This window comes from Taudactylus pleione, unplaced genomic scaffold, assembly GCF_031769625.1.
Source record: "Taudactylus pleione unplaced genomic scaffold, aTauple2 ptg002243l, whole genome shotgun sequence".
NCBI lineage: Eukaryota > Metazoa > Chordata > Amphibia > Anura > Myobatrachidae > Taudactylus > Taudactylus pleione.
In genome coordinates this window covers 201,446-273,534 of record NW_028286635.1, presented here as the reverse complement: position 1 = coordinate 273,534, position 72,089 = coordinate 201,446, and the positions used below count along the sequence as shown (strand labels likewise).

Sequence of the window (72,089 nt, the reverse complement as noted above, 5' to 3'; positions counted from 1 at the left end):
AGTCTACAGATGGTCAGGTTAACAGGAAGTACTAGGGAAGAACCGGTCATGATGGTTGATGTAGCTGGTACTGAATATCCTTTTCTTGTAGACACAGGGGCGACCAGGTCGGTGCTAAAATTTCCCGTTAATTTGCATGTGACCAACGAGACAGTACCAACAATGGGTGTAACAGGTAAAGTGGAACATTATCCTTTAACAAAGTCCACAGAGGGTACTATTGGGCCATTGCATACCAGGCATTCTTTTCTCCTGGCTGCTGCGGCTCCTACTAACCTACTGGGCAGAGACTTGTTATGTAAGATGGGATGTGTTATATATTGCACCCCTGATGGTGTATTTTTAGATATCCCAGAGAGAATGGAATACGAGGTGCGGGATATGTTAGACACTCCTCAAAGGATAATGTATCACTCTATAGTTTTAAATGAAACTCCATCACAGGTAGATGAAATGTTGTCCCTAATTCCAGATTCCCTTTGGACTAAAGATGTACAGGACACTGGATTAATGGCAAACGTAAGCCCTGTAATGGTAAATTTAAAAAGTGGAAGGCAAGTCCCAAAAATTCCCCAATACCCACTAAAACAGGAGGTAGAGTTAGGGGTGTATCCCATAATTAAGCGATTATTTCAGCAGGGAATTTTAGTCCGTACAGCAAGTCCCGTAGCCAACAGTCCCATTTTTCCAGTGAAGAAGGCTGGTGGGAGGGGTTACAGGCTGGTGCATGACCTTAGAGGGGTTAATAAGGTGGTAGAGAGCCAATTTCCCATAGTGCCGAATCCAGCTGTCATCCTTATGCAAATTCCACCAAATGCAACCCATTTCACTGTCATTGACCTTTGTTCTGCTTTCTTCTCTGTTCCTCTTCATCCTGATTGTCAGTACCTATTTGCATTCACATACAGGGGTGTACAATACACATGGACACGATTATCCCAGGGTTTCATAGACAGCCCCAGTATCTTTTCCCAGGCATTACATGATTGTTTACAGTCTTTTCAACCCACCAATGGATCTGTTCTAATTCAATATGTAGATGATTTATTGCTATGTTCTGACCCGTTTATGTCATGTTTGAGTGATGCTAAACTTTTGTTGCTTCATCTCTCGCAAACAGGACACAAGGTTGCTAAGGACAAACTACAGCCGTGCCAATCCAGAGTTACATACTTGGGACACTGCCTAACCCAGGGGCTGTGACATCTCACTACAGATAGAATCCAGGCTATACAAAACATGACACTGCTGCAGAATCAACAGCAAATTCGTACCTTCTTGGGAATGTGTGGATGCTGTAGAATGTGGATACCAGGGTTTTCTATTTTGGCCTTACCTTTACAGGAATTAGTCTCTTCCTCAAAGCCCGATCGTGTCATACACACAGAGGAATCAGAACAGGCTTTCCTTAATCTTAAGGATAGTCTGACAAGAGCTCCTGCATTGGGAATACCTGATTATGAAAGACCTTTTGATTTGTATTGTACGGAAGCTGATGGTTGTGCTGCAGGTGTCCTTAAACAAAAACATGGGGATGCCAGTAGGCCCGTAGCATATTACAGTGCACAATTGGACACTGTGGCGAGATCACTCCCAACCTGTTTGAGAAGTGTAGCAGCAACGGCTCTATTGGTCAGCAAAAGTGAGGATGTGGTATTGGGCCATGATATGATTGTCTATACCCCACATGCTGTGTCTGCCCTGTTGAACTCTGCCCAAACCAGACACGTATCCTCAGCTAGATTCACCAAATGGGAACTAGCTCTAATAGCACCCTCAAACATCACTATAAAGTGGTGTAATACGTTAAATCCAGCAACATACTTACCGTATGTGCATAAGAATGCACAAAGGGTGGAGGATGAGTCTCTGGTAGAAAGTGAGTTTTGCAAAGGTATTGATACGCATGATTGTATGGATTATCTTAACCAGACCTTTACCGCTAGACCTGACATACGTGACATACCTTTAGAGAATGCAGATGTGACACTTTACACGGATGGGAGTTGCCATAGACAAATGGACACAGGTGAGTTATGTGCAGGTTATGCTGTTGTAGATGACACTGACATCATAGAAGCTGAACCTCTTGGTCCTCCTCACTCAGCCCAAGTGGCAGAGTTAGTAGCACTGAGAAGAGCATGTGAATTGGCAGCAGGCAAATCTGCCAACATTTACACTGACTCTAGGTATGCGTTCGGGGTGGTTCACGATTTCGGAGCTCTATGGCATCTGAGAAATATTATGACAGCAGCAGGCACACCAGTCGCACATTCCAGACACAAAAGGATTATTAAAAGCAATTCAGTTGCCCAAAATGGTAGCAGTAATAAAGTGTAAAGCCCACACATGTGAGGAAGATCCGGTATCATTGGGCAACAACAGGGTGGATGAAGCTGCCAAGTGGGCAGCAGGTTTAAAAACAAGTGTACCCATAGAACAAGTAATGGTTTTCCAAACAGTTGACATGCAGAAATTAATTGAGATGCAAAATTTGTGTTCTACCCAAGAGAAAGCAACCTGGAAGTCTAAGGGATGTGGGCAAGAGCCCTCTGGACTCTGGAGGGATGGACAAGGTAAGCCGGTGGCACCTAAGGTGTATTACCCAAGCCTGGCAGAGGCAGCACACGGACTGACTCACTTGGGAAAACAAGGTATGTGTAAGTTAGTGAAGGCATATTGGTATGCACCGAGTTTTTCTTCACAGAAAAGAGCAATGTCCTGTCTGACCTGTTTGAGGAAGAACATAGGGAAAACGATCCCTACCGAACCATCCCACATTCCCCCGACTGATGGTCCTTTCCAGGTAATTCAAATTGATTTCATCCAATTACCACCCCGCAGGAATCTCAAGTATGTGTTAGTTTGTACCGATGTATTTTCTAATTGGGTAGAGGCATACCCAGCGGCCACTAATACTGCTGTATTCACTGCTAAAAAGATTGTACAGGAATTTGTATGCAGGTATGGTATCCCTAGAATGATTGAAAGTGATAGGGGTACCCATTTCACCGGGGACGTCTTCCAGATAATGTGTAAATTGATGGTTATTGATAGCAAACTCCATACCCCATATCGACCCCAAGCCAGTGCCAAGGTGGAGAGAGTGAATGGCACTATTAAAAACAAATTAAGTAAGATCATGGCTGAGACTGGACTAGCATGGCCAGAAGCACTACCTTTGGTCCTACATAGCATAAGGATCACTCCTAGGCCTCCACTTAATCTGTCCCCATTTGAAATACTGATTGGTAGTCAACCTCATTTAATTATAAGCCCACAGGAAGACCTGAAGAGTAACAGCGAGGTCACTGTTAAGTATCTTATAACAATGAGCAAACAGCTGCAGCAACAACAGCAGAAATTGAAATTGTTGTCACCCGATATGCCAGAGATAAACTGTCATGATGTCAAACCTGGAGGACATGTTATGATCCAAAAATTTTTATGCTCAGGTTGCCTAATAGATCGATGGGAGAGGCCGTAACAGGTGCTGTTGAAGAGTGCCACATCCTTGAAGGTGGCCGAGAGAGATACCTGGGTCCATGCCACTCACTGCAGAAAGGTTAATCAACCGGTGGAGAACCAGGGCAGAGTTGAAGCAGATAATGAGGATCTGGCAATTGCGAACCTGTTCCGGGAAAATTAAAAGGTGACAGTGAGAAACCTGAGCTAAAAGAAAATTGTAGATCAGTGTCACAGCAAAAGAACTGGTCTGCTGTGTTCATGTGTGTACTCTACTTTCAGAATTTCCATCATGATTGGTTCTTGTGATGGAACCAATAGGTGGAGGAGGTGGGAGCTGATGCTGGTGTAATGGAGTGAAATCGAGAGGAGGAGTGCTATACCACACCAGGGGAGTGCTGGTCCAATTTCAGTACAGTAAATTGTTGTGAAAATTTGAATAACAATACTAAGGAAGAACTGTATTACAATCCTGAGTTATGATGTAGTGTATAACAATGTAGCCTGAGTTTGAGTGGTCGTGCATGGATATAACGTTTATGTTGTTTTAAGTCATCTTAGGTAATGCAGTCCCAATCCCTTTCAAGGCTCCCCTTATAGGATAGGTGCAACCCCACATCTTTCCCATGATCCCTTAAGGATCCGCGGTGTGCGTAAGAGGGCAGTTTTTATGTCCCTCCCGGAGATGCATTATCTGAATGGTTCAAATGACCACACTGTGTCATACCATAATAACATTTAACGGTATATTCTCATGCATGGCTAAACAGATTCAGAATAGGTTGTGATAGCGCTTGATTGGCTATCAAAGGGTGGACTGTCGAAACCGGATAATTGGGTAAGACAGAATCTGTTTGCAATCTAGAAAACCTGAAAGACGCCATCTTGTGAATGGCAGCAAGACTCCATTTTAGAAAAAGAAAGCTTACACAGTGCCATCTTGCCAAAAATACATAATACCAACACACAGTGCCATATTGCTAAAAAGCCGCAATTTAGCTATTCAGCACGCAAAGTTGCTAAAAAGAAACATGAACAGCTTTTTAATAATCTTCCCCAACACATACCTACAGTTTTCAGCACACATAAAAATGACTTCCCAACATGATAAAATCTCACAGCACTATTTTGTAAAAAAAATAGATAGTCAGCCTTCCCTCAAATGCATGCAGACAGTGTATAACACATAAACACTAACTTATTAGCAATACATACAAATAATTCCAAATAGATGGATGCTCACAATCCAAAATTCAAAGGAAATGTCCAAATGATCAATGTAGATGGTGCCTTTGTCTCCTCTCAGAATTACTCCGTAACAGGAGAGATGAATACGGAGGGACAAAAGAAAAGAAAAAGGCACACAATGTGAAGTACTGATAAATTGATTAGTATATCCCCCTTTTTGTGTTGATCATGGAAATGGTGTTTGTATAGTTCCCAAGAGAGAAAGTGAAAGGGACTCACCACCAATATCTTCCAAAATTATAGCGTACCAATGACTCACACAAATGGTACGGCAACAGAGCACATCAAGGTTTCTTTGGAAGGAAATCACCTTTAAATGGTCACACAAAATAAATCATATGAGGCGTACCCCAAACTCACATCTCCAGTGATTGGGATCCACATATCAAGGTTTCTTTATACTTATAGAGGATCTTATCACACACGAAGATTTCAAAAACCAACAACATTTATTGCACAAAAATTAAAAATCTAAGTTGAAAACGTCTTTTATGACAAAAACTTTTGACACAGATCAAATACCAGGATCCAAAGCATTAGGTGATATACAAGTGATACCTTATAGGAGGTAAGGTCCGGACTTAAATCCAAATAAGAAAAAAAACTTCATATATCTCCAAAGCTGTTCCAAGGTCTCTGTAGCTAAAACTTTGAATATGCCCAGTAGTCACAGCACCAACGCTGTTTCGATCCTATATGGATCTTTATCAAGGTGTGATCTACTACTGGAATTCTAAAATTATTTATACCTTGTGACAGGAAGTGAGGTAATTAGTTAATAACAGGATGTGTTCTAAAACATTGCATACCTTAATGTATATATCTTTAAGGCAATAAAATAAATTCTGTATACCTTATAAATGTCCATCATGGTACATGTAGTGAAGAGGTTAGAAACAGAATTTAGACAAACGGTGTGAGCCAGGAGGACGCAAACCGGAAGTTCTGCGTTCCACCTGCGTTCCACCGGGATGAGATGAGCAACCTCTATCAATTCCTGTATGCCTAATACATCTTTCATAAGTTCCGTTTGCCTATTGGGATAGCGGTCAAGTTCAATATACTTAATCAGCGTCCACCAAGGGACCTGTGGTTGGGCGCTGAAAACAAGACCCGGACGGACCGCGGAAATTAGGATGACGTAAAACTGGAATTACTGTGTCCCACCTGCATTCCACCTCACCGGAATGATGCAAACCGGAAGTTCTGCGTTCCACCTGGCCGGAATGCTCATATTATACAGTTCCCTATATGGCCAGTGCCTACATTATTAGTTCCACTATTATAAGGAACTTTAAATGCTGGAAGTTCAATATTTCATAGGGGAATAACTAACCATTCTGAAGTATGAATACAGTAATACATATTTCATAAACATAGAATCAATTGTAGTATAACAAAAATCTCACTGATGTTAATTAAAAATGCAAAGAATAGATACTCTTTACATGTTAAAAATAAATAAATTAATAGTAAATAGCAGAATAAATTACAAAACAAATTGCTAGAAGGCTTCAAAGATAAAATGAGACAAAGTACAATAAAATAATGATGTACTAATTTAAAAACCACTTTAACTCAAAATCAGAATTAAGGCCTTCTGGTATTATACTTTTCAATTAAAAAATCCATCGCATTTCAGAACTTGGGAGGTTGCCCTCTATGTCTCGATCCCTCCAATTCGACTTAATTTGTTGAATACCAATAAATCTAGAAATTTTTGATGGAGAGCATGCATGTTTATTAAAAAAGTGGTCAGAGAGAGAATGTGTTCTAAAACCTTTTGTAATATTTCATATATGTTCCGCTATACGAGTTTTTCAGGGCTCTACCTGTCTTGCCTATATATACAAGGCCACATTCACACTCTACTAAATAGACTACATTCGCTGTGTGACATGTAATGAAATCTTTAATCTCGTAAGTATTATCTTTCACCATAAATTGAGTAATTTTACTTTCCTTTGATGAAACTGTTCTACATGCGATGCAAGATCCGCATCGATGGAACCCTTTAGATCTTATAGGGTTTCCAGAATCATATTGCAGAGAACTTCGTACGAGGTTATTCTTTAAATTTAAACCTTTTCTGTAGATAAACCTAGGTTTACTGGATATCAAGTCTTCCAATACAGGATCTCTTAGCAAGAGATGGCAATGTTTTTTTATTATTTTTTCTTTTTCCTTATAATCAGATCCAAAGTCTGATATGAAGGCCCATTCTGATATATCATCATTTCTCTTAAGAGTATCATTTCTAACAATGGCATTTACTTCTTGTTCTGCTTTTTCTATTAAATCCCTTGTATAGCCTTTCACCAAAAATTTTTTACGCATTGTTGCCGTTTGTTTTTTATACAATGCATCTTCACTACAGTTCCTCTTAAATCTGAGGAATTGTCCTTTTGGAATTCCCTTAAGCCAGTTGGGATGGTGTTGGCTTTTGAAAGGGATAAGACTATTAGAATCTGTGGGTTTAGTGAAACCTTTGGTATGAATCATATTATTACCAATATAAATAGTAATAGTATAAATATTCCAAAAAACTGGATAAAAAAAGAGCATGTAACATCAATAAAAAGGAGAGAAAAGCAATAAAATAATTGAAAAGAGATTCTAGTATTGTTATCAAACCTTGTGATAAAAGTGGGGGTATCACCATCCAAAATAGGACAGAATATATGAAGGAAATATTATCCCAATTAGGGAAGGATGGAACATATCAGAAATTAAAGGTTGACCCCACCACAAGAATAAAAGGGAACTATTTAAAATTCTTGAATAAATATTTAGAAAATGGAGTTATCACAAAAAAAGAGTTTGATTTCTTAAAAGTCCAAAATGCAAAAACTCCTACGATATATACATTGCCCACGATTCATAAAAATCCTGTGGCTCCTCCAGGATGACCCATCATTTCGGGTTCAGGAGGATTGACTACAAATCTTTCGGAGATGATTGACTTCTTTCTCCAACCATTAGTGGTTAATGGGAAATCATATTTAAAAGATACTACTGACACTATTAATAAATTAAAAAATGTACAATGGAAGAAAGATCTGTTTCTAGTTACAGCTAATGTGACCTCACTTTATAGTATAATAAAACATGAGGATGGTTTAGAAGCTGTTAAACGACATCTTGAAGGAATAGAAATGATACCTAACAAAATAAATTTCATTTTAGAAGGTATCCAATTTATTTTAGAAAACAATTATTTTTATTTTGAGGGGGAGTATTATATCCAGAAGATAGGAACAGCTATGGGCACCAAGTTCGCACCAAGCTATGCAAATTTATTCATGTCCCGTTGGGAACAAGAATTTGTGTGGGACTGTGCGTTGGCTGGTGCGAGCTTGGTGTCCTGGCATAGGTTTATATACGATATCCTTTTTATTTGGAGTGGTACCCAGGAAGATCTTCAAAAATTTTGTGAATATTTAAACAGTAATAATTTTAACATTTGTCTTACTTTTAATATTAGTGACACTGAAGTAAATTTTTTAGATCTTACTCTTTATATTGGTAATAATATGATTCATACCAAAGGTTTCACTAAACCCACAGATTCTAATAGTCTTATCCCTTTCAATAGCCAACACCATCCCAACTGGCTTAAGGGAATTCCAAAAGGAAAATTCCTCAGACTTAAGAGGAACTGCAATGAAGATGCAATGTATAAAAAACAAACAGAAACAATGCGTAAAATTTTTTTGGTGAAAGGCTATACAAGGGATTTAATAGAAAAAGCTGAACAAGAAGTAAATGCCATTGATAGAAATGATACTCTTAAAGAGAAACATAAGAGAAATGATGATACATCAGAATGGGCCTTCATATCAGACTTTGGATCTGATTATAAGGAAAAAGAAAAAATAATAAAAAAACATTGCCATCTCTTGCTAAGAGATCCTGTATTGAAAGACTTGATATCCAGTAAACCTAGGTTTATCTACAGAAAAGGTTTAAATTTAAAGAATAACCTCATACGAAGTTCTCTGCAATCTGATTCTGGAAACCCTATAAGATCTAAAGGGTTCCATCGATGCGGATCTTGCATTGGATGTAGAACAGTTTCATCAAAGGAAAGTAAAATTACTCAATTTACGGTGAAAGATAATACTTACGAGATTAAAGATTTCATTACATGTCACATAGCGAATGTAGTCTATTTAGTAGAGTGTGAATGTGGCCTTGTATATATAGGCAAGACAGGTAGAGCCCTGAAAACTCATATAGCGGAACATATACAAAATATTAAAAAAGGTTTTAGAACACATTCTCTCTCTGACCACTTTTTTAATAAACATGCATGCTCTCCATCAAAAATTTCTAGATTTATTGGTATTCAATAAATTAAGTCAAATTGGAGGGATCGAGACATAGAGGGCAACCTCGCAAGATCTGAAATGCGATGGATTTTTTAATTGAAAAGTATAATACCAGAAGGCCTTAATTCTGATTTTGAGTTAAAGTGGTTTTTAAATTAGAACATCATTATTTTATTGTACTTTGTCTCATTTTATCTTTGAAGTCTTCTAGCAATTTGTTTTGTAATTTATTCTGCTATTTACTATTAATTTATTTATTTTTAACATGTAAAGAATATCTATTCTTTGCATTTTTAATTAACATCAGTGAGATTTTTGTTATACTACAATTGATTCTATGTTTATGAAATATGTATTACTGTATTCATACTTCAGAATGGTTAGTTATTCCCCTATGAAATATTGAACTTCCAGCATTTAAAGTTCCTTATAATAGTGGAACTAATAATGTAGGCACTGGCCATATAGGGAACTGTATAATATGAGCATTCCGGCCAGGTGGAACGCAGATGGAATGCAGAACTTCCGGTTTGCGTCATTCCGGTGAGGTGGAACGCAGGTGGGACACAGTAATTCCGGTTTTACATCCTAATTTCCGCGGTCCGTCCGGGGCCCGTTTTCAGCGCCCAACCACAGGTCCCTTGGTGGACGCTGATTAAGTATATTGAACTTGACCGCTATCCCAATAGGCAAACGGAACTTATGAAAGATGTATTAGGCATACAGGAATTGATAGAGGTTGCTCATCTCATCCCGGTGGAACGCAGAACTTCCGGTTTGCGTCCTCCTGGCTCACACCGTTTGTCTAAAGTCTGTTTCTAAACTCTTCACTACATGTACCATGATGGACATTTATAAGGTATACAGAATTTATTTTATTGCCTTAAAGATATATACATTAAGGTATGCAATGTTTTAGAACACATCCTGTTATTAACTAATTACCTCACTTCCTGTCACAAGGTATAAATAATTTTAGAATTCCAGTAGTAGATCACACCTTGATAAAGATCCATATAGGATGGAAATGGCATTGGTGCTGTGACTACTGGGCATATTCAAAGTTTTAGCTACAGAGACCTTGGAACAGCTTTGGAGATATATGAAGTTTTTTTTCTTATTTGGATTTAAGTCCGGACCTTACCTCCTATAAGGTATCACTTGTATATCACCTAATGCTTTGGATCCTGGTACTTGATCTGTGTCAAAAGTTTTTGTCATAAATGACGTTTTGAACTTATATTTTTAATTTTTGTGCAATAAATGTTGTTGGTTTTTTGAAATCTTTGTGTGTGATAAGATCCTCTATAAGTATAAAGAAACCTTGATGTGTGGATCCCAATCACTGGAGATGTGAGTTTGGGGTACGCCTCATATGATTTATTTTGTGTGACCATTTAAAGGTGATTTCCTTCCAAAGAAACCTTGATGTGCTCTGTTGCGTACCATTTGTGTGAGTCATTGGTACGCTATAATTTTGGAAGATATTGGTGGCGAGTCCCTTTCACTTTCTCTCTTGGGAACTATACAAACACCATTTCCACGATCAACACAAAAAGGGGGATATACTAATCGATTTATCAGTACTTCACATTGTGTGCCTTTTTCTTTTCTTTTGTCCCTGTGTATTCATCTCTCCTGTTACGGAGTAATTCTGAGAGGAGACAAAGGCACCATCTACATTGATCATTTGGACATTTCCTTTGAATTTTGGATTGTGAGCATCCATCTATTTGGAATTATTTGTATGTATCGAATTTGATCTCCCTTTCCTATTTTTATTCTATAATATTGTATTACCTGATTGGGCAGGACTTTGGTGAGTGGGATTGGGCAGATACTGTGTGTGCGCCGGAGTTCGACTTAAATTACTTTTTTGAGTACTAACTTATTAGCATTTGGAATCCTATACAAAGTCCATCCTGGAGAAAAACCCTATACCATAACACGACACAATATAAAGTGGTGCTATGAGCATTTTTACATAAGAATATATGAGCTGTGGCAATTGTAATGTAGCCTAGCTATGGAGCTGCACAATTGAGTCCATCCCCACAACCAAAACAAGCAGAATAAAGAGTGGGGCTCCGACTGCACTGCTGGGAGCCTTTACCCTGTATGAGAACTAAGGCCCTCATTCAGAGCCACTCGCTAGCGGCAGTACGCTCGTTCCGAGCGATGTTCGCACATCTGCGCATGCGTACGGTTTTTAGTACGCATGCGCGAACCAGTCAGTGTGGCCGAAAATCGTTGGTACGCAATATAGCGAGGGCCTGCTATTTTGAGTGACAGAATGAGGCGTATGTGGGTGGTAACAGGGGAAGGTGCTTGAAAACGGGGAATGGAGATCCGAACGCAGGCGTGCTTAAAGGTCAAAACGGGCGTTTTAAGGGTGTGCATAATTAATACAGCAGCGTCATTGACCACGTCACTTGGTTTTTTTAAACTCAGAACTGCTCGCAAAATAGCGGTTGAAAACACCAACCACAAGAATAGCGAGCAGTTCATACGCTGTACGATGTACTCGATTAATCTAATAAATAGCGGACATGACGTATGGTGCGTGCGGCCAGGGGGCATTTTTATCAAATAAACAATTGCATGTTTTGCTCGCTCGTTCAGACTTAGAGGTGGGAACAGACTGCAATTTGCGAATGGATCATTTGAATAGCCACCCCTTGTTTTTGAACGAACGACCGCAAATAGTGAACGGCTCTGAATCAGGCCCTAAATTCACTGTATAAACACATTTTGCAATTGCAGTTTAAAAACATCGGAAAAATGCATGTGTGCGTATATGTATATATGTATGCATGTGTGTATGTGTGTGCATGTGGCCCATCATGGATGGACTTACGTGTATAATATCACACACAGACTTATATTTGAAAAGTAGCAAAGTTTCCTGCAACTCATACACACAATGTTAAACAGAACACAGTCAGCTTTTTAGTGATCCTTCCCAAAATCATACTGGCATGGCCACACACACACATAGATTCCCTTCCAGCTTAGTGCTGCTCGCTGAGTGCCCCACCGACCCTCAGACTCACACCGCAATTCAGTGCTGTTTCTCCCCGCATACATACATTTAAAAGCAATGGTCCCGTAACGCAAAAAGGATAATTATTACTTGGTTTAGTCGCAATGCTAGCATATAAAGAAATTAATGTTTTCTGTAACTATGGCTTAGTAAATGACAATTGGACCGTGTTTGGTGCCGTACTGATCTACTTTGTTCCCACAGCGTTCCAGTGGCATCGGTGAGAAGATCAGAACATGCGGCTATGAAATATGAATGTTAGAGAGAATAACTTCTTGAAATGTTGTATGCCATAGTTAGATTAGATTTATTATGCAGCGGGAAGGTGAACACAATCAGGCTGTTAGAGGCTGGGTTGTGTCTTTGCACTGACCTATGAATTGTACCGTAATGGAAGAAGCAAGAAGAGGAACCAATGAGAACCTGCCAACATATTCTATTGTATTGCTTATCCCAGTATGGGTATATATGTGAGTGCTCTGAAACAAGAGGCCAGTCTGCAGTGTTCCTGTTATGCTGTTCGGCGGAGGTCTCAATCTTGATGCCGGTATCTGGTCCCAGAGCGCACGTGTATGTATTGACTGCACCTTATGATCTAATGTTTGTACAATTTATTTTGCACTCATTGTTAGACCATAGCGTGGTAACATCTGTACTTTTACCTGAATAATAATCTTTAGTGCATTGGACCGCTATTCAACTGTCTTAGAGTTTTATTAATGGTATAATTAAACACAGCGCTAATTAGCGACATCTTGTGGTTTTAGAAGGTATAGGCAGGTTTTGTCTTAGAGGTTCTAGGCAGGTGAATCTTAGAGGTTTATAGGCAGGAATGTACTAAAGGTTTATTTACGATTCAACAAAACAAACTAGGAAGAGATTATCAGGGAGTAGTCAAAGTTAGTATCACATCATCTGCATATAGTGCTATTTTGTGATCTGTGTGTCTGACAGTGATGCCTGAGATAGTAGGATTGAGTCTAATTCTAGCAGCCAATGGTTCCATCACTAAGGCAAACAAAAGAGAGGATAGGGGGCAAACCTGGCGAGTGCCATTTTCTATGGTAAAGAGATCAGAAGACAAATCATTAACTAGCACAGATGCTGAAGGGTTATGGTATAAAGATGTGATACCCTTATAGAATGCACCCGTGAACCCATATATTGTTTGATGCATGAAAGGCCAGGTGACCCTGTCAAAGGCCTTTTCTGCATCAAGAGCCACCACCAGGGTTGACAAAGACCATTGTTGTGCAATATGAATAAGGTTAATTAGTCATCTTGTATAGTCTGCAGCTTGTCTATTTGGGATGAAACCCACTTGGTCTGGGGGTATAAGAGATGGAGGGGAGAATGGGACAGTGAGAGAGACGGCAAGGGAAAAAGGTACAGTGAGAGACGGCAGGGGATAAGGGGACAGGGGGAGATACTGCAGGGGAGAAAGTGACAGTGAGACAGACTGCAGGGGAGAAAGGGACAGAGAGACAGACTGCAGGGGAGAAAGGGACAGAGAGACAGACTGCAGGGGAGAAAGCGACAGCGACAGACTGCAGGGGAGAAAGGGACAGTAAGGGAGACTGCAGGGGAGAAAGGGACAGTGAGGGAGACTGCAGGGGAGAAAGGGACAGTGAAAGAGACTGCAGGAGAGAAAGGGACAGTGAGAGAGACTGCAGGCGAGAAGGTGAAAGTGAGACAGATTGCAGGGGAGAAAGGGACAGTGAAACAGATTGCAGAGGAGAAAGAGTCAGTGAGAGAGACTGCAGGGGAAACAGGGACAGAGAGAGACTGCAAAGGAAAGGGACAGTGAGAGAGACTGCAGGGGAGAAGGTGATGGTGAGACAGATTGCAGGGGAGAAAGGGACAGTGAAACAGATTGCAGAGGAGACAGTAACAGTGAGAGAGACTGCAAGAAAGACAGGGACAGAGAGAGACTGCAAAGGAAAGGGAGTACCTCTGTGGTGTGGTGTGCTCTGCAACTACAGTGCCAGCCTTCTTCTGTGCCATGCCAATGAAAGCAGAGGAAGGAAGAGAAGAGAGCTGGGGGCAGGGCTACTGCAGAGCCAAGGAAGTGATGCTGATCTGGTAGGCAAGTCTGTGAGAGGGATTTCCCAGGGCAGGTTCTTCCATCATAATCCGGCCCTTCTGCAGTCACTAATGATCCCAGCTAAGCAGTTTGTAGTTTACACCCACGGCCACACTCCATCTGCCCCTGTCCTAAACAGTTGTAACTCCTGAACCCCCCTGATGGCCCCGTCTGTATAAGCCGGCCCCTTCTCAGGCTAACTTTACTGTGCCACAGCCTGACACTGACAGCCAGGAGGTAGACGGGGGAACTTTCCCGACTGTCAGGCATAGTACACAGACAGCGCTGCTGCAGCCCTAGTTCTGCACAATTGTACTGGCCTGCGGGGCAGATGGGGGAGTTGAGCAAGGTGATTAAAATAGGTGAAGTATAGAGAATCCTGCAGCACATGTGGGGCATAAACAGAGGCTAGTATAATTGGAACTTGGTTATAAGTTCCTGTTAGAATAAGAGATCGGCCTTGGGCATCAGAAATGGAGTCTTGAACAATGATAGGAAGATCGCAGTGGAGCATGATAGTGGTACCCTGGTGTTTAGCCAACATCGAAAAGTAATAGATGTGGGTATATCATTTGCAGGCTAGAGAAGGGTGCAGGTCTTTGAGATGAGTCTCTTGCAGCATAATGATGTCAGGGTTGCATATGGAAAAATATTGAATTGCTATGGCACGTTTCGTAAGGGAGTTGAGACCGTTAACATTAAGGGTAAGAATCTTCAGTTTAATAGTGTGTAATATGTGTTAGAATAGAAAAAAGATAATAGGACATGCACTGACTGATGGTTAGAAAGAATAGGGTAGGAGTAAACAAAAATATAAACATTATGATGGGATATGGGGGTGGTAGTTAAGGGTGGTTGACCTTTACCTGTAACGGGGTCGGGTCTGTCATGGAAAGAGTAGGTATCATATAGATGCTCCTTTTGGTGGGGAATATAGCAAATGCTTAGTATCAAACATAGTGGGGCAGGAAGCATGTGTAAAGGGAAATAAAATAAATACAATAAATTGCAGTAGAGTAAATAGGAACAATAATTATAACTATAAACGTATAGCCTATGTTAGAGAGTTTGTGGGTTTTTCTTCCTTCTTTTGTTTGTTTGTAACTACAGTTTCTTGTTTTAATCTCATATGTCTGAAGCAAATATTCTATTTTTATCATTCACTAACAGATCATAAGTAAAATCTTAACTCGCAAAGTGTGCCCAGGAATCTTATACCTCTGAATCATTAGGATAACTTAGTTTCAATAAAACATTGCACACCAGATGTATTAAAGTAAAAGTGTATTCATATAATCAAATCTATGCTCATAAAGTCCACATACATAAGGTATATCATAAAACAGTATTTGAACTTCACAATATTATTCAAAATACAATACAAAATATACATAGATGATTAGAGAGAGAGAGAGAGAGAGAGAGAGAAAACCAAGATAGTTGTTAGAAAGCATGGTGGGAGATGAGTGTGTAAGTTCTGTGTGGGGGATGTTCTTTGTTGTTTTGTCCAAACCTCATGGTACAAAGATAAACCCCAGTTTGAAACTCCCATGACGCTATAGCTCTGTAATACCAATGTAATGCATCCAGTAATTCACATATCCATCCACCTCTTTCATTACACCAAACTACTATTATAAATATGCAAATTAGATATTGTATGCTGATTGCTAACAAAACACAGTAATAGGGGAAATAGACCTTAATGCTCTGGCAGATACAATATCTATTAGTGAAATGTGAAACTCATTTCACCTTAAAGCTATTTTTGGTATAAGGGACACCATTCTCACACACCACAACTGTGTGATATCTTCAGGTAAACATTGCATTATACTGTATAGTATTCCAGAATGCAGAACATAAGCTGATTCCAATGTTTAACAATATCAATTTACACCGACCTCACAATCCTACCAGAATACAGCCAGCATTCACTAGGCTGGGCTATTGTTTAGCACATGGTTCAATGGGGGGAGGGGAGATAAGCACATGGAATCCCTTTGTTTAAACCACATGGTGGCAGCCATATTATTATAACTATGATCACAATAAAAGTCATTCACAACCTGTATTGAATCAAGCATATAGTTCAAAGCCTTATCACCAAAGGGAGAAGCACAAGCCAGTCGCCATTCTCCTTCAACAAACCAGTCACCAGTTGACATCAAACTGAAATAACCACATCTAACCATCAACAATATATACTGTATGTACACTACAGCCAGCCATCCATATTTAAAACTAATATATGAATAGACAAAAACTCCACTATGAATCACTTTACTGTATGCTGCCCACAAAACACCACAAAAATACTATAACATCTACTGCATGTTAACACAGACTTACACATATTTAACCAAAGCTACAGTATGTAGTTAATCCATTGTATATATTTCTATATAGTTTTATACTTGGCATAAGAGCCGTGACTAGACTTTTTGGTGCCCTGTGCCCGAGAAAGCTTTGGTGCCCTCCCCCCTCATTTTTTTAAATAGGGACATAAGATAGTGCACCTGAAAAAGGGCCATGGCCTCATGGGAAAGGGTCAGGGCAGAGATAGGGGTACTCCTGGGGCAGCCGGGAAATGCTGAGAATAAAAGAAGAGAAAGCTACAAGTAAGAATGATAATAAACAGGAAAATTGACAGGCACAAACAGCGCCCCCTGCCCTGCGGTGCCCTGTGCCATGGCACAGATCGGACTACCTTAGTTATGGCCCTGCTTAGCATAGATTGAGAGGATAAATCTCCAGGCCTCCTGGTGATTGAAGCTGCATCTTTATGCTGGTCTTGCTGTAGCAGAGTAAGGGTGTTTACTCAGCTATCTGTTCCTATGAGAGTGTACTGCCTCCTGAGTGCCTGAGTGAGATGCTATTTTCCCCATCCTCCCATCACCTAGGAGTGGCTAAATCTTGGTCAACTGAAACCCTTGGGGGATGGTGTGAACCTTATTGAGTTAGGTATTAAGTCTGCAAGAAGCTCATGCCCAGAAGGCACTTGGACGCATGTATTGTGAGAGCTAGCTACATCTGTATTCAAATGCTAATGGACCAACCAAGCTAGTGTAGCTACAGATCTGCCCAGCTATAACGTGGCATCACAGTGTTATCTCTCACGCCATGCATGGCGTGCCACACACCACGCCATGAGTCACGCCACAAAGAAAGTTTAGTAATGAAAAAAGTCATTACGTGTAATACAACTTTTTGCCCACCAGATGTCACTTTTCCAAAACTACATAGCGCATGCGTCTGATTTCATTACGTGTAATACAACATTTTGCCCACCAGGTGTCACTTTTCCTAAACTACATAGCGCATGCGTGTGATTTCCAATGTACCGTACGGTATGTTCTGTTTCACCGCCCGATGATTGGTTGACAGAAGCGGTGATTCGGTACACTATACAGTATTACAGCATTTTCCACATGGAATCAGGAATGTACGGTATAATAAAGCGGTAGAAGAAGAAGAATGTCTAATAAAGTTTGAAATCATTAAGCTCTGTATTACCCACTGACTGTGCAGTTGAAATCATACTTACGTACTTGCGCAAATGTAAATACTGTCGGCACTGTCCCAGACTTAGACATTGTAGTGATTTCATTACTTTACAAACTACAGAACTCTAGTAATGGGTGAAGCGTGTGGCCTAGCGGTCTAATGCCTAGTCTCATTGCTTCTCCCCTCTTGTTCTGTGGGTTCGAGACCTTGAAAATCCTGTATGTTTTTTTTAATTATTTTTAAAATCTTCACTTAAAATATTCAGCATTCAATACAGTATATGTGGAGCGCATGCCCAGTGCTTCGGGAGTCAAACAGCGAGAATTGGATTTTTATTACTGTACATACAGTACTGTACCTTAGAATGCAAACTTGCATCAATGCCGGCGCTGACCCAGACGTGGACATTATAGTGATTTTTTTTTACCATCAAGTGGTAATGGGCTCTGTTAAAGAGAGTGGTCTCTGTATTACAAACTGACTGTTCGTTTAAACTGCAAAATTGCGTCAATGTCAGCGCATGCCCAGTGGATGGGTTGCAATGACAATGGAATGTGTGCCGCATGTCCAGTGTAGCCAAGCCATAAACCAAGTAGCGCTATGCCATGGCGCATGCCCAGTTGTCTGTATTGCTACAGTACTGTTGAATTTTCACACTTGTGCCATTCTGCACTGTCCGAGACTTACAGTATACACAATAGTAATTTCATGACTTCAGAAAGTGCTACAGTAGTGGGCTTTGTTTGGAGGGAAGTCTCTGTATTACAAACTGACTGTGCTCTAAAGCGCAAACTTGCGTCAGCTGTCCCAGACTTGGAAACTTTAGTGATTTAATGAGTTCAGTAACTGATAGTTGACTCTGTTTGAGAGAGAGGTCTCTGCATTACAAACTGACTCTGTGTTTAAACCGCAAAATTGCAGTTGGCACTGTGGTGACTTATAGCCAGTTCTGAGGGGTTACGGTACAAATAGGATCTCTGGCGCGTGCCCAGTGGCGGGGTTGCAATGCATTACCAGTGGTGCTGTGCCATAGCCATACCCTTGTAGCGCTATGCCATGGCATACAGTATGGAAGATCATACAGTAACGGGTCATGATTCACACAGTGAAAGTGGGATCTCCGTATTACACACTGACTGTGTAATAATAATATTAAAAATAAAAAGTGTAACCTTGACTGTCTAATAATAATAAAAAAAAGAAAAAAAAAAGTTTAACCTTCCAGGCTTCGAACCGGGTTGTACAGATGTCTGCAATGTAAAAGTTCGATTGCTTTCCTCTACGCTACAGACGCCTGAGTACTTCATTGTATGGTACTGTAGATGTCACATAAAGTACTGCAGAGGACAGATGCAATTCTTACCAGGAGAGACTTGTTTAGCAAAGGGTTAGGTGATCCGTCTTGCTTACACTTCTCTCCTTCTGTTCGAGACCTTGATTATTTATTTTTTAAAACGTTCACTATAGTACTGTAGTTCAGTATTGTTATCTAACCCTTACAAAACTCAATATATTATACTATATGTACTGTAGATGTGCCCAGCTACAGTACTGTAGTTTGTTGCTCCATACGGTACACCATATACCGCATTGCTAGTTGCGCGCTACACTGTGGCGTATTGAGTCTCATAGCATTGCGCATGCCCAGTTGTCTGTATTATAGTAAGTACAATACTGTCGGCACTGTCCCGGACTTACGGTAGACATTGTGATTCCATGACCCTAGGAACTACAGTACAGTAGATGCAGTAGTTTAGGGGGCTAATGCCTAGCCCTACTGCATCTACCATTTTCTTGTCCCGCTGGTTTGAGACCTTTAAAATATATACTGTATATGGTAATTTTAGTTTAATACAGTACATGATCCATAAATTCTGCTATTTCTATGCCACAGTACTTTATGACAAAAAAGTGTAACCTTAACTGTGTAATAATAATAAAAAATAAAAAGTGTAACCTTTCAAGTTTCGAACCCGCAAAAGGGTTGTATAGGCAACGTAATGTATTGGCTTGATTATTTACCATTACACTACAGCCGCCTGCAATACCAAGGTTGCACCTGGCTTGAGTGTGTCCTACAATACTGTACGTCATCGTATCTCAGGCGCATGCCCAGATCCATACCCATGTAGCGCATTTTTTTTTTTTTTAATTCTTCGCTACTTTTGTTCTGTATTGTTATCCAACCCTTACTAAACTCAGTAAATTTACCCCCTAATATATAAAATGTACTAAGATGGGAGTTCTATTAAGAAGTGATGTTGCCCATAGCAACCAATCAGATTCCAGGTATTATCTTCTAGAATGTGCTACTGTAGATAAATGAGAAGTAGAATCTGATGGGCAACATACAATACAGTAACTTCTACCCCTACATGTTTAACTTTTCCCCCCTATTTTTTTTCTTCCGCCCCCAAAATGAAAGTGAATTTTTGGGGTGTTCTGACTGTTTTTTTTTTAATTATGCAGTTTACAGTACCTTTAGGGGACTGTCTTAAGGCTGCATGTTGAAGGCTTCCCGCAACGTTGCACCCCAATTCACCAATTTTTTCTGCCTGCTATTCATACAGTAGGTGAAACTTTTTCACATACTGTACTGTCTTACTGTACATTGCATTGACTTCCCACCTACGGTAGGTGGAAAAGCTTTCAAATTGAATACAGCGATAATTTTACGCCTGGCGAAATGATGTAATCGGTGAAACTTTTTTTTAGCCGATCACGTCTTTTCGCTCCAATGGGTGAAAAAGTGCCAACCAATCTGCTCCCAACTATCATCTCACAGGCTGTGTTTGAAAAATGACAGTTGGGAGCTGATTGACTGACACCTTATTACTTTTTTATCACTTTTCACTCTGTCTCCTAACACTGCTTAGTACAGTAAATAGACCCCTTGGAGTGAAAAGATGAGACTGGCTAAAAAAAGTAAATAGACTCCAAAATTGAAAACGGCCCTCAGTGTGTACAGTACAGTATGTCTACTGTACAGTATACTACTGTAAGTGCCAGGCAGCTGTGAAATCACTGGGATGGGCAACAGGGATACTGTACAGTATATGACTGTGGGCGGCAACCCCCATCGGCTGGCGCGCCCCTGGTGAGTGAAATCCTGGCCAATAGGAAGATGTGCCCCTGCATCTGTGTGTTATTGACTTTTTGTACCTTTTTAATGACAGATGCACGTGTTGTGTCTCAGGCGCACTTAAAGACTGAATTACATACAGTACAAACACCAATTTTATAAATGAATGACAATTTTTATTTAACCTACAGTAACATGCTGTACAGAGGGGGGGGAACTTCTTTAGCTTTCCACCCCTGTAGTCCTCTACTGTCCCCCGCTTCTTTCTTCTGCTGCTGGCATGTCCAGGAGTTCCAAGCTGGACACGGACATGACTACTGTACAGTACCTAGGAGGAAAGAGATGACGTGAGAACAGTCCTTCCTCAATGCCGACCGATACGCCCTACTGGACCGAGGACTACACAAAGACATTAGGCTTTTAAGTTAAAATCATCTCGGGCACTTTTGGCCTCAGATCCAGAGTTTCACCTATACCAGAAGCAGACTCTACCTTGCATAGGAGTGCAAGGTCTACTGTACGCCCTGAAGAAAGGAGGATAGGCAGAGATGAACAGACAGTAAAAGATAGACACACAGGTACGGTACATACAGTACTCACTGGAGATACTCTTTTTCTTCGTCCCGCTCAATCCCACACAGAGGTCCCTGTAGGAGAGAGAATATGCCATACAAGGCCCTTTCCTGCTCTAATAGTGTCACACTAATCTACTGTAACATTAATATCAGCCCTACTGTATCTCACCAGCCTAACAAACTACAATATTAATGTACAGTACATTTGGCCTCACAGAGGGCCTACCAGTACCTGTTATGGTGGAAGAGGCTTTGAGGGGTGGAACTTCTTTAGCTCTTTTGCTTTTCACCCCTGTAGTCCTCTCCTGTCCTCCGCTTCTCTATTTACATGGGTCTTCCTCTCTTCAGACCTGTTGGTCTACTGTAGGTTGGGTTTAATGTTCCGTTGGCCTCACATAGGGCCTATCTGTTATGGTGGAAGAGGCTTTGAGGGGGGGGAACTTCTTTAGCTCTTTTGCGTTCCACCTCTGTAGTCCTCTCCTGTCCTCCGCTTCTCTATTTACATGGGTCTTCCTCTCTTCAGACCTGTTGGTCTACTGTAGGTTGGGTTTAATGTTCCGTTGGCCTTACATAGGGCCTATCTGTTATGGTGGAAGAGGCTTTGAGGGGGGGAACTTCTTTAGCTCTTCTGCTTTCCACCCCTTTAGTCCTCTCCTGTCCTCAGCTTCTTCTGCCGCTGCCACGTTCTGGCCAGCGGCGGCACCGGGTCTTCCTGTCTTCTGACAAGTCCCTTCAAGTCGTGTTTGTTGATTGAAGATCTGTACTTGTATGCGTGACTGTCCTCCATGCATGTTTCCTTTGCATGCACAGCACCCCATTCAGCGTGTCCTTTATCCGGGTAAGTTCTTCTTTTCCAATCCTGAATCTTGTCCGGCATCTTGAGAGGATATCTTCTCTTAAATTGTTGGGGATATGCACTTTCTTCCGACTTCCATCAATGTTCACCCGCTTGGTCCAATTGCAATACAGGTCGTAGGGCACGTGTTCCTGAAATATTGCTTGCACATATTGATGCATCTCACAATTGACAGCTTTGTAAATTTCATTGTCCTTGTCAACGTTGATCACAGCCAGTGGTATATCCGGTAAGGGTGTTCCAAATACAGTCAGTGGTGCTGGGGTGCTCGACATGACAGGCGTTCCTGGTGAAAGTACAGGCATGCTTGCATTGTTGATCCTCGATTCTTCAACTGACCATTCAGGCAGGCAATATGATGCCACTGGTGTACTCTCCCACTGAGGCAGGCTGCATGATGGCACTGGTGTCATGTCCAAGTGCTCTGATGCCACTGTATTGGCCATATCTAGCAAGTGGAAGGATGGGTCAGTCTCCAAGTTGAAATCGTCGTCATTATCCTCAGGCTCAAATTCATCCAGTGTGACCATTTCATACTGGATTGCCTGGTCATGTCTCTTCCTGGTACTCTGGGCAGCGGCCTCTTGCCATTCTTCTTTACTTTGCTGGATTGCTTCTTTCATTGCTTCTGCAATGGTGTCCTTCAGCCCTTCCTTCAGCTCTTCTTTCAATTTGTCAATTTTCGCTTCCAGTTGACCAACTTTTCCCACGAGGTCTCTCACCATCCTAGCACAGCTACATGTGCATGCATTATCTTCTTGGAATGACAGTTTTCGACAAGTTGGTGAGTGGGATACATCTTCAACAAGAGGCTCAAAGGTGTCCAATTCTTCGAGTCCATAAACCACTGGTGTTTGCTCCTGGTTCTGGACGTTCTTGGGTTGCTCAAAGTTCCCTGGTCCATTTTCTCCAATGTCCACTTGCAAAGAGTTGTTCTTGGGCTTTGCATTCTTCCTTGCCTTGACTAGAAGAGGTACCTGTAAATTTTCCTTATCTGTTTTCTTCTTGGAAGGTTTGCTTGTAGACAGTTGTGGGACTAGTGCACTCAGCCTTTTGGTCATTGGAAGTGGGCAAGATGAGTTTCCGGTGTTGTAAAAACCTTTGCTCTTCACCATTTTGACAGTTCAGTGCACTCTGAAATACACAAGTATAAAGACACTAAATACAATGTTAAGTAAAATACTGTAAATACATGTACTGTATACAGTAAATGTTTCACATTACAACACTGTAAACAATTATAGTACTCATACTGCACTTTCAAGAATGTGCTGCTACTGTACTCTATACAACTCCAGTAATAACCCTATCACACAGAAAAGCAAATTACAGTACTGTAGCATTTACAGTAAAGCACTTTACTGTACTTAGTGCAGCAATTTGCTGATCAGATTTTTACTGTGTGAAAGGGTCACTTTGACCTTACATTTAACCTGGTCATTTCAACCGTTTTTTTTCAACAGTAAATATACCGTAGATTCAATCAAATATACTGTAGTTCATACTGTACGGTACAGTACTGTACACAGTACTAAGCAGTGTTAGGAGACAGTGAAAAGAGATACGGTACTGTAAGGTACCGTACAGTACTGCACCAACCAATCAGTTCCCAACTTTAATTTTTCAACGTTGCATTTGAATAATTACATTTGGGAGCTGATTGGTTGGTAAAGTACTGTACCTTACAGTATCTCTTTTCACTGTCTCCTAACACTGTGCATGTGTTATACAGTATATACAGGTAAATATAGGAGATTACAGCGCCAACTGTTAAAGCACTAACCAATATTGTGAGATTGTATAGAGGCACAAGATAATAAATATGATAAATAATACAGGTGTCTAACAAACACTCCCTAATTATATACTGTACAGTACTGTACTGTATGGTAGGTGTCAGCTCATCAGTAATAAAATGTGTGAATATCTGAACTGATATACAGTACAGTACTGTAAAGTAGAGCACCAAATGTGCTATTTTTATAACATAAATCAAAACTTAGTGTGTACAGTACCTTTAGAACCATTAGTGTAAAAGTTAAATGTGCAAAGTGGTGCAATAATGCAATGATACAGTACTGTAGGTATAATATGTGCAAATAAGCATCTACAGGGATGGGTGAAGGACGGGGCATACCGAGGCAGCGGGACGTTAAACACAGCAATATTGCGACTGAAACTAAGATGGCTGCTGAGAAAAACAAGATGGTGGTGGGGACAGGACGGTCACTCACGGGAGCCTATGAGGGGCAGCAGGAGTCTAGGAAACGATCGGTGTGTGTGATAGTTACTCCATACACAAATAAGCATCTACGGGGATGGGTGAAGGATGGGGCATACCGAGGCAGCGGGATATTAAACACAGCAATTTTGCGACTGAAACTAAGAGCAAAACAAAACGGTACCGTATGCATTGAAACCCGCTACGCAAATCGGCGTCTAACACAGCAAACAGCAAAATGACCATGAACTATAACATAGCAAGCTACCGTACTTACAGTACCAGCGGGTTGATACTGTAGGAAACAGCCGTAGAAGCTCAGGGTACAGCAACAAAGGTGACTCGGAAGTCAGGCACAGTTGCAGAGGTAGATCACGGTAATGAGCAGCAACAACAGTGACTTAGAAGTCAGGCAGCATTGCAGATAGTAGTAGTATCTCAAGGGTTCGTACTGTTGATACGTGCCGATGAGGCAATCCGAGCAGCAAGTCCATACAGTTAAGTAGCAGATTCACTGTGTGAATAGCTAGTCCGGTCTGAGACGCTCTTTTATGCTACCAGAGACAAAGAAAACCTTGCCGCCGAAACTCTGCCATGCCATTGGACCACAAGGAAGTGCATTTTTCAAATACACCAATCAGCGGCCAGATTTTCAGCGGGAAGGAATTCTTTTGTCTCTGGTAGTATAATAGCATCTCAGACCGGCCTACCGATCCACACCGTGAATCTGTTTCTTAACCATACGGACTTGCTGCTCGTATCATCAGTACGAACCTTTGGGATACTACTGTCTGCAACCCTGCCTGACTTACGAGTTGCTGTTGTTGCTGCTCATTATCGTGATCTACTGTAACTCTGCCTGACTACCGAGTCACCTTTGTTGCTGTACCCTGAACTTCTACAGCTGTTTCATACAGTGTATCAACCCGCTGGTACTGTAAGTAGCTTACTACAGTACGGTACTGTACAGTATGCATGGTTCATGGTCATTTTGCTTTGTTTTGTCTCCTGTGAGTGACCATCCTGTCCCTGCCGCCATCTTGTTTTGCTCAGTGGCCATCTTAGTTTCAGTCACAATATTGCTGTGTTTAATGTCCCGCTGCCTCAGCATGCCCCATCCCCGTAGTCACTTATTTGCATATCGAGCTTCAATTAAACACACTGTATACCATTGATTGATTCTTAGCCACCCGTTGTCCCTCATAGTCTCCCGTGAGTGACCGTCCGTCCCCGCCGCCATCTTGTTTTGCTCAGCGGCCATTTTAGTTTCAGTCGCAAAATTGCTGTGTTTAATATCCCATTGCCTTTGCATGCCCCATCCTTGTAGTCGCTTATTTGCATATCGAGCTTCAATCAAACACACTGTATACTATTGATCAATTCCTAGCCGCCCATTGTCCCTTATGGTCTCCCGTGAGTGACCGTCCTGTCCCCGCCACCATCTTGTTATGCTCAGCGGCCATCTTAGTTTCAGTCACAAAATTGCTGTGTTTATTGTCCTGTTTGTCTCCTTCATACGGTAGATGCATCTTTGCGTATTAAGGGGCATACTGTATGTACTGTATGAAAGCTTGATGTGAGATTAAATTGGGAAATATATATAACTAATTAGCTCAAAACTATCATTTAGTAAACACAGCCTGCAAAATGAAATTTACTAGCTGGTTATACTGTACAGTACTGTATGTACCGGTACTGTATCTCACTATTTTATTTCACATCAAGCTTTGATACCGTACATGCCCCTTAATTTCCATTGAGCAGGCCACATTTCACATTTAAGATACTGAACATTAAATTGTGTACTGTATACTGTACTCAGGGCCTGATTCAGAGCTGAACGCTCTGACCAGAGTGCTCGCTCTGAATCAGGGCCCTCCCTGCAAATAAAGCGGCCTCAAGGCCGCTTGTATAGCTGTGGGTAACCACCCACAGCATATGCGAGCATCCATGATGATGGTCGCGATGGTCTTGACCATCGGGCTTGTGACAGAGGGTAGGGTAGGGCCTAATGTCAATCAACATCGACAGCATGCCCCCTTTGGTGCGAGACCCGGAGCGATGGAGAGCCCGTCGCTCACTGGGTCTTGCGCATGCGCACGATGGAGCTCCCTCTGTCATGCACAGTGGGGGAACATTGACCCCTTGCATGCATCCTGCCGCTCGTGAGCGGGTCTGAATGACCCCCTCAGTGTGTATACTCAGCAACAGTACTGTACTCTTGTTCTCTCCACTGATTTTGTCATCAAACATGGCAAAAATCAGCAAAGCCATCAGCAAGATAATTGCAAACATGAAAAAAGAACACAAAACAACACGACAGATCCAGGCCTGGCTGAAAGAGTGTGGTGTTCTTGTTAGTTTACAGACTGTGCGCTATCATGCATTTGAGAGAACGTGGACCAGATATAGATTTTCTTCTAAATGCACATGGTAGGCACTGTCCTTTACAGCAACCTTTTTTTATTATACTGTATGTTTCTAGATTGCTACTGTATTGTGTTCCAATTTCAACACTAACTGTCCAATAATTGCTATATGCTCTGTATGTGTTCTACCGTAGGAGCATCAAAAAAATTGTGCACAAATTGACTTGTGAGGATGATGAACGTACAGCTTTACAAATAAAAATGTATTCTAAAAGCAGAATGTGACCTGGACATCTCCTGTTGCAGCATCAAATGGATGCGAAAGGAACTGGGATGGACTTACGGCCCTACAAGGTACTGTACATAAAATACTATATATATATATATATATATATATATATTAATAATGCACTGATTTTACATGACAGTAAACTAAAACTTGTTTTTATTCCACAGGATAAATCCCATGATAAGGGATGTTAATAAAGTAAAGAGAGTTGAACAAGCACGACGGTGGATAGAGAGTGGAGAGAATTTTAATGACATAATTTTCACAGATGAAACTTCGATTTCTCTCGAGAGGTTCTCAAGACTGTCCTTCCGGGAACTGGGCACATCTCTCACTTAAACCATGTCCGAAGCATCCGTTAAAGGTCCATGTATGGGGAGGTATATCTCGTTGGGGTGCAGGACCAATCTATATTTTTGAAGGTGCAGTACAGTAATGTTTGTTGTAAAAATTATTTACAGTCCTGTACAGTGTACACTTGTTACTGACAATAATTTCTCATCTCTTTAGGCATCATGGATAAGACCTTCTTCCAAGAAAAAATAGTAGATTGCTTTATGGTGCCATTTGTGAGAAAATGCTTTCCATCAGGACATTGATTATTCCAGGATAATGATCCAAAACATTCGGCTTCAAATTCTTGGAAGAGAGAGGGATAAATTGGGAACGCACATCACCAAAGTGAGTATTGTCCTATAGTACTGTATTAACTGTATATTATACAATAAAGTACCATTATGTACAGTACCGAGCAGTAATTATTCTAGTACACTTTTTATTAAAGTACAATACTGTGACTGAATATTTGATTTTTTTTACTTTCCTGTAGGTCACCGGACATGAATCCCATTGAATTGGTCTGGGCCCAGTTGAAGAGGTTCATCAGGTCTGATGTGAAACCAACAACTAAACAGGAACTTTTGGATGGGATAATGAAGTTTTGGAGAACAGTACTGACACATGCCCAGTGAAACAATTATATTGATCATCTCCATAGAGTCTTACCAGTTGTCATCGAAAGAAACGGTCAAGCAACTGCTATGTAGCTTATACTGTACTGTATATAATTTGTAGTGTAGAGGAGGGGTTTAACTTCCTCTTTTCAGTTTGTGATCCGGACTGCTAAGTACTGTAAACTGTGTCCATACTGTACTGTACGGTATGTACAGTATTGTGGTTGTGCTTTCTGTCCCTACATTATACAGTATACAGTAATCTCCTAATTTCTTTTATAAGCTCTTTATTTACAATACCTTTCTCTTACTGTACCTTATTTACTGTACTTCATACTTTTCCTCTTTTCCTTTCATTCTTTAATTTCATTAATTTCTCTCTTCCCCTCCCCGTCCTTGCGTTTCTGCTGTCACACACCTCTGTTCATTATGTCACTGCCCCTACACTGTATGCACAGCAGGTTCAATAGTGTACAGTATGTGCCTAGTCAGTGTGCAAGCCCACAGCTAATGGTTCAACCACCCCGTCCACTAGCTCCTACAGTACACCTACTTTAATGTACATTGCCCCCTGTTCCAAGGCACGCATTGGCATCGTCACAGATTGTGCTGCAGCTGCCAGTTTTTGCTACTGCGCTTCATGTTGCTGTTTGTATTGCAGATGTTTCAAGTTTTCAGGTTCCTTTGGTTCATATACAGTACAGTAGTAGTGGCTGCTTCAACATCCACATCCATAGTTGCTGACATGCAGTACTGTACATTAGTGGTTGCACCGTGCATTGAGAGACAGGCTTCTACTGTACATCTATGCTTGGAGCGGTGGTTCCTTTGACATCAGGATCAGGTGAGAAAAGCATTTTTGCTAGTGTTAGTGCTCTGTTATTGCATACAGACGAATCTTCTGATACTTCTAGCTCCCTGCCAGTTTGTTCTTTGGCAAACCCAGGGCCACCCGCTGCTAAAGTAGGGGTGTTTGAGTTACTGCATTTTCACTTTTGACCTCAAAATGACAGGTGGTGTTCACCTCCATCTGGGGCACCCAAATCCTGTCTTGTTTCCTGTATTTTTTTTTATCATTATATGGGCTGTGGGCCTAGGGGCACTGCTTAGAGTATTTTACCACCAGGCTTAATTATAATACAAATTCGTTATTTATAAATTTGTTGGCTGGTTAGTTAGGGCAAATATTAATGTGGAGAAGTAGATTAGTGTGACACTGTTAGAGCAGGAAAGGGCCCTGCACAGCATATTCTCTCTCCTACAGTACAGGGTGTGTGGGATCGAGCAGGATGAAGAACAAGAGCATCTCCGGTGAGAACCTGTGTGTCTGTCTTTTACTGTCTGTTCATCTCTGCCTATCCTCCTTTCTTCAGGGTGTACAGTAGACCTTTCACTCCGATGTGAGGTAAAGTCTGCACCTGGTATAGTTGAAACTGTGGATCTGAGGCCAAAAGTGCCAGTGATGATTTTAACTTAAAAGCCTAATGTTTTTGTGTAGTCCTCGGTCCGGTAGGGTGTATCGGTCGGCATTGAGGAAGGACTGTTCTCACGTCATCTCCTTCCTCTTAGGTACTGTACAGTAGTCCTGTCCATGTCCTGCTTGGAATTCCAGGGCCATATGAGCAACAAATGGGCTGATGGTGAGACGCATGCTATGGAAGTACACCTGCATGGCAGCAGGCACCACACCCCTCTTAGAAATGCACTAATAATGTCATAGTGTAATACAGTTGTTGAATAAAGACTTTGTAAAAAACAAAAAAGTTAAAAAAGTAGCAGGGCCGAAACTAGGATATCTGTCACCTGGTGCAAGGTACTGTAGCACCCTTCCTGTACCTGGATTTTGTATTTGCTCCTCCATAAGGCAGTGCACTAGTCAAAAGTCCCTTGTATAGTGACTTACATTATTCCACACACAAAAATGCCCATTACACATCATGCCACACACTGTAATGCCTATTACCAAAGTGCCACTTACTGTACATATTTGCCCGACAACATTGTATGCTCCACAGTAAGGCTTCTAATTACTTTATAATTACCTGCTTGTTGCAAGGGGGATTTCATGCACATTGCCAGGGGGTTTCACAGGAGAAGATCCAGCTTTCAACATCTTCTCCTGGCACTTGCGCTGGCCAAACAGACACTAGAGGTCCAGTAAGGACCTCTAGCATCTGTCTGCTCCTTGCTGGTGGCCATTTTTGGATGGCCATTTTCTGACTCTCCAGCCCCCAAGCCACCATGAGTCATTCCTTTTTTACCCCCTGCATTCCGGCACCTGGTGCACGTGCACCTCTAACCACACCCCCCCTAGTTGCAGCCCTGAGTAATGTATGCACAGTACTGCACTGAGGTCCTGATTCAGAGCCGCTCGTAAGCGGCCGCTCGTTTGTTCTGAGCGATGTTCGCACGTACAGGTTGTAATACGCAAGTGCGAACCAGTCAGTGTGGTCAAAATTCATGTGCTCTCAAAATAGCGAATGCCTGCTAATTTGATTGACAGGATGAGGCATTTGTGGGTGGTAACAGGGGAGGGTGCTTGAAAATGGGGAGTGGAGATCCAAACGCAGGCATGCCAAACAGTCAAAACGGGCATTTTAAGTGTGTGCATAATTAACAAAGCAGCATCATCGACCACGTCACTTGGTTGTCTTTTAGCCAGAACTGCTCGCATGATTGCAGTAGGAAAATACTACCACAAGAATAGCGAGCAGTTCATACACCTTTCAATGCACTTGATAAATCTAATAAATACCAGAGATGACGTATGATGCGAGCGGCCAGGGGGCGTTTTTCTCAAAATAGTGGCCGCAGGTTTTGTTCGCTCGTTCAGACTTAGAGGCATCAACAGACCGCAAAGAGCGAGCACTTCATTTAAATAGCCAGCCCCTTTTTCTGAGCGAGCGTCCGCAAATTGCGTCCGGCTCTGAATCAGGCCCTCATTCCCAACCGCGGTCCTCAAGGCACACCAACAGTCCTGTAATTAGTGATATCCATGCTTAAGCACAGATGATTCAATCAAAGTAAGTGAGATACTAATTAAGTCACCTGGGCTCAAGTATGGCTTTTCTTAAGACATGGACTGTTAGTGTGCCTTGAGGACTGTGGTTGGGAAACCCTGCAGTACTGTATAATTTACTGCACAGTATAAATCTTTATTAATAAATTTGCCTGTGGCCTCTTTTCCTATTTTTACTGTTGTTGTGTATTTATTTAGTTTAAGCTTAAGGGGGTTATTTAATAAAGCTTAGACAGAGATAAAATTGTAGATAAATAGCACCAACCAATCAGATCCTAACTGTCACTTTACAAGCTGTGTTTTAAAAATGACAGTTACTGTAGTAGCTAATTGGTTGGTGCTACTGTATTGACTGTTTCTCCAATTTTATCTCTCTCCAAGCTTTATGAAATCATCCCTTAAGAGTGTTGTGCAATTAATAAAAGTACTGTATGGGTGACTTACTGTACTTTATTTTCTTACCGTATTGTTGCTACAGTATCAAATTAAAATACAGTATACTGTACTTTATTCACAGAACCAAGAAAAGACAGAAAACATTGTACTGTAAAAATAATTTTAATAAAACTCATAAATAAACAAAAATAATGTCACCAAGAAATTAAAAAATAAATCCAAAAGAAAGTGGCCCATCTGCCTATTCAGGCCCATTAAAAATAATATTTGTTCTGTGGGGAGAAAAAAAAGGGTACAGTATTAAATTACAACACTAGTCTATTATATTGTACAATCTTGACACTACTGTAAATACTGTACTCTACTGTACCTCGAGTCAGGCGTGGTCCCTGACTCCCTTGGGAGTCTCCCTGATGGAAGACTGTATTGGGAAAAAGAAAATATATTCACATTAACAGTGCTGTATTTAAATTTATACAGGTATAGTGCTACTGTACATGGTTTGTCTAGCTCCTAACAAAATACTGTACAGTACATAAATGAACAAAAACAATGGCTACAGTACTGTACACTAAAATACAGTACAATGCAGGAAAAGTACTGTACAGTCTAAACATTGCTACATTACATTGGTGACCCTGCACTGAACAACTGATTGTTCACAGTAGGCTCATCACATACTGACAAACGACTGCATGATTACAATGTCGTAATCGTACAGTGGTTTTCATATCTTTAAGTGGATGGGCACCTTTACAGTGATGTCCTTTCGAAAAAATAAAAACACAAAGTGTGTAAGGAGAAGAGGTTTGAGATGCGTCTTTGTAGTATAGAAGAGAAAGAGACACTGTGAAAATGAAAAAAAAATCAGATGTACAGTAGAAAACAATGTACAGTTGTGTAGGGTACAGTACTTATACGGCTTGTGAGGCCTGCTTGGCCTGGGATCAGGCTCCTGGGCGGTGGTGGGCCGTGACCGGGGCCTTCCATGTTCCCGTACTGTGGGGGAAAAAAAACAATATTCCTGTTACACAAGTACAGAAAGAATTAGTGTGTAAGGAGAAAAGGTTGGAGATGGGTCTTTGGAGTACAGGAGGAAGAGAGACACACTGTAAAAAGGAGAGCAATACAGTAGAACACAATGTACAGTACAGTAGTGCACGGTACTTACTCAGGGCGGCAGGCCGCCTTTTAAATGTTTGAAAGGACTGGGGCCCTTCTGTTGGTGATGCTGTTGAAAAAAAAAATATGTTACTTACTGTTACACAAGAGAGAGAAAAAGAGAGAGACTGACAAGTGAAAAAAAGGATAGAGATACGGTACAGTGCTGTAGAAAACAATGTGGTGTATTGTACTTACGCGGCATGGAGACACCACAGGGGCCAGGTGGTGGACTGGGTGGTGGTAGGACTGCGGAAAAAGAACAGTTTCCATCAAAACCATTTGGAAACAAATAAACTGTATAAATCTTGAACAGAGCCTCCATAACAACAAAAACAAAGACAGGCAGAGAGAGAAAAAGAAAGAAAGAGGGGGAGATGGAGAGAGAGAAAGACAGAGGGAGAGAGAAAGAGAAACAGAGAGAGAAAAAGAGAGTGAGAGAGTGGGGAGAGGGAGGGAGAGAAATAAAGAGAGAGAAGGGGGGAGAGAAAGACAGAGGGAGAAAGAAAGAGAGCGAGAAAGGGGCAGAGAGAAAAAGAAAGAGAGAGAGGGGGAGAGGGAGAGAGAGAAAGACAGAGGGAGAGAGAAAGAGAGAGAGAGAGAGAGAGAGGGGGGAGAGGGAGGGAAAGAAAAAGAGAGGGGGAGAGGGAGGGAGAGAAAGACAGAGGGAGAGAGAAAGAGAAAAAGAGAGAGAGGGGGAGAGAGAGGGAGAGAAAGACAGAGGGAGAGAGAGAGAAAGAGAGAGAGAAAAAGAGAGAGAGAGGGGGAGAGTGAGGGAGAGAGAGAGAGAGAGACTGACAAGGGAAGAAAAGGAGAGAGATACAGTGCTGTAGAAAACAATGTGGTGTACTGTACTTACGCAGCATGGAGACGCCACTGGTGCCAGGTGGTGTACTGGGTGGTGGTGTACTTGGTGGTGGTGGTGGTGGTGGTAGGACTGTGGAAAAAGAACAGTTTCCATCGAAACCATTTGGAAACGAATAAACTGTATAAATCTTGAACAGAGCCTCCATAACAACAAAAACAAACACAGACACAGGGAGAAAAAGAAAGAGAGAGAGGGAGAGGGAGAGAGAGAAAGACAGAGGGAGAGAGAAAGAGAGAGAGAAAAAGAGAGAGAGAGGGAGGGAGAGAAAGAAAGAGAGGGGGAAAAAGAGAGAGAAAGAGAGGGAGGGGGAGAGAGAGAAATTGAGAGAAAAAGAGAGACAAAGGGAGAGAGAGAAAAAGATACAGTACTGTACTTAAGCGTACAGAGGCCAGGGAGCTGTGCCTCCGGTTGCTCCTGTTTGAATTTCTTTTACTGTGTGTTTAAGAAAAAAACGATTATACGGTAGAAAAAATAACACCTCCATAACACCAATACAAACTCACAAGAAATGAGAGTGATACAGTAGAAGACAATTTACAGTACTGTATACTGTAGTAGTGTAAGGTACAGTACTTACGCGGGCAAAAGCCTAAATTTGTGTCAGTGGGGGGCAGGCTTTCCTTGTTGCAGAACTGTGGGGGGAAAATAACAGAATGTTCCTGTTACACAAGTACAGTAGAGAAAGAATTACAGTAGAGCCTGATTCAGATCCGCGCGCAACCGGGTCGATTGTCCGGCAGTGCGCACGTGAGCCCCGGAACAAGTGAGATGGGTCTTTGTAGTACGGGAGGGAGAGAGAGACACTGTGAAAGTAAAAGAAGGAGTGCGATACTGTAGAAGACAATGTAAAGTAGTGTACGTACAGTACTTACACAAAATGGATTGCCTCCTTTTCCATTCCTCTATGTGCAGGTGCCCTTCTGTGCCTTGCACTGTGGGAATTTTTTTTTTTAATTTTGCATGAAAACAATATGTAAAAATGTCAATGTACTTTATGCACACTTGCTGATGCCGGTAGCGAAGAAAGACAAGAGGGTGGGAGGGTTAACAATATCCATAGATTGACCTGCATGTACAGCCCACTGCGGATATCGTTGATGCCTTGGGGGAGTGCGCACATGCATTCTTGGTGATTTACTGCATACAGTACACACTAGATGATATGAACAACACTGTATAATGTACTGTACTGTATCATTGAACAATATTGTTAGCGTTCATCCAAATCGTCTAGCATATATGTACCTAAATACAGGTCACCAAAACATACTGTAAAGTACTGGAAAATAAGAAAAACACAAGGACAGAAAGAATTAGCTTGTATTGAGAAGAGGTTGGAGATGCATGGAGAGAGAAAGAGACAGTAAGTATACAGTGGTAGAACAATGTAATGTACACTACTGTACTTACAGATCGGGGCAGGGCTGCTGCACTCTTCTACAACATAGCAGTCTTCTGTGTGTCAAAAAAAAACAAATGTGGACAAGTCAAAAAATTAATGAAAACACACGAGAGAGAGAAAAAAAGAGAGAAACAGACAGAGAAAGAAAAAGAGAGAGAACAATGTAGTGTACTGTACTTACACAGACTCTCACTGGGGCTGGCTGGGAGTACGGTCTCTGGAACTGTGGGGAAAAAAACATGTTATTTTCCCTGAAAACACATGAGAGAGTGAGAGAAAGAGAGAGGAGAAAGGGAGAGAGAGAGAGAAAGGGAGAGAGAGAGAAAGAAAGAGAGGGAGGGAGAGAAAGAAAGAGAGAGGGAGAGAGAGAGAGGGGAAGGGAGGGAGAGAGAAAAAGATAGAGGGGGAGAGGGGGATAGAGAGAGAGAGAGAAAGGGAGAGAGAGAGACAGAGAGAGGGAGGGAGGAAGAAAAAAAAAGAGAGAAAGGGAGACAAAGAGAGAGATAAAAAGAGAGAGGGAGAGGGAGCGACAGAGAGAGGGGGAGAGGGAGGGACAGAAAGAGGGGGAGAGGGAGGGACAGAGAGAGGTAGAGAAAGAGAGGGAGGGAGAAAGAGAGGGAGAGAGAAAGGGAGACAAAGGGAGAGAGAAAGAGAGAGAGAGAACAATGTATTGTACAGTACTGTACTTACGCAGACTCTCGCTGGGGCCTACTGGGTGTACGGTCTCTGGAACTGTGGGAAAAAAAACATGTAAAGAAGGAGAAAGATAGAGAGAAAAAGAGAGACAAAGGGAGAGAGAGAAAGAGAGAAACAGAGAGAAAGAGAGGGAGAGAAAGAAAGAGAGAGAAACAAAGAGAGGGAGAGAGAAAGAGAGAGAAAAAGAGAGCGAAAGGGAGAGGGAGAGGGAGGAACAGGGAGAGGAGGAGAGGGAGGGACAGGAAGGGACAGAGAGAGGGGGAGAGGGAGGGACAGAGAGAGGTAGAGAAAGAGAGGGAGAGAGAGAGAGAGAAAGTGAGAGAGAGAAAAAAAGAGAGAGAGAGAACAATGTACTGTAGTGTACAGTACTGTACTTATGCAGACTCTTGCTGGGGCCTACTAGAGAGAGAAAGAGAGAGAGATACAGTACTGTAGAAAAAAATGTTTTGTTGTGTACTTACGTGGCCAGATGAGGCCACTGGGGCCAGGGATGTAGGCTTCCGTTGGTGATACTGTTGAAAAAAAATAATGTTACTATTACACAAGTACAGAAAAGAGAGACACTAAGAAAGAGAGAGAGAGATAAAGAGAGAGAGAAAGAGATACCGTAGGTCGAGAGAGACTGACAAGGGAAGAAAAGGAGAGATATACAGTGCTGTAGAAAACAAGGTGGTGTACTGTACTTACGCGGCATGGGGCTTGTACAGGTACCTGCAGCCTCCTCATCGATGACGAGTCTGTCTGTATGTACAGTATAAGAAAAAAAAATATTAAACAAAAAATAAAAAAGGCAATAGCATGACACTATTGTGTCCATACTGTAACTGTTTTAATCATTACGACTGTCATTTGAGGAGGAGGCTGCAGAAGGTGGTGGTGGTGGAGGTAGGACTGTGGAAAAAGAACACTGTACTGTCAGTTTCCCTCAAAACCATTTTGAAACAAATAAACTGTACAAATCTTGACCAGATACTCCATAACACCAAAAACAAACACAAAAATGAGAGAGAGAGAGAACAGTGTACAGTCATGTGTACTGTACTTACTCCTACAATTCAGCCAACTGGGCCCGGCTGCTGGTGGTTGTGGTGGTGGCGGCGGTGGTGGTGATGGCAGGGGTGGTGGCGCTGCTGGTGCAGGGGTGGCTTCTCGCCCTGTGGGGAAAAATACATGTCGTCATTAAGGAGAATTTGAAAACAAGAGTTCAGACCTCTATTCCAAATTGGAGAGGGATTACAGTACAGTACTGTAGATGGCCTTAGGGAATTAGCTATTGATTAAAATACAAACCAATACAGTATACTGTAGTACAAAAACTACTGTAGTCTGTGAAGCTTGCATTGGGCCCAACATAAAACAGTATGGTACTGTACTGTATATAAAAAAAGATACAAATGTTTTGTGAAATGATGGTCTCCCATGTTGTGTTAATGAGAATACAGCAAATGCTCGTTTTAGGCCAAAATGCATTGAAACCAATGGAAACAACAAAAGCGCATACTTTGTGATAGCTCCTCTTGTAGCAAACACAGACAGCTCAAAATTTCCCAGAATGTGTTGAAGACCAAGACTCAGAAATGTGATGTGAAATGGTTTTTCTCCCATGTTGCATTTAAGAGAAAACAGCAAATGCTCGTTTTTGGCCCAAATGCATTGAAACCAATAAAAACAACAGAAGCACATACTTTGTGATATCTCCTCTTGTAGCAAACACAGACAGCTCAAAATTTCACAGAATGTGTTGAAGACCAATACCAACAAATGTGATGTGAAATGGTTTTTCTCCCATGTTGCGTTTAAGAGAAAACAGCAAATGCTCATTTTAAGCCAAAATGCGTGGAAACCAATGGAAACAACAAAAGCGCATACTTTGTGATATCTCCTCTTATAGCAAAAAGACAGCTCAAAATTTCACAGAATGTGTTGAAGACCAAGACCTACAAATGTGACATGAAATGGTTTTACTACCATGTTGGATTTAAGAGAAAACAGCAAATGCTCGTTTTAGGCCAAAATGCATTCAAACCAATGAAAACAACAAAAGCGCATACTTTGTGATATCTCCGCTTGTAGCAAACACAGACAGCTCAAAGCTTCACAGAATGTGTTGAAGACCAAGACCCACAAATGTGACATGAAATGGTTTTTCTACAATGTTGCATTTAAGAGAAAACAGCAAATGCTCGTTTTAGGCCAAAATGCATTGAAACCAAAGGAAACAGCAAAAGCGCATATTTGTGATATCTCCTCTTGTAGCAAACACAGACAGCTCAAAATTTCACAGAATGTGTTGAAGACCAAGACCCACATATGTGACGTGAAATGGTTTTTCTACTATGTTGCATTTAAGAGAAAACAGCAAATGCTCGTTTTAGGCCAAAATGCATTGAAACCAATGAAAACAACAAAAGCGCATACTTTGTGATATCTCCTCTTGTAGCAAACACACACAGCTCAAAGTTTCACAGAATGTGTTGAAGACCAAGACCCACAAATGTGATGTGAAATGGTTTTTCTCCCATGTTGCGTTTAAGAGAAAGCTGCAAATGCTCGTTTTTGGCCATAATGCATTGAAACCAATGGAAACAACAAAAGCACATACTTTGTGATATCTCCTCTTGTAGCAAACACAGACAGCTTAAAATTTCACATAATGTGTTGCAGACCAAGACCCACAAATGTTATGTGAAATGGTTGTTCTCCCATGTTGCGTTTAAGAGAAAACAGCAAATGCTCATTTTAGGCCAAAATGCATTGAAACAAATGGAAACAACAAAATCGCGTACTTTGTGATATCTCCTCTTGTAGCAAACACAGACAGCTCAAAATTTCCCAGAATGTGTTGAAGACAAAGACCCAGAAATGTGATGTGAAATGGTTTTTCTCCCACATTGCGATTAATAGAAAACAGCAAATGCTCATTTTAGGCCAAAATGCTCGGAAACCTATGGAAACAACAAAAGTGCATCCTTTGTGATATCTCCTTTTGTAGCAAACACAGACAGATCAAAATTTCACAGAATGTGTTGAAGACCAAGACCCACAAATGTGATGTGAAATGGTTTTTCTCCCTTGTTGTGTTTAAGAGAAAACATCAAAAGCTCATTTTAGGCCAAAATGCATTGAAACCAAGGGAAACAACAAAAGCGCATACTTTGTGATATCTCCTCTTGTAGCAAACACAGACAGCTCAAATTTTCACAGAATGTGTGGAAGACCAAGACCCACAAATGTGATATGAAATGGTTTTTCTCCCATGTTGCATTTAAGAGAAAACAGCAAATGCTCGTTTTAGGCCAAAATGCATTGAAACCAATTGAAACAACAAAAGCTCATACTTTGTGATATCTCCTCTTGTAGCAAACACAGACAGCTCAAAATTTCACAGAATGTGTTGAAGACCAAGACCCCCAAATATGATGTGAAATGGTTTTTCTCCCATGTTCCGTTTAAGAGAAAACAGCAAATGCTTGTTTTAGGCCAAAATGCATTGAAAGCAATTGAAACAACAAAAGTGCATACTTTGTGATATCTCCTCTTGTAGCAATCACAGACAGCTCAAAATTTCATAGAATGTGTTGAAGACCAATACCAACAAATGTGATGTGAAATGGTTTTTCTCCCATGTTGCGTTTAAGAGAAAACAGCAAATGCTCATTTTAGGCCAAAATGCGTGGAAACCAATGGAAACAACAAAAGCGCATACTTTGTGATATCTCCTCTTGTAGCAAACACAGACAGCTCAAAATTTCACAGAATGTGTTGAAGACCAAGACCCCCAAATATGATGTGAAATGGTTTTTCTCCCATGTTCCGTTTAAGAGAAAACAGCAAATGCTTGTTTTAGGCCAAAATGCATTGAAAACAACAAAAGCGCATACTTTGTGATATCTCCTCTTATAGCAAAAAGACAGCTCAAAATTTCACAGAATGTGTTGAAGAACAAGACCCACAAAAGTGATGTGAAATGGTTTTTCTCCCAAGTTGCGTTAAAAGAGAAAACAGCAAATGCTCGTTTTAGGCCAAAATGCATTGAAACCAATGGAAACAACAAAAGCGCATACTTTGTGATATCTCCTCTTGTAGCAAACACAGACAGCTCAAAATTTCACAGAATGTGTTGAAGACCAAGACCCACAAATGTTATGTGAAATTGTTTTTCTCCCATGTTGCATTTAAGAGAAAACACCAAATGCTTGTTTTAGGCCAAAATGCATTGAAACCAATGGAAACAACAAAAGCGCATACTTTGTGAAATCATCTCTTGTAGCAAACACAGACAGCTCAACATTTCACAGAATGTGTTGAAGACCAAGACCCACAAATGTGATGTGAAATGGTTTTTCTCCCATGTTGCATTTAAGAGAAAGCTGCAAATGCTCGTTTTTGGCCATAATGCATTGAAACCAATGGAAACAACAAAAGCGCATACTTTGTGATATCATCTCTTGTAGCAAACACGGACAGCTCAACATTTCACAGAATGTGTTGAAGACCAAGACCCACAAATGTTTTGTGAAATGATGGTCTCCCATGTTGTGTTTATGAGAAAACAGCAAATACTCGTTTTAGGCCAAAATGCATTGAAACCAATGGAAACAACAAAAGCGCATACTTTGTGATAGCTCCTCTTGTAGCAAACACAGACAGCTCAAAATTTCCCAGAATGTGTTGAAGACAAAGACCCAGAAATGTGATGTGAAATGGTTTTTCTCCCATGTTGCGTTTAAGAGAAAACAGCAAATACTCGTTTTTGGCCCAAATGCATTGAAACCAATGAAAACAACAGAAGCACATACTTTGTGATATCTCCTCTTGTAGCAAACACAGACAGCTCAAAATTTCCGAGAATGTGTTGAAGACCAAGACCCATAAATGTGATGTGAAATGGTTTTTCTCCCACATTGCGATTAATAGAAAACAGCAAATGCTCATTTTAGGCCAAAATGCTCGGAAACCTAAGGAAACAACAAAAGTGCATACTTTGTGATATCTCCTCTTGTAGCAAACACAGACAGATCAAAATTTCACAGAATGTGTTGAAGACCAAGACCAACAAATGTGATGTGAAATCGTTTTTCTCCCTTGTTGTGTTTAAGAGAAAACATCAAAAGCTCATTTTAGGCCAAAATGCATTGAAACCAATGGAAACAACAAAAGCGCATACTTTGTGATATCTCCTCTTGTAGCAAACACAGACAGCTCAAAATTTCACAGAATGTGTTGAAGACCAAGACCCCCAAATATGATGTGAAATGGTTTTTCTCCCATGTTCCGTTTAAGAGAAAACAGCAAATGCTCGTTTTAGGCCAAAATGCGTTGAAACCAATAGAAACAACAAAAGCTCATACTTTGTGATATCTCCTCTTGTAGCAAACACAGACAGCTCAAAATTTCACAGAATGTGTTGAATGCCAAGACCCACAAATATGATGTGAAATGGTTTTTCTCCCATGTTGCGTTTAAGAGAAAACACCAAATGCTCGTTTTAGGCCAAAATGCATTGAAACCAATGGAAACAACAAAAGTGCATACTTTGTGATATCTCCTCTTGTAGCAAACACAGACAGCTTAAAATTTCACAGAATGTGTTGAAGACCAAGACCCACAAATGTTATGTGAAATGTTTTTTCTCCCATGTTGCGTTTAATAGAAAACAGCAAATGCTCATTTTAGGCCAAAATGCTCGGAAACCTATGGAAACAACAAAAGTGCATACTTTGCGATATCTGCTCTTGTAGCAAACACAGACAGATCAAAATTTCCCAGAATGTGTTGAAGACCAAGACCCACAAATGTGATGTGAAAAGGTTTTTCTACAATGTTGCATTTAAGAGAAAACAGCAAATGCTCGTTTTAGGCCAAAATGCATTGAAACCAAAGGAAACAGCAAAAGCGCATATTTGTGATATCTCCTCTTGTAGCAAACACAGACAGCTCAAAATTTCACAGAATGTGTTGAAGACCAAGACCCACATATGTGACGTGAAATGGTTTTTCTACTATGTTGCATTTAAGAGAAAACAGCAAATGCTCGTTTTAGGCCAAAATGCATTGAAACCAATGAAAACAACAAAAGCGCATACTTTGTGATATCTCCTCTTGTAGCAAACACACACAGCTCAAAGTTTCACAGAATGTGTTGAAGACCAAGACCCACAAATGTGATGTGAAATGGTTTTTCTCCCATGTTGCGTTTAAGAGAAAGCTGCAAATGCTCGTTTTTGGCCATAATGCATTGAAACCAATGGAAACAACAAAAGCACATACTTTGTGATATCTCCTCTTGTAGCAAACACAGACAGCTTAAAATTTCACATAATGTGTTGCAGACCAAGACCCACAAATGTTATGTGAAATGGTTGTTCTCCCATGTTGCGTTTAAGAGAAAACAGCAAATGCTCATTTTAGGCCAAAATGCATTGAAACAAATGGAAACAACAAAATCGCGTACTTTGTGATATCTCCTCTTGTAGCAAACACAGACAGCTCAAAATTTCCCAGAATGTGTTGAAGACAAAGACCCAGAAATGTGATGTGAAATGGTTTTTCTCCCACATTGCGATTAATAGAAAACAGCAAATGCTCATTTTAGGCCAAAATGCTCGGAAACCTATGGAAACAACAAAAGTGCATCCTTTGTGATATCTCCTTTTGTAGCAAACACAGACAGATCAAAATTTCACAGAATGTGTTGAAGACCAAGACCCACAAATGTGATGTGAAATGGTTTTTCTCCCTTGTTGTGTTTAAGAGAAAACATCAAAAGCTCATTTTAGGCCAAAATGCATTGAAACCAATGGAAACAACAAAAGCGCATACTTTGTGATATCTCCTCTTGTAGCAAACACAGACAGCTCAAATTTTCACAGAATGTGTGGAAGACCAAGACCCACAAATGTGATATGAAATGGTTTTTCTCCCATGTTGCGTTTAAGAGAAAACAGCAAATGCTCGTTTTAGGCCAAAATGCATTGAAACCAATTGAAACAACAAAAGCTCATACTTTGTGATATCTCCTCTTGTAGCAAACACAGACAGCTCAAAATTTCACAGAATGTGTTGAAGACCAAGACCCCCAAATATGATGTGAAATGGTTTTTCTCCCATGTTCCGTTTAAGAGAAAACAGCAAATGCTTGTTTTAGGCCAAAATGCATTGAAAGCAATTGAAACAACAAAAGTGCATACTTTGTGATATCTCCTCTTGTAGCAATCACAGACAGCTCAAAATTTCACAGAATGTGTTGAAGACCAATACCAACAAATGTGATGTGAAATGGTTTTTCTCCCATGTTGCGTTTAAGAGAAAACAGCAAATGCTCGTTTTAGGCCAAAATGCATTGAAACCAAAGGAAACAGCAAAAGCGCATATTTGTGATATCTCCTCTTGTAGCAAACACAGACAGCTCAAAATTTCACAGAATGTGTTGAAGACCAAGACCCACATATGTGACGTGAAATGGTTTTTCTCCCTTTTTGCATTTAAGAGAAAACAGCAAATGCTCATTTTTGGCCCAAATGCATTGAAACCAATGGAAACAACAAAGCGCATACTTTGTGATATCTCCTCTTGTAGCAAACACAGACAGCTCAAAATTTCCGAGAATGTGTTGAAGACCAAGACCCATAAATGTGATGTGAAATGGTTTTTCTCCCACATTGCGATTAATAGAAAACAGCAAATGCTCATTTTAGGCCAAAATGCTCGGAAACCTATGGAAACAACAAAAGAGCATACTTTGTGATATCTCCTCTTGTAGCAAACACAGACAGCTCAAATTTTCACAGAATGTGTGGAAGACCAAGACCCCCAAATGTGATATGAAATGGTTTTTCTCCCATGTTGCATTTAAGAGAAAACAGCAAATGCTCGTTTTAGGCCAAAATGCATTGAAACCAATTGAAACAACAAAAGCTCATACTTTGTGATATCTCCTCTTGTAGCAAACACAGACAGCTGAAAATTTCACATAATGTGTTGAAGACCAAGACCCACAGATGTGATGTGAAATGGTTTTTCTCCCACGTTGCGTTTAAGAGAAAACAGCAAATGCTCGTTTTAGGCCAAAATGTTTGGAAACCAATGGAAACAACAAAAGCGCATACTTTGTGATATCTCCTCTTAAAGCAAAAAGACAGCTCAAAATTTCACAGAATGTGTTGGAGACCAAGACCCACAAATGTGATGTGAAATGGTTTTTCTCCCATGTTGCGTTTAAGAGAAAACAGCAAATGCTCGTTTTTGGCCAAAATGCATTGAACCAATGGAAACAACAAAAGCGCATACTTTGTGAAATCTCCTCTTGTAGCAAACACAGACAGCTCAAAATTTCACAGAATGTGTTGAAGACCAAGACCCACAAATGTTATGTGAAATTGTTTTTCTCCCATGTTGCATTTAAGAGAAAACACCAAATGCTTGTTTTAGGCCAAAATGCATTGAAACCAATGGAAACAACAAAAGCGCATACTTTGTGAAATCATCTCTTGTAGCAAACACAGACAGCTCAACATTTCACAGAATGTGTTGAAGACCAAAACCCACAAATGTGATGTGAAATGGTTTTTCTCCCATGTTGCATTTAAGAGAAAGCTGCAAATGCTCGTTTTTGGCCATAATGCATTGAAACCAATGGAAATAAAAGCACATACTTTGTGATATCTCCTCTTGTAGCAAACACAGACAGCTCAAAATTTCACAGAATGTGTTGAAGACCAAGACCCACAAATGTTATGTGAAATGGTTTTTCTCCCATGTTGTATTTAAGAGAAAACAGGAAATGCTTGTTTTAGGCCATAATGCATTGAAACCAATGGAAACAACAAAAGCGCATACTTTGTGATATCATCTCTTGTAGCAAACACGGACAGCTCAACATTTCACAGAATGTGTTGAAAATCAAGACCCACAAATGTTTTGTGAAATGACGGTCTCCCATGTTGCGTTTAAGAGAAAACAGCAAATGCTCGTTTTTGGCCCAAATGCAATGAAACCAAAGAAAACAACAGAAGCACATACTTTGTGATATCTCCTCTTGTAGCAAACACAGACAGCTCAAAATTTCCCAGAATGTGTTGAAGACCAAGACCCATAAAGGTGATGTGAAATGGTTTTTCTCCCACATTGTGTTTAATAGAAAACAACAAATGCTCATTTTAGGCCAAAATGCTCGGAAACCTATGGAATCAACAAAAGTGCATACTTTGTGATATCTCCTCTTGTAGCAAACACAGACAGCTCAAAATTTCACAGAATGTGTTTCAGACCAAGACCCACAAATGTGATGTGAAATGGTTTTTCACCAACATTGCTTTAAAGAGAAAACAGCAAATGCTCGTTTTAGGCCAAAATGCATTGAAACCAATGGAAACAAAAAAATGCATGCTTTGTGATATCTCCTCTTGTAGCAAACACAGACAGCTCAAAATTTCACAGAATGTGTTTCAGACCAAGACCCACAAATGTGATGTGAAATGGTTTTTCTAACATGTTGCATTTAAGAGAAAACAGCAAATGCTCGTTTTTGGCCAAAATGCATTGAAACCAATGGAAACAGCAAAAGCGCATACTTTGTGATATATCCTCTTGTAGCAAACACAGACAGCTCAAAATTTCACAGAATGTGTTGAAGACCAAGACCCACATATGTGATTTGAAATGGTTTTTCTACCATGTTGCATTTAAGAGAAAACAGCAAATGCTCGTTTTAAGCCAAAATGCATTGAAACCAATGAAAACAACAAAAGCGCATACTTTGTGATATCTCCTCTTGTAGCAAACACACACAGCTCAACGTTTCACAGAATGTGTTGAAGACCAATACCCACAAATGTGATGTGAAATGGTTTTTCTCCCATGTTGCGTTTAAGAGAAAGCTGCAAATGCTCGTTTTTGGCCATAATGCATTGAAACCAATGGAAACAACAAAGCGCATACTTTGTGATATCTACTCTTGTAGCAAACACTGACAGCTCAACATTTCACAGAAAGTGTTGAAGACCAAGACCCACCAATGTGATGTGAAATGGTTTTTCTCCCATGTTGCGTTTAAGAGAAAACAGCAAATGCTCGTTTTAGGCCAAAATGCATTGAAACCAATTGAAACAACAAAAGCTCATACTTTGTGATATCTCCTCTTGTAGCAAACACAGACAGCTCAAAATTTCACAGAATGTGTTGAAGACCAAGACCCACAAATGTGATGTGAAATGGTTTTTCTCCCACATTGCCTTAAAGAGAAAACAGCAAATGCTCGTTTTAGGCCAAAATGCATTGAAACCAATGGAAACAAAAAAATGCATGCTTTGTGATATCTCCTCTTGTAGCAAACACAGACAGCTCAAAATTTCACAGAATGTGTTTCAGACCAAGACCCACAAATGTGATGTGAAATGGTTTTTCTCCCACATTGCATTTAAGAGAAAACAGCAAATGCTCGTTTTAGGCTAAAATGCATTGAAACCAATGGAAACAGCAAAAGCGCATACTTTGTGATATATCCTCTTGTAGCAAACACAGACAGCTCAAAATTTCACAGAATGTGTTGAAGACCAAGACCCACAAATGTGATGTGAAATGGTTTTTCTACCATGTTGGATTTAAGAGAAAACAGCAAATGCTCGTTTTAGGCCAAAATGCATTCAAACCAATGAAAACAACAAAAGCGCATAGTTTGTGATATCTCCTCTTGTAGCAAACACAGACAGCTCAAAGTTTCACAGAATGTTTTGAAGACCAAGACCCTCAAATGTGATGTGAAATGGTTTTTCTAACATGTTGCATTTAAGAGAAAACAGCAAATGCTCGTTTTAGGCCAAAATGCATTGAAACCAATGGAAACAGCAAAAGGGCATATTTGTGATATCTCCTCTTGTAACAAACACAGACAGCTCAAAATTTCACAGAATGTGTTGAAGACCAAGACCCACATATGTGATGTGAAATGGTTTTTCTACCATGTTGCATTTAAGAGAAAACAGCAAATGCTCGTTTTAGGCCAAAATGCATTGAAACCAATGAAAACAACAAAAGCGCATACTTTGTGAAATCATCTCTTGTAGCAAACACAGACAGCTCAACATTTCACAGAATGTGTGGAAGACCAAGACCCACAAATGTGATGTGAAATGGTTTTTCTCCCATGTTGCATTTAAGAGAAAACAGGAAATGCTTGTTTTAGGCCATAATGCATTGAAACCAATGGAAACAACAAAAGCGCATACTTTGTGATATCATCTCTTGTAGTAAACACGGACAGCTCAACATTTCACAGAATGTGTTGAAGACCAAGACCCACAAATGTTTTGTGAAATGATGGTCTCCCATGTTGTGTTTATGAGAAAACAGCAAATGATCGTTTCAGGCCAAAATGCATTGAAACCAATGGAAACAACAAAAGCGCATACTTTGTGATAGCTCCTCTTGTAGCAAACACAGACAGCTCAAAATTTCCCAGAATGTGTTGAAGACAAAGACCCAGAAATGTGATGTGAAATGGTTTTTCTCCCATGTTGCGTTTAAGAGAAAACAGCAAATGCTCGTTTTTGGCCCAAATGCATTGAAACTAATGAAAACAACAGAAGCACATACTTTGTGATATCTCCTCTTGTAGCAAACACAGACAGCTCAAAATTTCCGAGAATGTGTTTCAGACCAAGACCCATAAATGTGATGTGAAATGGTTTTTCTCCCACATTGCGATTAATAGAAAACAGCAAATGCTCATTTTAGGCCAAAATGCTCGGAAACCTAAGGAAACAACAAAAGTGCATACTTTGTGATATCTCCTCTTGTAGCAAACACAGACAGATCAAAATTTCACAGAATGTGTTTAAGACCAAGACCAACAAATGTGATGTGAAATGGTTTTTCTCCCTTGTTGTGTTTAAGAGAAAACATCAAAAGCTCATTTTAGGCCAAAATGCATTGAAACCAATGGAAACAACAAAAGCGCATACTTTGTGATATCTCCTCTTGTAGCAAACACAGGCAGCTCAAAATTTCACAGAATGTGTTGAAGACCAAGACCCCCAAATATGATGTGAAATGGTTTTTCTCACATGTTCCGTTTAAGAGAAAACAGCAAATGCTCGTTTTTGGCCAAAATGCTTTGAAACCAATGGAAACAACAAAAGAGCATACTTTGTGATATCTCCTCTTGTAGCAAACACAGACAGCTTAAAATTTCACAGAATGTGTTGAAGACAAAGACCCACAAATGTGATGTGAAATGGTTTTTCTCCCATGTTGCGTTTAATAGAAAACAGCAAATGCTCGTTTTAGGCCAAAATGCATTGAAACCAATGGAAACAACAAAAGCACATACTTTGTGATATCTCCTCTTGTAGCAAACACAGACAGCTCAAAATTTCACAGAATGTGTTGAAGACCAAGACCAACAAATGTGATGTGAAATGGTTTTTCTCCCATGTTGCATTTAAGAGAAAACAGCAAATGCTCGTTTTAGGCCAAATTGCGTGGAAACCAATGGAAACAACAAAGCGCATACTTTGTGATAGCTCCTCTTGTAGCAAACACAGACAGCTCAAAATTTCCGAGAATGTGTTGAAGACCAAGACCCATAAATGTGATGTGAAATGGTTTTTCTCCCACATTGCGATTAATAGAAAACAGCAAATGCTCATTTTAGGCCAAAATGCTCGGAAACCTATTGAAACAACAAAAGCGCATACATTGTGATATCTCCTCTTGTAGCAAACACAGACAGCTCAAAATTTCACAGAATGTGTTGAAGACCAAGACCCACAAATGTGATGTGAAATGGTTTTTCTCCCACGTTGCGTTTAAGTTAAAACAGCAAATGCTCGTTTTAGGCCAAAATGTGTGGAAACCAATGGAAACAACAAAAGCGCATACTTTGTGATATCTCCTCTTAAAGCAAAAAGACAGCTCAAAATTTCACAGAATGTGTTGGAGACCAAGACCCACAAATGTGATGTGAAATGGTTTTTCTCCCATGTTGCGTTTAAGTTAAAACAGCAAATGCTCGTTTTAGGCCAAAATGCATTGAACCAATGGAAACAACAAAAGCGCATACTTTGTGAAATCTACTCTTGTAGCAAACACAGACAGGTCAAAATATCACAGAATGTGTTGAAGAACAAGACCCACAAAAGTGATGTGAAATGGTTTTTCTCCCAAGTTGCGTTAAAAGAGAAAACAGCAAATGCTCGTTTTAGGCCAAAATGCATTGAAACCAATGGAAACAAAAAAAACGCATGCTTTGTGATATCTCCTCTTGTAGCAAACACAGACAGCTCAAAATTTCACAGAATGTGTTTCAGACCAAGACCCACAAATGTGATGTGAAATGGTTTTTCTCCCACATTGCATTTAAGAGAAAACAGCAAATGCTCGTTTTAGGCCAAAATGCATTGAAACCAATGGAAACAGCAAAAGCGCATACTTTGTGATATATCCTCTTGTAGCAAACACAGACAGCTCAAAATTTCACAGAATGTGTTGAAGACCAAGACCCACAAATGTGATGTGAAATGGTTTTTCTACCATGTTGGATTTAAGAGAAAACAGCAAATGCTCGTTTTAGGCCAAAATGCATTCAAACCAATGATAACAACAAAAGCGCATAGTTTGTGATATCTCCTCTTGTAGCAAACACAGACAGCTCAAAGTTTCACAGAATGTTTTGAAGACCAAGACCCTCAAATGTGATGTGAAATGGTTTTTCTAACATGTTGCATTTAAGAGAAAACAGCAAATGCTCGTTTTAGGCCAAAATGCATTGAAACCAATGGAAACAGCAAAAGGGCATATTTGTGATATCTCCTCTTGTAACAAACACAGACAGCTCAAAATTTCACAGAATGTGTTGAAGACCAAGACCCACATATGTGATGTGAAATGGTTTTTCTACCATGTTGCATTTAAGAGAAAACAGCAAATGCTCGTTTTAGGCCAAAATGCATTGAAACCAATGAAAAAAACAAAAGCGCATACTTTGTTATATCTCCTCTTGTAGCAAACACAGACAGCTCAAATTTTCACAGAATGTGTGGAAGACCAAGACCCCCAAATGTGATATGAAATGGTTTTTCTCCCATGTTGCGTTTAAGAGAAAACAGCAAATGCTCGTTTTAGGCCAAAATGCATTGAAACCAATTGAAACAACAAAAGCTCATACTTTGTGATATCTCCTCTTGTAGCAAACACAGACAGCTCAAAATTTCACAGAATGTGTTGAAGACCAAGACCCACAAATGTGATGTGAAATGGTTTTTCTCCCACGTTGCGTTTAAGAGAAAACAGCAAATGCTCGTTTTAGGCCAAAATGTGTGGAAACCAATGGAAACAACAAAAGCGCATACTTTGTGATATCTCCTCTTGTAGCAAACACAGACAGCTCAAAATTTCACAGAATGTGTTGAAGACCAAGACCCACAAATGTTATGTGAAATGGTTTTTCTCCCATGTTGCATTTAAGAGAAAACACCAAATGCTTGTTTTAGGCCAAAATGCATTGAAACCAATGGAAACAACAAAAGCGCATACTTTGTGATATCATCTCTTGTAGTAAACACGGACAGCTCAACATTTCACAGAATGTGTTGAAGACCAAGACCCACAAATGTTTTGTGAAATGATGGTCTCCCATGTTGTGTTTATGAGAAAACAGCAAATGATCGTTTCAGGCCAAAATGCATTGAAACCAATGGAAACAACAAAAGCGCATACTTTGTGATAGCTCCTCTTGTAGCAAACACAGACAGCTCAAAATTTCCCAGAATGTGTTGAAGACAAAGACCCAGAAATGTGATGTGAAATGGTTTTTCTCCCATGTTGCATTTAAGAGAAAACAGCAAATGCTCGTTTTTGGCCCAAATGCATTGAAACCAATGAAAACAACAGAAGCACATACTTTGTGATATCTCCTCTTGTAGCAAACACAGACAGCTCAAAATTTCCGAGAATGTGTTTCAGACCAAGACCCATAAATGTGATGTGAAATGGTTTTTCTCCCACATTGCGATTAATAGAAAACAGCAAATGCTCATTTTAGGCCAAAATGCTCGGAAACCTAAGGAAACAACAAAAGTGCATACTTTGTGATATCTCCTCTTGTAGCAAACACAGACAGATCAAAATTTCACAGAATGTGTTTAAGACCAAGACCAACAAATGTGATGTGAAATGGTTTTTCTCCCTTGTTGTGTTTAAGAGAAAACATCAAAAGCTCATTTTAGGCCAAAATGCATTGAAACCAATGGAAACAACAAAAGCGCATACTTTGTGATATCTCCTCTTGTAGCAAACACAGGCAGCTCAAAATTTCACAGAATGTGTTGAAGACCAAGACCCCCAAATATGATGTGAAATGGTTTTTCTCACATGTTCCGTTTAAGAGAAAACAGCAAATGCTCGTTTTAGGCCAAAATGCTTTGAAACCAATGGAAACAACAAAAGTGCATACTTTGTGATATCTCCTCTTGTAGCAAACACAGACAGCTTAAAATTTCACAGAATGTGTTGAAGACAAAGACCCACAAATGTTATGTGAAATGTTTTTTCTCCCATGTTGCGTTTAATAGAAAACAGCAAATGCTCGTTTTAGGCCAAAATGCATTGAAACCAATGGAAACAACAAAAGCACATACTTTGTGATATCTCCTCTTGTAGCAAACACAGACAGCTCAAAATTTCACAGAATGTGTTGAAGACCAAGACCAACAAATGTGATGTGAAATGGTTTTTCTCCCATGTTGCATTTAAGAGAAAACAGCAAATGCTCGTTTTAGGCCAAATTGCGTGGAAACCAATGGAAACAACAAAGCGCATACTTTGTGATAGCTCCTCTTGTAGCAAACACAGACAGCTCAAAATTTCCGAGAATGTGTTGAAGACCAAGACCCATAAATGTGATGTGAAATGGTTTTTCTCCCACATTGCGATTAATAGAAAACAGCAAATGCTCATTTTAGGCCAAAATGCTCGGAAACCTATTGAAACAACAAAAGCGCATACATTGTGATATCTCCTCTTGTAGCAAACACAGACAGCTCAAAATTTCACAGAATGTGTTGAAGACCAAGACCCACAAATGTTTTGTGAAATGATGGTCTCCCATGTTGTGTTTATGAGAAAACAGCAAATGCTCGTTTTTGGCCAAAATGCATTGAAACCAATGGAAACAACAAAAGTGCATACTTTGTGATAGCTCCTCTTGTAGCAAACACAGACAGCTCAAAATTTCCCAGAATGTGTTGAAGATCAAGACCCAGAAATGTGAATTGAAATGGTTTTTCTCCCATGTTGCGTTTAAGAGAAAACAGCAAATGCTCGTTTTTGGCCCAAATGCATTGAAACCAATGAAAACAACAGAAGCACATACTTTGTGATATTTCCTCTTGTAGCAAACACAGACAGCTCAAAATTTCAAAGAATGTGTTGAAGACCAAGACCCACAAATGTGATGTGAAATGGTTTTTATCCCACGTTGCATTTAAGAGAAAACAGCAAATGCTCGTTTTATGCCAAAATGCGTGGAAACCAATGGAAACAACAAAAGCGCATACTTTGTGATATCTCCTCTTATAGCAAAAAGACAGCTCAAAATTTCACAGAATGTGTTGAAGACCAAGACCCACAAATGTTATGTGAAATGACGGTCTCCCATGTTGCGTTTAAGAGAAAACAGCAAATGCTCGTTTTTGGCCCAAATGCAATGAAACCAAAGAAAACAACAGAAGCACATAGTTTGTGATATCTCCTCTTGTAGCAAACACAGACAGCTCAAAGTTTCACAGAATGTGTTGAAGACCAAGACCCACAAATGTGACGTGAAATGGTTTTTCTAACATGTTGCATTTAAGAGAAAACAGCAAATGCTCGTTTTTGGCCAAAATGCATTCAAACCAATGAAAACAACAAAAGCACATAGTTTGTGATATCTCCTCTTGTAGCAAACACAGACAGCTCAAAGTTTCACAGAATGTGTTGAAGACCAAGACCCACAAATGTGACGTGAAATGGTTTTTCTAACATGTTGCATTTAAGAGAAAACAGCAAATGCTCGTTTTTGGCCATAATGCATTGAAACCAATGGAAACAGCAAAGCGCATACTTTGTGATATCTACTCTTGTAGCAAACACACACAGCTCAAAGTTTCACAGAAAGTGTTGAAGACCAAGACCCACCAATGTGATGTGAAATGGTTTAACTCCCATGTTGCGTTTAAGAGAAAACAGCAAATGCTCGTTTTAGGCCAAAATGCATTGAAACCAATTGAAACAACAAAAGCTCATACTTTGTGATATCTCCTCTTGTAGCAAACACAGACAGCTCAAAATTTCACAGAATGTGTTGAAGACAAAGACCCACAAATGTGATGTGAAATGGTTTTTCTCCCACATTGCCTTAAAGAGAAAACAGCAAATGCTCGTTTTAGGCCAAAATGCATTGAAACCAATGGAAACAAAAAAAACGCATGCTTTGTGATATCTCCTCTTGTAGCAAACACAGACAGCTCAAAATTTCACAGAATGTGTTTCAGACCAAGACCCACAAATGTGATGTGAAATGGTTTTTCTCCCACATTGCATTTAAGAGAAAACAGCAAATGCTCGTTTTAGGCCAAAATGCATTGAAACCAATGGAAACAGCAAAAGCGCATACTTTGTGATATATCCTCTTGTAGCAAACACAGACAGCTCAAAGTTTCACAGAATGTTTTGAAGACCAAGACCCTCAAATGTGATGTGAAATGGTTTTTCTAACATGTTGCATTTAAGAGAAAACAGCAAATGCTCGTTTTAGGCCAAAATGCATTGAAACCAATGAAAACAACAAAAGCGCATACTTTGTTATATCTCCTCTTGTAGCAAACACACACAGCTCAAAATTTCACAGAATGTGTTGAAGACCAAGACCCACAAATGTTATGTGAAATGGTTTTTCTCCCATGTTGCGTTTAAGAGAAAACAGCAAATACTCATTTTAGCCAAAATGCTTTGAACCAATGGAAACAACAAAAGCGCATACTTTGAGAAATCTCCTCTTGTAGCAAACACAGACAGCTCAAAATTTCACAGAAAGTGTTGAAGAACAAGACCCACAAAAGTGATGTGAAATGGTTTTTCTCCCACGTTGCATTTAAGAGAAAACAGCAAATGCTCGTTTTAGGCCAAAATGCATTGAAACCAATGGAAACAACAAAAGCGCATACTTTGTGATATCTCCTCTTGTAGCAAACACAGACAGCTCAAAATTTCACAGAATGTGTTGAATGCCAAGACCCACAAATATGATGTGAAATGGTTTTTCTCCCATGTTGCGTTTAAGAGAAAACACCAAATGCTCGTTTTAGGCCAAAATGCTCGGAAACCTATGGAATCAACAAAAGTGCATACTTTGTGATATCTCCTCTTGTAGCAAACACAGACAGCTCAAAATTTCACAGAATGAGTTTCAGACCAAGACCCACAAATGTGATGTGAAATGGTTTTTCTACCATGTTGGATTTAAGAGAAAACAGCAAATGCTCGTTTTAGGCCAAAATGCATTCAAACCAATGAAAACAACAAAAGCGCATAGTTTGTAATATCTCCTCTTGTAGCAAACACACACAGCTCAAAGTTTCACAGAATGTGTTGAAGACCAAGACCCACAAATGTGACGTGAAATGGTTTTTCTAACATGTTGCATTTAAGAGAAAACAGCAAATGCTCGTTTTTGGCCAAAATGCATTGAAACCAATGGAAACAGCAAAAGCGCATATTTGTGATATCTCCTCTTGTAGCAAACACAGACAGCTCAAAGTTTCACAGAATGTGTTGAAGACCAAGACCCACAAATGTGATGTGAAACGGTTTTTCTCCCATGTTGCGTTTAAGAGAAAACAGCAAATACTCATTTTAGCCAAAATGCTTTGAACCAATGGAAACAACAAAAGCGCATACTTTGAGAAATCTCCTCTTGTAGCAAACACAGACAGCTCAAAATTTCACAGAATGTGTTGAATGCCAAGACCCACAAATATGATGTGAAATGGTTTTTCTCCCATGTTGCGTTTAAGAGAAAACACCAAATGCTCGTTTTAGGCCAAAATGCATTGAAACCAATGGAAACAACAAAAGTGCATACTTTGTGATATCTCCTTTTGTAGCAAACACAGACAGATCAAAATTTCACAGAATGTGTTGAAGACCAAGACCCATAAATGTGATGTGAAATGGTTTTTCTCCCACATTGCGATTAATAGAAAACAGCAAATGCTCATTTTAGGCCAAAATGCTCGGAAACCTATGGAAACAACAAAAGTGCATCCTTTGTGATATCTCCTTTTGTAGCAAACACAGACAGCTCAACATTTCACAGAATGTGTTGAAGACCAAGACCCACAAATGTTTTGTGAAATGATGGTCTCCCATGTTGTGTTTATGAGAAAACAGCAAATGCTCGTTTTAGGCCAAAATGCATTGAAACCAATGGAAACAACAAAAGTGCATACTTTGTGATAGCTCCTCTTGTAGCAAACACAGACAGCTCAAAATTTCCCAGAATGTGTTGAAGATCAAGACCCAGAAATGTGAATTGAAATGGTTTTTCTCCCATGTTGCGTTTAAGAGAAAACAGCAAATGCTCGTTTTAGGCCCAAATGCATTGAAACCAATGAAAACAACAGAAGCACATACTTTGTGATATTTCCTCTTGTAGCAAACACAGACAGCTCAAAATTTCCGAGAATGTGTTGAAGACCAAGACCCAGAAATGTGATGTGAAATGGTTTTTCTCCCACATTGCGATTAATAGAAAACAGCAAATGCTCATTTTAGGCCAAAATGCTCGGAAACCTATGGAAACAACAAAAGTGCATACTTTGTGATATCTGCTCTTGTAGCAAACACAGACAGCTCAAAATTTCCGAGAATGTGTTGAAGACCAAGACCCACAAATGTGATGTGAAATGGTTTTTCTCCCATGTTGCGTTTAAAAGAAAGCTGCAAATGCTCGTTTTTGGCCATAATGCATTGAAACCAATGGAAACAGCAAAAGCGCATACTTTGTGATATATCCTCTTGTAGCAAACACAGACAGTCTTCAACACATTCTGTGAAATTTTGAGCTAAGACCCACAATGTGATGTGAAATGGTTTTTCTACCATGTTGGATTTAAGAGAAAACAGCAAATGCTCGTTTTGGGCCAAAATGCATTCAAACCAATGAAAACAACAAAAGCGCATAGTTTGTGATATCTCCTCTTATATCAAAAAGACAGCTCAAAATTTCACAGAATGTGTTGAAGACCAAGACCCACAAATGTGATGTAAAATGGTTTTTCTCCCATGTTGCGTTTAAGAGAAAACAGCAAATGCTCGTTTTAGGCCAAAATACATTGAAACCAATGGAAACAACAAAAGCGCATACTTTGTGATATCTCCTCTTATATCAAAAAGACAGCTCAAAATTTCACAGAATGTGTTGAAGACCAAGACCCACAAATGTGATGTAAAATGGTTTTTCTCCCATGTTGCGTTTAAGAGAAAACAGCAAATGCTCGTTTTAGGCCAAAATGCATTGAAACAACAAAAGCTCATACTTTGTGATATCTCCTCTTGTAGCAAACACAGACAGCTCAAAATTTCACAGAATGTGTTGAAGACCAAGACCCACAAATGTGATGTGAAATGGTTTTTCTCCCTTGTTGTGTTTAAGAGAAAACATCAAAAGCTCATTTTAGGCCAAAATGCATTGAAACCAATGGAAACAACAAAAGCGCATACTTTGTGATATCTCCTCTTGTAGCAAACACAGACAGTTAAAAATTTCCGAGAATGTGTTGAAGACCAAGACCCAGAAATGTGATGTGAAATGGTTTTTCTCCCACATTGAGATTAATAGAAAACAGCAAATGCTCATTTTAGGCCAAAATGCTCGGAAACCTATGGAAACAACAAAAGTGCATACTTTGTGATATCTCCTCTTAAAGCAAAAAGACAGCTCAACATTTCACAGAATGTGTTGAAGACCAAGACCCACAAATGTGATGTGAAATGGTTTTTCTCCCATGTTGCGTTTAAGAGAAAACAGCAAATGCTCTTTTTAGGCCAAAATGCATTGAAAGCAATGGAAACACAAAAGCGCATACTTTGTGTTATCTGCTCTTGTAGCAAACACAGACAGCTCAAAATTTCACTGGATGTGTTGAAGACCAAGACCCATAAATGTTATGTGAAATTGTTTTTCTCCCATGTTGCATTTAAGAGAAAACACCATATGCTTGTTTTAGGCCAAAATGCATTGAAACCAATGGAAACAACAAAAGCGCATACTTTGTGATATCATCTCTTGTAGCAAACACTGACAGCTCAACATTTCACAGAATGTGTTGAAGACCAAGACCCACCAATGTGATGTGAAATGCTTTTTCTCCCACATTGCGTTTAAGAGAAAACAGCAAATGCTCATTTTAGGCCAAAATGCTCGGAAACCTATGGATACAACAAAAGTGCATACTTTGTGATATCTCCTCTTGTAGCAAACACAGACAGCTCAAAATTTCACAGAATGTGTTGAAGACCAATACCCACAAATGTGATGTGAAATGGTTTTTCTCCCACATTGCCTTAAAGAGAAAACAGCAAATGCTTGTTTTAGGCCAAAATGCATTGAAACCAATGTTAACAAAAAAAACGCATGCTTTGTGATATCTCCTCTTGTAGCAAACACAGACAGGTCAAAATTTCACAGAATGTGTTGAAGACCAAGACCCACAAATGTTTTGTGAAATGATGGTCTCCCATGTTGTGTTTATGAGAAAACAGCAAATGCTCGTTTTAGGCCAAAATGCATTGAAACCAATGGAAACAGCAAAAGCGCATACTTTGATATATCCTCTTGTAGCAAACACAGACAGGTCAAAATTTCACAGAATGTGTTGAAGACCAATACCCACCAATGTGATGTGAAATGGTTTTTCTCCCATGTTGCGTTTAAGAGAAAACAGCAAATGCTCGTTTTAGGCCAAAATGCATTGAAACCAATTGAAACAACAAAAGCTCATACTTTGTGATATCTCCTCTTGTAGCAAACACAGACAGCTCAAAATTTCACAGAATGTGTTGAAGACCAAGACCCACAAATGTGATGTGAAATGGTTTTTCTCCCACATTGCCTTAAAGAGAAAGCTGCAAATGCTCGTTTTAGGCCAAAATGCTTTGAAACCAATGGAAACAACAAAGCGCATACTTTGTGATATCTACTCTTGTAGCAAACACTGACAGCTCAACATTTCACAGAATGTGTTGAAGACCAAGACCCACCAATGTGATGTGAAATGGTTTTTCTCCCTTGTTGTGTTTAAGAGAAAACATTAAAAGCTCATTTTAGGCCAAAATGCTCGGAAACCTATGGAAACAACAAAAGTGCATACTTTGTGATATCTCCTCTTGTAGCAAGCACAGACAGCTCAAAATTTCACAGAATGTGTTGAAGACCAAGACCCACAAATGTGACGTGAAATGGTTTTTGTACCATGTTGCATTTAAGAGAAAACAGCAAATGCTCGTTTTAGGCCAAAATGCATTCAAACCAATGGAAACAGCAAAAGCGCATATTTGTTATATCTCCTCTTGTAGCAAACACAGACAGCTCAAAATTTCACAGAATGTGTTGAAGACCAAGACCCACATATGTGATGTGAAATGGTTTTTGTACCATGTTGCATTGAAGAGAAAACAGCAAATGCTCGTTTTAGGCCAAAATGCAGTGAAACCAATGAAAACAACAAAAGCGCATTCTTTGTGATATCTCCTCTTGTAGCAAACACACACAGCTCAAAGTTTCACAGAATGTGATTGAAGCCCTAGGAGCAGGACGTGTATTTTTTGCTCTTAGGCCTTGTGGAAGATCTGTGAAGCCAGGGACTCTATTTCGTTCCCCTCCCCAGGAGGGATGGAGTCCTCTCCGGAGGATGTTGGAGGTGGCCCCCAGGCTTCTGGGCCTGGTGGAGGGCCTGATGAGTTAGGCCTAAAGCGAGCTGTGGTGCTGCTTACCCAGCTCACCCCCAGCGAGGTCGGCAGTGAGCCCAGCCGGGCTATCCAGGTGGAGGAACCTGGAGAGGGCCCCAAACCCTCGGGATCTGGTCCCCTGAGTGGAGTAACTCAGGGGAGCGCGGTGGTGCTTACCAGCCTGGAGGGTGAGGAGGGGCTTCTCTGCCCGGACGCCCAGGACCTGATGGAGGGGATGTCTGGCGATGAGTCGGAGCAGTTGTCAGACTTTACTGATGATGAAGATGGCGGTGAGGCTGTGGAGTCTGAGGACGAGTTTGCCGGCCTGGATATGGCTGAACTAAGGAGAGAGTCTAGGAGGGCACAGGCATGGATCTCTGCAAAACGGGTCAAAAGAAATTCCTGCCCCACTTGGCAAAAATCCATGCTTAAAAAGGAAATGGTGGAGCTGGAAGAAAAAGTGCAGAGAATAAGAGCCAGGATAATATCATTAAAAGAGGCTGAGAAGGCTTCCCTACCTTTTTCAGCTGGTGTGGCTGTATGTCCTCCCGGTGGCGTGGCCGTAGGAACTCCCGGTGGTGTGGCCGTAGGGAACCCCGTTGGTGTGGCCTTAGAGAACCCCGTTGGTGTGGCTGTAGTCCCATCGTGTCCGGAAGATGTAAAGGATGCGGGCAGCGGGTGTGCGGCAGCAGCGGCTGAGGACGGAGATGCTGAGATCGCGGGAGGCAAGATGGCGGCGCCCAGTCCGTACATCGTGGATGCTAGCGGCGGCGTTATGGAGACGGAGGGCAGCGCTGATTTGCTAGCGGGTCCCATGACGGCGCCCGGCGGGGAGGCGGCCAGAGGATCAGGGCTGATGGTAACGGTGGCTGCGTCCAATAGGCAGGGGGAGGCGTCTCTCCTGGGGACGGTGACGGGCACTGACGGAGCCGGGGGCGTGGCGGTAACCATGGCAGCCGCTGACGCCGCTGCTGTGACAGCTGTCACGGATCCCGGCGGTCTATCTGCCCAGGTCCTGGACCCGAAGGTTGCGGAGGTAGGGCCGGCGCGGGCCGGCGGGGAGCGCACGGAGGCTGATCTATCCCACATACCTGCGGTGATGGGCTCCGGCTCTGTTCCCGTGGATGCGATGGGAGATCTGGCCAAAGGGGTGCAGGAGTGTGATGAGCTGTCATCTGGCGGAGGCCATCTTGTTGGAGAGCAGGCCGGTGGGAAAAGCCTTAAACTGTCGGTGTCTGTCAAATGTAGCGGCAGCCATCTTGATGTGGTCCGCAGTAAAGTTAAAAGCCCTGCGAGCGGTCCAGTTTCCACAGGTAAAGAGGTGGAGAATAGTTCGGAGTCTCTGATGGTGGCGGCTGCTGAGGAGGCAGAATGTCGAGACCGAAGTGCTAAAAGACTGGGTGACAAGGCTGTTTCTGGCCCAGGGAAGGTGTCGAGCTTGGCACAAGGACTACCCAGTGTGGACAGATCTGTTCTAAGTGGGGAGCGTTTAACCTTGGTGGACACTATATTTGGGGGTATCAATGTTCCTGCAAGGTCCATGGCCGCTGTGGATTTGATTATGTCAGATCAGGCCAGGAGGACAGGGTCAGGTGCTGGCGAAGGTGGTTCAGTTATGAGTAATGGTGTGGCTGTAGGGCAAGTGCCTTCTGCTCCAGGTATTGGTGTTCCTGGGGCCCAGGAGCAGGTCAGGCCGGGTCCGACATCATATGCAAATGTGGTGTCGGGCAGGACACCTGTGGTTCCAGTGTTTAGTGGTGGTGGTGGGGCCGCAATTAAAAGAAGGAATGTGGTCCAATTAAAATGGATAGGAGAAGGTGAGCCTCCGAGTAAGGCTACTTTTTTAGAGATGATATTTTCTCTGGGGTTTTCGCCGGGTGATTTGTTCGCCTGCATTCACCCGGTGAGGACCCCGGACTATGACGTAAGCTTTATGACATTAAGAGGGCTGCAGGCGTTTAGTACAAAATGGGAAAGCAAGAAAAAAGAGCACCCATTTTGTAAATTTAAGTCACTGATGGTGTCACGCCAGGATCGTGTGAAGATTAAGATTCTGGTACGTAATGAATCCTTGCCAGAGGCGGACATATTGTTCTGGCTCTCAAGGCACTGTCTGATATTGTCCTCTGGTCTAGAAAAATTTGACCATACGAAGGGAGTATGGGGGGGGGCCTATGCAGCATTTGTTCGACTGCAGCAGGTAGGAATAGAAACAAGGCATATTCCTTCTGCTGCTTTCATTGGCCGGGATAGAATCCAGGTGTTCTATCCCGGTCAGCCCCAGGTCTGCCACAAATGCGGAAGTTTTCGGCACTTCTCGAACGACTGTTCAGTTGTGAAGTGTGCACTATGTAGCGAGTCGGGGCATAGCTCTAAAGAATGCAATAGGGTGAGGTGTAATCTGTGCGGGATGGTTGGCCACCCATACAGCCGTTGCCCATCAGCCTCCCACAATGCAGGGGTGGGGGTAGGTGTGCAGATGAGAGTTGAGTCAGAGGAGGCAGTAGGTGAAGAGCTGGTGACTGGGCAAGTGAGTGGGGAGGATGCTGGATTTGAGACAGCGGTAGAAAGGAATGGCGGGAGGAGTGAGAGTGAGTTGGAGGTGGAGCAGGAGCCGGTTAGACCTGTGAATAGCCCTGCGGTAGGTGGTCAGGCATCTAATGAGGTCAGCAAATTAGGCCCGAGCAGAGTGGTGGCTCCATTCACGCTAGTTGAGCAGAGGAAAAGGAGGAGAAGGAAGAAAAACAAGCAAAGTGATGGCGACCTGGTATTGTCAAACAGGTTTAAGTTTTCTACTTCAGATGAAGAAGATGATAAGGAGGAGGAGGGTGAAATAGTGATGGATGGAGGTAAAAATTTAGTGTTTGTCCCTGATAAGGCCACGAGGAAAAAGGTTGGTAGAAAGTCTACCTTTGGGGAGGCTGCAGAAGGGGCTAAGCCTAGGGAATCTAGACAGGAAGGGGCCGGTGGAGGCAAGGTTCTGAGGAAGACTAGGAACCTGACTACAGAGTCCACTAGTGAAGGTCCAGAATGGGATCCGGCGGGAACGAGGTTGGGGGATAGAGTAGTGGTGGCAGGGGGAAAGTTGGTAGAGGGGCAGGGTGTGGGGTTTTCAGGTGAAGTGTCTGTGGTGGATGAAACCCCAGAGCCAGGGCCTGGGGGTGCTTGTTCTCAGGAGGTTCCCGAGAAGGCCCCTCCTGAAACCATGTTAGGGGGTTTGACGGCCCCAAAGCCTCCGGACCCGGGTACATCTCCTGAAAAGGTGTTGGGTGAGGTGGTGGGGGACGGGACTGAGAGGACTGGTGGGGCGGCTGGGTCCAGTGACCCACAGGTTGAGGCCATGGCCTCGGAGGCTCCTATCAGTACGAATGTGGTGGAGGGTGATATGATTGAGGTTGTCTTGCCGTGTGGTGAGGATATCCCGTTTGGGTTATCCTGTAAGCGGACAGGTTCCTCTGGGGAGGAATCTGTTCGGCAGACAAAGAAAAAGTAAGATGGAGTCCTACTTCTATAATTCTGAACTATGGCTCTCCATCCCATACGATGTGCCACCATTAATGTGGCTTCCGTTCTTTCCGATCGTGCTCGTTACATGGCCTTTGATTTTTTTGACACGGTTGATGTTGATTTTTTGTTTTTGCAGGAGACCCGGGTGGGAGACTTGTCCACTCTCCATAGGGCGAAAGCCCAGTGGAGACGTGGTCAGTCTTTCTGGTCTCTTGCGGCCGAGCCATACGGTGGGGTGGCGGTGCTTTTTACCGGCATGGTAACCATACACCGAATTATAGAGCTGCAGGTAGGTAGATGCATGATTTTGGATGTTAACCTAAGAGGGCACGACTTGAGGCTGATTAATGTCTATGGACCACAATCGGCCTGGGATAGGAAATGCCTTTTTGGGTTGATAAAACCATTTCTTTTTACAGCTCAGCAGATTGTCTTTGGCGGCGACTTCAACACCGTCGTTAGGCCTAAAGACAGGGGAGGCACAAGGACAACCCTGAGCTATGATGCAAATTTTTTAGTGAGTATGATAAGAGAGGCTGGTCTGGTTGATGTGCACATTCGCCATTATCCAGACCTCACGGGTTACACTTATTATTGTGGTAGTCGTAGATCTAGAATAGATAGGTTTTTTGTTAAGGAGTCTTCAAAAACTTTGCCTCCAGAGGTGAAGCCAGTAGAATTCTCCGATCACGTTTTTCTGAGTGTGACTTTGAATGCTTCGAAAACCCCTCAGAAAGGACGGGGCCTTTGGCGCTTGAATTCTGAACTCCTAAGAGAGGAAAGGGTCAGTCAGTCCTTCAGAGACTTCTTTCAACTACAGGAGACACTTCTGGAGGCTGGTTGGAGTAGATCTGAGTGGTGGGAGGTATGTAAAAAGAGGACTCGGGTGTTCTTTCAGAGGCTGGTAGCCCGGAGAAACTTGAGAAAAAGGTGCATCATTCACAGATTGAGGAGGAAATTGGATTTCTTAATCTCTGAGCGTGGAGATGGTGGGGAAATCTCCCGGGTGAAGGCTCAGCTGAGGGAATTTCAGTATAATCGTCTGGCCTCTTTGATTCTGGAGAGGGATTATGGTAAATACCACTCACCTGATCCTTACCAGAGTTGCAGGAGGTCAGTTGATTTGAGGGAGGTCAGAGGCCTGTATGATGACCAGGGTACTCTCTGTGAGGATAGGGAGGGTATCTTGGGAGTCATCGGGTCCTACTATTCCAACCTTCTGTCTGAGCAGCCGCTCATCGGAGAGAGGATGGAGACATTCCTGAGGGAAACACCGGGGCTCAAAGAACTTGATGCCTCTTTTGACTCCTTGGGTGGTGATGTGACGGTGGAGGAAGTCAAGAAAGCAATTGGTGGTTTGTCCATCAAGAAGTCCCCAGGACCAGATGGTTTGACATCTGAGTTTTATAAAGCCTTTGTTGACATCTTGGCTCCCCATCTTATGGAGGTGTATAATGAGTGCCTGGGTGAGGGGTCGCTCCCTCCCTCCATGAGGTCCTCCGCCCTCATATTACTGTCCAAAGGAAAGGTTCCATCCCGTATTGAAAACTGGCGCCCCATCGCCCTTCTTAATACGGACAGGAAGATTCTGGCGAAAATATTCTTCAATAGGCTGATGGAAATTTCCGGGCTGGTACTGTCTCCATCTCAGCATTGTACTGTGAAGGGCCGAAGCACATTTAGTGCTGTCCTTGGTGTCCGGGAGGCCATGGAACGATGCCGTGCTGAAAAGTGGGGCAAGTACTTACTGGCATTGGATCAGTCCAAGGCCTTTGATCGGGTGAGCCATAAGTACCTGTGGGCTGTACTGGAAAGGTATGGTCTTCCAGCAAGGGTTATTGATTGGCTTCGAGTGTTATATAATCAGGCCAAGAGTTTCCCACTTGTCAATGGTTGGGTAGGCCCTGCCTTTAGGGTTGACTCCGGTGTCCGTCAGGGATGCCCCCTGAGCCCTCTTCTATATGTGTTCGCAATTGATCCTTTCATAAGGAGGATTGATTGTGGCACTGTGGGAGGGGTGCAGCTGGGCCCGGAGACTCCTCTGAGGGTGGTGGCCTATGCAGATGATGTCACAGTTGTCCTGTCATCCGTGGCAGAGGCATGTGAAGTGGAACACCTTATCTCTGAGTACTCTGAAGCTTCGAGCTCTAGAGTGAACCAAGATAAGTGTGAAGCTTTCTGGATGGGGGAGGAAGGTGATGAGTTTGACCTTCCGGACAGCCTTCCCCGGGCCAGTCCTGAAATTAAGATCTTAGGCATTAGATTTGGCCGTGGTGACTATGCCACTCAAAACTGGGAGAGGAGGTTGGAAGATGCTGCCAAGAAGGTGCGGGCTTGGAGAAGGTGGAAGCTTTCTTTCAGGGAAAGGGTTCACTTGATCAAGACTTACCTGATTCCAGTTTTCTTGTATGTCAGTTACGTATGTTTTCTGCCGCAATCTTTATGGACCAGGATAAACTCCTTGTTCTTTCTTCTTTTGTGGGGGAACGGGATGAACATCGTCAAGAGGGGTATAACCTACAGGTTGAGGGAAGAGGGCGGGCTTGACATGGTCAGCCCCGTGGTGTTTTTTGCCACAACGTTCTTGAAGCTCAATCTTGGTAGTCTGCTTTCAGAGACTCCCCCTCAATGGGTAGAGAGTTTTAGAGCCTGGGTGCTTCCCTTTCTTGATCTGTGGGTAGATGGAGGCCGTGTCAGAACTCTCAGAGTCAGAAGTGGGTACCTTCCGATCTATGTCATATTGTGCTTGAAGGTGACAAGGCGTTGGGGGCTGGAGGTGCGAGATGTCAAAACCTTCTCCAGGAAGCAGTTGGGGAGAAGCATTTTGCGCTCTCACTTTTATGCTCCGCTGTCACTGAGGGACTGCCCGGGCATAGTCTGCTCAAATGGGATCTCTTTGTTGTTGTCGGAGAGAGTCCCTTTGAAGTTTAGGGACATTGCTTGGCTTTCCTTTCAAGGGAGGCTCTATGTGAGGGGAAATATCAAGAGTAGAAGTGCTGATGACCGTGATTGTCCACGCGAGGATTGTCTAGGGGAGGAGGAGACCATGGACCACTTCCTCTTGAGATGTCCCTTCACTATAGAGGTGTGTAAGTCAGTCTCAAGGGCCTTACGCATCCCGTGCCTTTCGGGGCTTAGTTACCCTGAGTGGGTTTACGGTGCCTTCAAAGGGTATGGAAGGTTTAATTTGACCACGATTTTTATAGTTAGTCTAGCGGTTAGGTACAACTTATGGAATGCACGGTGCTTACTTCCATTGAGACAAAAAGTCCTTCCCTGTGCAGAGGTGGTGGGCAGTATTCTACACGAGGTGAAGAGGTTGATGGATATGGACAGGGAGAGATTGGATGCTACCGGGTGGTCTAGAAGGTGGAGGCACCTGAAGCCCCCTTGATAGGTGGTGGGCAATCTCTTTCTGTTTTCATTCTAAAAGGCTTTTCTGTTCTTTTGCACCCCTTCAGCTTGGTAGTATTTTGGTCATGTTTTTTTAAGGAATGGTTTGCGTGTATCTAAAAGCTCCTCTTACTTTCTCTTTGTTAAATGGAGTTAGTGTTGGTAGTTTAGTTTTAAATGGGTGATGGGATAGGTTAGGTTTAGTAAGGTGTAATGTTGGTGATGGGTTAGTTATATATTGTCCTGTTTTTGGTGGTATGAGTGCTTGTCCTACATGTTACAGCGTTAGGCCTCAGGTGTAGGCCTTCTCTTTTTTTTTCTTAAGGGGGGGTTAGTTGTTTATGTATTTACTTTGTACCAAAGATGGTTTATTTGTTAAGGCGTGTTAAGCCTGATCCTTCTAAGTTAAGAATGGATTCTTTTATCGTGTTCTGTATATACATTTGTTCAGAACTGCTTTTAAAAGTTTTTTACTATTTTGTATGTAAAAGGGTTATGCTTGTTGCATTTTTTTCCATTAAAGAGAATTGACCAATACCAACAAATGTGATGTGAAATGGTTTTTCTCCCATGTTGCGTTTAAGAGAAAACAGCAAATGCTCATTTTAAGCCAAAATGCGTGGAAACCAATGGAAACAACAAAAGCGCATACTTTGTGATATCTCCTCTTATAGCAAAAAGACAGCTCAAAATTTCACAGAATGTGTTGAAGACCAACACCTACAAATGTGACATGAAATGGTTTTACTACCATGTTGGATTTAAGAGAAAACAGCAAATGCTCGTTTTAGGCCAAAATGCATTCAAACCAATGAAAACAACAAAAGCGCATACTTTGTGATATCTCCGCTTGTAGCAAACACAGACAGCTCAAAGCTTCACAGAATGTGTTGAAGACCAAGACCCACAAATGTGACGTGAAATGGTTTTTCTACAATGTTGCATTTAAGAGAAAACAGCAAATGCTCGTTTTAGGCCAAAATGCATTGAAACCAAAGGAAACAGCAAAAGCGCATATTTGTGATATCTCCTCTTGTAGCAAACACAGACAGCTCAAAATTTCACAGAATGTGTTGAAGACCAAGACCCACATATGTGACGTGAAATGGTTTTTCTACTATGTTGCATTTAAGAGAAAACAGCAAATGCTCGTTTTAGGCCAAAATGCATTGAAACCAATGAAAACAACAAAAGCGCATACTTTGTGATATCTCCTCTTGTAGCAAACACACACAGCTCAAAGTTTCACAGAATGTGTTGAAGACCAAGACCCACAAATGTGATGTGAAATGGTTTTTCTCCCATGTTGCATTTAAGAGAAAGCTGCAAATGCTCGTTTTTGGCCATAATGCATTGAAACCAATGGAAACAACAAAAGCACATACTTTGTGATATCTCCTCTTGTAGCAAACACAGACAGCTTAAAATTTCACATAATGTGTTGCAGACCAAGACCCACAAATGTTATGTGAAATGGTTCTCCCATGTTGCGTTTAAGAGAAAACAGCAAATGCTCATTTTAGGCCAAAATGCATTGAAACAAATGGAAACAACAAAATCGCGTACTTTGTGATATCTCCTCTTGTAGCAAACACAGACAGCTCAAAATTTCCCAGAATGTGTTGAAGACAAAGACCCAGAAATGTGATGTGAAATGGTTTTTCTCCCACATTGCGATTAATAGAAAACAGCAAATGCTCATTTTAGGCCAAAATGCTCGGAAACCTATGGAAACAACAAAAGTGCATCCTTTGTGATATCTCCTTTTGTAGCAAACACAGACAGATCAAAATTTCACAGAATGTGTTGAAGACCAAGACCCACAAATGTGATGTGAAATGGTTTTTCTCCCTTGTTGTGTTTAAGAGAAAACATCAAAAGCTCATTTTAGGCCAAAATGCATTGAAACCAATTGAAACAACAAAAGCGCATACTTTGTGATATCTCCTCTTGTAGCAAACACAGACAGCTCAAATTTTCACAGAATGTGTGGAAGACCAAGACCCACAAATGTGATATGAAATGGTTTTTCTCCCATGTTGCGTTTAAGAGAAAACAGCAAATGCTCGTTTCAGGCCAAAATGCATTGAAACCAATTGAAACAACAAAAGCTCATACTTTGTGATATCTCCTCTTGTAGCAAACACAGACAGCTCAAAATTTCACAGAATGTGTTGAAGACCAAGACCCCCAAATATGATGTGAAATGGTTTTTCTCCCATGTTCCGTTTAAGAGAAAACAGCAAATGCTTGTTTTAGGCCAAAATGCGTGGAAACCAATGGAAACAACAAAAGCGCATACTTTGTGATATCTCCTCTTATAGCAAAAAGACAGCTCAAAATTTCACAGAATGTGTTGAAGACAAAGACCCACAAATGTGATGTGAAATGGTTTTTCTCCCATGTTGGATTTAAGAGAAAACAGCAAATGCTCGTTTTAGGCCAAAATGCATTCAAACCAATGAAAACAACAAAAGCGCATACTTTGTGATATCTCCGCTTGTAGCAAACACAGACAGCTCAAAGCTTCACAGAATGTGTTGAAGACCAAGACCCACAAATGTGACGTGAAATGGTTTTTCTACCATGTTGCATTTAAGAGAAAACATCAAAAGCTCATTTTAGGCCAAAATGCATTGAAACCAATGGAAACAACAAAAGCGCATACTTTGTGATATCTCCTCTTGTAGCAAACACAGACAGCTCAAATTTTCACAGAATGTGTGGAAGACCAAGACCCCCAAATGTGATATGAAATGGTTTTTCTCCCATGTTGCGTTTAAGAGAAAACAGCAAATGCTCGTTTTAGGCCAAAATGCATTGAAACCAATTGAAACAACAAAAGCTCATACTTTGTGATATCTCCTCTTGTAGCAAACACAGACAGCTCAAAATTTCACAGAATGTGTTGAAGACCAAGACCCACAGATGTGATGTGAAATGGTTTTTCTCCCACGTTGCGTTTAAGAGAAAACAGCAAATGCTCGTTTTAGGCCAAAATGTTTGGAAACCAATGGAAACAACAAAAGCGCATACTTTGTGATATCTCCTCTTAAAGCAAAAAGACAGCTCAAAATTTCACAGAATGTGTTGGAGACCAAGACCCACAAATGTGATGTGAAATGGTTTTTCTCCCATGTTGCGTTTAAGAGAAAACAGCAAATGCTCGTTTTTGGCCAAAATGCATTGAACCAATGGAAACAACAAAAGCGCATACTTTGTGAAATCTCCTCTTGTAGCAAACACAGACAGCTCAAAATTTCACAGAATGTGTTGAAGAACAAGACCCACAAAAGTGATGTGAAATGGTTTTTCTCCCAAGTTGCGTTAAAAGAGAAAACAGCAAATGCTCGTTTTAGGCCAAAATGCATTGAAACCAATGGAAACAACAAAAGCGCATACTTTGTGATATCTCCTCTTGTAGCAAACACAGACAGCTCAAAATTTCACAGAATGTGTTGAAGACCAAGACCCACAAATGTTATGTGAAATTGTTTTTCTCCCATGTTGCATTTAAGAGAAAACACCAAATGCTTGTTTTAGGCCAAAATGCATTGAAACCAATGGAAACAACAAAAGCGCATACTTTGTGAAATCATCTCTTGTAGCAAACACAGACAGCTCAACATTTCACAGAATGTGTTGAAGACCAAGACCCACAAATGTGATGTGAAATGGTTTTTCTCCCATGTTGCATTTAAGAGAAAGCTGCAAATGCTCGTTTTTGGCCATAATGCATTGAAACCAATGGAAATAAAAGCACATACTTTGTGATATCTCCTCTTGTAGCAAACACAGATAGCTCAAAATTTCACAGAATGTGTTGAAGACCAAGACCCACAAATGTTATGTGAAATGGTTTTTCTCCCATGTTGCATTTAAGAGAAAACAGGAAATGCTTGTTTTAGGCCATAAGGCATTGAAACCAATGGAAACAACAAAAGCGCATACTTTGTGATATCATCTCTTGTAGCAAACACGGACAGCTCAAAATTTCACAGAATGTGTTGAAGACCAAGACCCACAAATGTGATGTGAAATGGTTTTTCTCCCATGTTGGATTTAAGAGAAAACAGCAAATGCTCGTTTTAGGCCAAAATGCATTCAAACCAATGAAAACAACAAAAGCGCATACTTTGTGATATCTCCGCTTGTAGCAAACACAGACAGCTCAAAGCTTCACAGAATGTGTTGAAGACCAAGACCCACAAATGTGACGTGAAATGGTTTTTCTACCATGTTGCATTTAAGAGAAAACATCAAAAGCTCATTTTAGGCCAAAATGCATTGAAACCAATGGAAACAACAAAAGCGCATACTTTGTGATATCTCCTCTTGTAGCAAACACAGACAGCTCAAATTTTCACAGAATGTGTGGAAGACCAAGACCCCCAAATGTGATATGAAATGGTTTTTCTCCCATGTTGCGTTTAAGAGAAAACAGCAAATGCTCGTTTTAGGCCAAAATGCATTGAAACCAATTGAAACAACAAAAGCTCATACTTTGTGATATCTCCTCTTGTAGCAAACACAGACAGCTCAAAATTTCACAGAATGTGTTGAAGACCAAGACCCACAGATGTGATGTGAAATGGTTTTTCTCCCACGTTGCGTTTAAGAGAAAACAGCAAATGCTCGTTTTAGGCCAAAATGTTTGGAAACCAATGGAAACAACAAAAGCGCATACTTTGTGATATCTCCTCTTAAAGCAAAAAGACAGCTCAAAATTTCACAGAATGTGTTGGAGACCAAGACCCACAAATGTGATGTGAAATGGTTTTTCTCCCATGTTGCGTTTAAGAGAAAACAGCAAATGCTCGTTTTTGGCCAAAATGCATTGAACCAATGGAAACAACAAAAGCGCATACTTTGTGAAATCTCCTCTTGTAGCAAACACAGACAGCTCAAAATTTCACAGAATGTGTTGAAGAACAAGACCCACAAAAGTGATGTGAAATGGTTTTTCTCCCAAGTTGCGTTAAAAGAGAAAACAGCAAATGCTCGTTTTAGGCCAAAATGCATTGAAACCAATGGAAACAACAAAAGCGCATACTTTGTGATATCTCCTCTTGTAGCAAACACAGACAGCTCAAAATTTCACAGAATGTGTTGAAGACCAAGACCCACAAATGTTATGTGAAATTGTTTTTCTCCCATGTTGCATTTAAGAGAAAACACCAAATGCTTGTTTTAGGCCAAAATGCATTGAAACCAATGGAAACAACAAAAGCGCATACTTTGTGAAATCATCTCTTGTAGCAAACACAGACAGCTCAACATTTCACAGAATGTGTTGAAGACCAAGACCCACAAATGTGATGTGAAATGGTTTTTCTCCCATGTTGCATTTAAGAGAAAGCTGCAAATGCTCGTTTTTGGCCATAATGCATTGAAACCAATGGAAATAAAAGCACATACTTTGTGATATCTCCTCTTGTAGCAAACACAGACAGCTCAAAATTTCACAGAATGTGTTGAAGACCAAGACCCACAAATGTTATGTGAAATGGTTTTTCTCCCATGTTGCATTTAAGAGAAAACAGGAAATGCTTGTTTTAGGCCATAATGCATTGAAACCAATGGAAACAACAAAAGTGCATACTTTGTGATATCATCTCTTGTAGCAAACACGGACAGCTCAAAATTTCACAGAATGTGTTGAAGAGCAAGACCCACAAATGTTTTGTGAAATGATGGTCTCCCATGTTGTGTTTATGAGAAAACAGCAAATACTCGTTTTAGGCCAAAATGCATTGAAACCAATGGAAACAACAAAAGCGCATACTTTGTGATAGCTCCTCTTGTAGCAAACACAGACAGCTCAAAATTTCCCAGAATGTGTTGAAGACAAAGACCCAGAAATGTGATGTGAAATGGTTTTTCTCCCATGTTGCGTTTAAGAGAAAACAGCAAATACTCGTTTTTGGCCCAAATGCATTGAAACCAATGAAAACAACAGAAGCACATACTTTGTGATATCTCCTCTTGTAGCAAACACAGACAGCTCAAAATTTCCGAGAATGTGTTGAAGACCAAGACCCATAAATGTGATGTGAAATGGTTTTTCTCCCACATTGCGATTAATAGAAAACAGCAAATGCTCATTTTAGGCCAAAATGCTCGGAAACCTAAGGAAACAACAAAAGTGCATACTTTGTGATATCTCCTCTTGTAGCAAACACAGACAGATCAAAATTTCACAGAATGTGTTGAAGACCAAGACCAACAAATGTGATGTGAAATGGTTTTTTTCCCTTGTTGTGTTTAAGAGAAAACATCAAAAGCTCATTTTAGGCCAAAATGCATTGAAACCAATGGAAACAACAAAAGCGCATACTTTGTGATATCTCCTCTTGTAGCAAACACAGACAGCTCAAAATTTCACAGAATGTGTTGAAGACCAAGACCCCCAAATATGATGTGAAATGGTTTTTCTCCCATGTTCCGTTTAAGAGAAAACAGCAAATGCTCGTTTTAGGCCAAAATGCGTTGAAACCAATAGAAACAACAAAAGCTCATACTTTGTGATATCTCCTCTTGTAGCAAACACAGACAGCTCAAAATTTCACAGAATGTGTTGAATGCCAAGACCCACAAATATGATGTGAAATGGTTTTTCTCCCATGTTGCGTTTAAGAG

General features: G+C 41.1%; 1 protein-coding gene across 12 annotated transcripts; it reads right to left on the bottom strand.

The window, feature by feature from the left end:
- Window positions 1-20,935: 20,935 nt before the first annotated feature.
- On the bottom strand, window positions 20,936-59,324 carry LOC148431490 (uncharacterized). 12 transcript variants are annotated; one of them, XR_015877092.1, is made up of 11 exons: window positions 59,069-59,324; window positions 36,611-36,718; window positions 36,252-36,305; window positions 36,026-36,076; window positions 35,559-35,600; window positions 35,050-35,091; window positions 34,877-34,921; window positions 33,458-34,398; window positions 32,352-32,847; window positions 31,808-31,858; window positions 31,590-31,709 (listed from the first exon to the last, which is right to left on the bottom strand). XR_015877092.1 is itself a non-coding variant. In XM_088465995.1 (8 exons), coding segments are annotated over exons 1-7 (534 nt in total). In that variant the 5' UTR covers window positions 59,304-59,324; the 3' UTR covers window positions 33,240-34,398; window positions 34,877-34,919. The 12 variants fall into 12 exon arrangements, 6 of the variants coding, with proteins under 6 accessions (XP_088322117.1, XP_088322118.1, XP_088322119.1 ...); XR_015877091.1 differs by having other exon boundaries at window positions 31,808-32,436; window positions 32,609-32,847; XR_015877093.1 differs by having other exon boundaries at window positions 31,808-32,847; window positions 33,458-33,535; window positions 33,850-34,398.
- Between the last annotated feature and the right edge of the window lie 12,765 nt (window positions 59,325-72,089).

Excerpts from the sequence above, each read along its gene's own strand:
- LOC148431490 (XM_088465992.1), bottom strand. The coding sequence starts at position 23,305 with ATGGTGAAGAGCAAAGGTTTTTACAACACCGGAAACTCATCTTGCCCA.